Raw genomic sequence first — 72,089 nt, 5'->3', positions numbered from 1 at the left:
TTAATAGTCTAGCTATTATTACTATTATACAAGCGTTAAGCAATACTCTTATATAACTCATAATAATAGCCCAAATAATTATTTTAAGGTCCTAATAATGTTACTATATTAAAACATAAGCTATACTAAAGATAGGGTAGGCATAGCTCACTTACAACGGGTTTTTCGCAAAACCGGGCTTCGCTGGAGAAGCGTTCCCGAGCCGAAAGGCTCTTTTCTCGAAGCCGTCGGGCGCTCCGGGGCTTCTGCCTCGTGCTAGGGAGTTACCCTAGGCTTTGGGGGGGGGGGGGTTTGGGGCTTAGAGAGAGAAAGTAGAGAGAGAAAGTGAAGATGGATGGTGTGAAGAATGAAGGGAACCCGACACGCGTCACCACGTCGTGGTGCCTCTCACCACGTCGTGGTGTTGCGTAGGCTCCAAGGTTTCGCCTGGTGCTGACACGTGGCATCGCACACAGGGTGGAAATCAGCCGATTTTCAAAAATTCATAACTTTCGCATACGAGCTCCGTTTTCGACGTTCTTTATATCCACGCGTAGGTAAAAATAAGATCTATAACTTTCATTTGACTCCGTCGGCTAATTCTCGACCGATCTTAAATTTAAGAGTATGAGGAGATTATACTGTTAAATGTCCGCGTAAAATTCATAACTTCTACATACGAACTCCGTTTTCGTTTGTCTTTTTACCGTTGAGTTCCTATTAATGATATCTTCAACTCTCATTTAGGTCGCGTAGGCCAAAAACCGCTCGATCTAAAATTCGAGTTTCGGACCGTGCACTGATATGCCAAATCTTAGAAAATTCATAACTTCCTCATACGAAGTCAGATTTGGGCGTTCTTTTTTTGTATGTTCTCGGTTTAACGTATACTACAACTTTTGTTCAGATTTCTAAGGCTAAAAAGTCCTCCATTGTAAATTCACTATTTACGTCTCCCGGTGCCGTGCCGGTTTTGCCGAAAAACTTCGACGAGTCATAACTTCTTCGTTATAACTCGGATTTCGACGTTGTTTATATGTACGAAACCCTTGTAATATATACAAACACTTGGAAAAGATTAAGCCTTCTAAATAATCTTCCATCAAAAACTCATTTTTGATGCTTATTGTCTCTAAATTGACTAGCCCGGATCTGCAGGCGTTACAATTATCTCCCCTTAGGATGATTACGTCCCAGAATCATCAACGAAACATGGCAGTATAATGACTCCATACGTTATCTCTTCATCCTAGGTAATAGTCGTAACTTCTTTGTTCCTTCAAATGAGTATCTAACTCTTGGACTCCTTGTCTGCAGGCGGTGCTCGATCTTGCACTTGCTCCCTATCTCACGTTAGACTCCAAATTATGACCTTCAAGTCACAATCTCGATCCTCACTGGATACGAACTTAAGATAAGTTCTTTTATTACTACAATGGAATGATGTGTCATATTCTAATGACCTATCATCGCATGTTGCAACGCTTAGACTCAGGTCTCTTAGAGTCTTCCAGAACAGACTATACTTTCGTTCATGTTCTAATCTCATCTTCAAATGTAGCATTTCTAGCTACAAGCAACTTTTCGCGATACCTCTACTGATCGCTTTTTGGCTTAAGTCAGATGCTACATCGAACTTGATTCTCTGAACCACATAACATACTCAGCGTAGTCGGACTCAATTTGATATGACCACTAGGGTCGGAATAACAATCATCTTCTTAGTCATTACCGAAACGATGGTAACGACATACTTGAATAAAACGAAATCAATTACTAGCTCCTTGTTAACCTTGTGACTTTCCCTGATCCAAGTGTGAGTCATGTGCTTCCGGTAGTATAGGCCTCTACTACCATTCACACCTACTCATACTTGTCCAAAGTATTATCTTGCAGTTCTCCAAGTCATTATCACAAAAACAATTTTAACACATACAAATGTGTCCAAACAATCATATAATTTTCCCTAGACTCTGCTAGGACTTCTTCCATGCGTATCTTCAATCATCAATTCTGCTTCAACTCGGTTGGTGATGGAAATGTCAGACGATGGGATAACTTCATGGATAATCTTTCTTTCTGCTAATCGAAAGTGTGCTTCTCCCGTACTAGACATATTATTTATTAAACTCGTTCTAAAGGCATGATATCACTCTTACGATATCTTCCAATAAGTACCATTCAATATCGTAAGCCTTCTCATTTCCTCCATTTACTCAATTCACTATGAGTCTTCACCATGATGTTCTACACACCAAAGCAGTCGTTTGGTGTATCGAGACGAGAGTATAGATAGAGGAAGTTTTAGACGCGTATTCCTCCTTATTACTTCGAAAAATTACATGCCAGTTCTAATATCGTAATTAAACGTTTAGAAATCTGAACGCACAAAGTTTCCAGATCCGGTCGGCAACAGACCATAGATCCGATCAAACGATAGCATCATAAAGCATCACAAATCATTTAGCACATAAAAGCAATTTAGACATCTTCCCTAAATGAGCTAGTGCCCGTGTCTATTTAGGTGTACTTCCTAAAATATATTAGAAACATTCCTCACGATCATCGCTTAGCATTCTAAGTTTAAGTCTAGAAATAAATCCTTATTCCTAGTTCGCTTAAACTAATGCTCTGATACCAACTGTGACATCACCATTTCCACGGCCAGAAAAGACCGATTTTTGTTTAGGCTTTATAAAAATCAGAGTACTTCTTTTAATAAAAATGTTGCGGAATTTGTTCCCAATAAAACATGATAAATACGTTATCAAAGCATTTCCGAAGGAATGTATTTTTATTCATTTTAAAACATTTGGGATGTCGTTGTCAATACAGAAACATAAGCATAAACAGAACTTACATTCATTTACACTAGTGATCTACACCTCTTTAATCTCTCAGTGTAATGTAACTTCATATCGACACCTGTGATACAAATAAGCTTGAGTGGGTCAGGTTGGGAAACCTGGTGAGTACATAGGGTTTTCAACCCACAATAATATAATTATTAGGTTTAATCGTTGAACAATTAACCCAATTACCCATCGCCATTATCTTATTTATTCTTAAGGATCTACCCTAAGAATCAGCTATTTCTCGTTCATTCATTCCTAAGGATCATCCTAAGGAATCGGCACGAAGTCCATCATCACCGGGGTTTAGGCACTAATTCTGCATAGTCGCCAGGATTTATACAACAGGCACTAAGTCCACATAGTCGCCAGGGTTTTGGCACCAAGTCTGCATGACCGCCAAGGTTTAGGCACCAAGTCTGCATGATCGCCAGGGCTTAGAGTACACGGGGTGAACATATCGTTCACAACACCTACAGGTTGCGAGTCTGCTAGTGTTCCACTGGACTGTCTAGAATAGTCTGTGGTTGTCATCCATACTCTGCTAGATGACGGGGCCAACATTTGGGAACAAGGCTTCTCACATCGTCCACCTCTCACCCTTACCTCATGGTCTATATCACCTCTCAACTCATCATTCAACTCATATTTCATCTACCCATATTTTACCCAACATATTATGTAGATATAAATACATATACAGTTTAAATCATATAAAACTTGTATAAAATCGTTCATCCAGCATAGATAGCAAGTATACAGATAATATGCACACATAGCGCGTAGTTTATATCAAATACTTCATATCTATGTGTAAGATTAAAGTAACTATGCACTCACCTGGAAAGGTGGTGACTCGGTACTCGGACAGCACTTCGTTACTCTTAAAACAAATTCCCTTGGACAAAACATAGTATCATTACCACTAGAGTTTAGTCTAACGCTAACCGCGACTAATTAATAGTCTAGCTATTATTACTATCATATAAGCGTTAAGAAATACTCTTATATAACTCATAATAATAGCCCAAATAATTATTTTAAGGTCCTAATAATGTTACTATATTAAAACATAAGCTATACTAAAGATAGGGTAGGCATAGCTCACTTACATCGGGTTTTTCGCAAAACCGGGCTTCGCTGGAGCAGCGTTCCCGATCTGAAAGGCTCTTTTCTCTGAGCCGTCGGGCGCTTTGGGGCTTCCGCCTCGTGCTAGGGAGTTACCCTAGGCTTTGGGGGGGTTTTGGGGCTTAGAGAGAGAAAGTAGAGAGAGAAAGTGAAGATGGATGGTTTGAAGAATGAAGGGAACCTGGCATCTCTATTTATAGGCTGTCTAGGGCGTCACCACATCGTGGTGCCTCTCACCACGTCGTGGTGTTGCGTAGGCTCCAAGGTTTCGCCTGGTGCTGACACGTGGCATCGCACACAGGGTGGAAATCAGCCGATTTTCAAAATTTCATAACTTTCGCATACGAGCTCCGTTTTCGATATTCTTTATATCCACGCGTAGGTAAAAATAAGATCTACAACTTTAATTTTGACTCCGTCGGCTAATTCTCGACCGATCTTAAATTTAACAGTATGAGGAGATTATACTGTTAAATGTCTGCGTAAAATTCATAACTTCTACATACAGACTCCGTTTTCGTCTGTCTTTTTACCGTTGAGTTCCTATTAATGATATATTCAACTCTCATTTAGGCCGCGTAGGCCAAAAACCGCTCGATCTAAAATTCAAGTTTCGGGTCGTGCATTGTTATGCCAAATCTTAGAAAATTAATAACTTACTCATACGAAGTCAGATTTGGGCGTTCTTTTTTTGTATGTTCTCGGTTTATCGTATACTACAACTTTTTTTAGATTTCTAAGGGTAAAAAGTCCTCCATCGTAAATTCACTATTTACGTCTGCCGGTGCCGTGCCGGTTTTGCCGAAAAACTTCGACGGGTCATAACTTCTTCGTTATAACTCGGATTTCGGCGTTGTTTATATGTACGGAACCCTTGTAATATATACAACCACTTGGAAAAGATTAAGCCTTCTAAATAATCTTCCATCAAAAACTCATTTTTGATGCTTATTGTCTCTAAATTGACTAGCCCGGATCTGCGGGCGTTACAGATGGAGAGTCATCACGGCCCACTTGCAGAAAATGCAAAGGTTTGTGGACCGCTTGATAAAGTTGAATGTGAACTTTGACGAGGAGCTGGACATAGATAACAACCTACACTCTTTGCCTCCTTGTTACGACTGGTTTCGTATGACCTATCATATGAACAAGGAGGAGGTCAGTCTAAGCAAGCTTCAGGGCCTGCTAAGGACTGCTGAGAGTAGTCTGAAAGGCAAATCTGTTGCATCTACTCCTACTACTGTTGCCCATGTCTTGGCAATTAGACAAGGGAAAGGGAAGAAGAGGAAGGCTCCTTCTAAGAGCCACAAGGGAAAATCCCATGATGGATCCTATTCTAGCGGGACCAAAGCTGGTACTGCTACTCCTTCTTCCAATCCGAAGGATGCAGAGTTCTTCTACTGTCACGAAAAAGGGCATTAGAAACGAAACTGCCCGAAGTATCTGCAAGACATCAAGGATGGGAAGATAAAGCCCACCTTCGCAGGTATTTACACTATTCAATCTAACAACTCATCACATGCTATTTCTTGGGTCCTTGATACAAGATGTGGTTTTCACATTTGTTCTGATTTGCAGGGTCTAAGAAGAAGTAGGGATGTGGAGCATGGGAAGATGAACCTGATCATGGGGAATAGGAAAGCGTCGTCTGTCACCAAGATTAGGGTTTATTCTTTAATGCTTAGTATTGGGTTAGGTTTAGATTTGAATGATTGTTGCTACTTGTCAGAAATGGTGAGAAACATTATTTCCTTTCACGGTTTGTACAGACAAGGTTTTAGATTTTCATTTAATAATGAAATTGGGTCTATTAATGCTTTCTTGAATGGTACTTCCTATTTTGAAGCATTGCCTTGTAATGGAGTATATGAAACTGTGAATGTTGTAGATACTCAGGAAATAATGTGTTGCACATCGATTCGTCCAATGGTTTGGACAAAGCATGCTTGTGGCATTGTCGTCTTGGACATGTCAACAAGAAACGCATAGCCCAACTCCAAAAGGATGGAGTGTTGGAGTCATTCGACCTCAAGTCGGATGACACGTGCGAATCTTGTTTACTTGGAAAGATGACCAAGTCACCCTTCACTGGTACTTGTGAAAGGGGTGAGGGTTTATAGGATCTCATACATACGGATGTATGTGGACCCTTCAGATCCACCACAAGGGATGCGAACCGCTTCTGTGTGAATTTTACCAATGATTATAGCAGATATGGGTATATCTACCTAATCAAGCACAAGTCAGAAACCTTTGAAAAGTTCAAGGAGTTTAAACAAGAAGTGGGGAATCAGCTGGGCAGGAAAATTAAGATGTTGCGATCCGATCGAGGTGGTGAGTATCTTAGTATAGAGTTCCACGAGTATCTTAAGGAATGTGGTATTGTTTCACAATTGACGCCACCTAGGACACCACAACTTAATAGTATGGCTGAAAGGTGGAATCGAACCTTGTTGGACATGGTTCGTTCCATGATTAGTCATGCTTCGTTACCTATCTCATTATGGGGGTATGCCTTAGAGACTGCCGCCCATATCCTTAATCTAGTCCCAACTAAGAAGGTTGCCAAAACACCTCACGAGATGTGGACAAGGAAGGTTCCCTCGTTGGCACATATCAAGGTTTGGGGTTGCGAGGCTTTCGTAAGACGAGAAGACTCATGACAAGATCGAACCTTGTAGTGAGCGATGTATTTTCATCGGCTACCCACAAAAGTCCTTTAAATATCTCTTCTATAGACCGAGTGACAATGTTGTCTTCGTTGTGAGGAGAGGGTTCTTTCGCGAGAGAGAACTCATATGCCAAGAGGACAGTGGGAGGCAAATTGACCTTGAAGAGCTTCAAAGTCAAGCGATGAAGGAGCCTCTAACACTGGCGCTCAACCCGAGGAGGAAACTCCTGTTGAACCGATTGATGAGTCCCTACCTCTTAGACGTTCTAGTAGGGTTAGTGTTACACCTGTGTTGTATGGTTTCCACATAACAACTGAAGGTGATACATTTATTAGTGATAATACACTAATAAATTTGGATGAACGTAACAACTACAAGGAAGCCATGGCAGGCCCGAAGTCTGCGAAATGGAAAGAGGCTATGGACAGCGAGATTCAGTCCATGTATGACAATCAAGTCTGGAACTTGGTTGACAATGTACCAGGTCGTAAGACGGTCGGGTGCAAATGGATCTTCAAGAAGAAGACCGACATGGATGGGAAAGTGCACACATACAAGGCGCGATTGGTTACGAAGGGCTTTACTCAAACTCCTGGAGTTGACTATGACGAGACCTTCTCACCAGTAGCGAAGATTAAATCTATAAGGGTTATGCCAGCCATAGCTGCGTTTCATGATTATGAAATATGGCAGATGGATGTCAAAACCGCTTTCCTAAATGGGAAGTTGGCTGAAGATTTTTACATGAGTCAACCAGAGGGTTTTGTCGATACGAAGCACCCTAATAGAGTGTGTAAGCTTGAGAAATCCATTTACGGATTAAAACAACCGTCTCACAGATGGAATCTTTGTTTCGATGAGAAAGTCAAAGAGTTTGGTTTTTCAAGAAGCGAGGATGAGTCCTGTGTATATGTCAAAGCTAGTGGGAGTATAGTTAGCTTTCTCGTTTTGTATATGGATGACATACTACTCATAGGGAACAACGTCCCAACCTTGCAGGAGGTTAAGTCCTGGCTTGGGAAAGGCCTCGCTATGAAGGACCTCGGAGAAGTTGCTTATATTGTGGGGATAAGGATATTGAGAAACAGGAGTAAGAGACTAATATGACTTAGTTAAAGTACTTACTTGGATAAAGTATTAAAACGTTTTAGCATGGAGAATTCCAAGAAATGGGAGTTACCAATCCAAAGCAATACCAAATTGAGTAAGACTCAAAGTCCGAGTACCGAAGCTGAGATAGCAAAAATGAGTCGAATACCATATGCTTCTGCTGTTGGCTCGATCATGTATGCTATGACATGTACTCGCCCTGATGTGGCCTTCGCTTTGAGCATGGTCAACAGATATCAAGGGAACCCTGGTAGAGCTCACTGGGCTGCAGTGAAGAACATTCTCAAGTACATGAGGATGACTAAGGACTGATTTCTTATCCTCGGTGGGAGTGATGGCTTGAGAGTGCGAGGGTATAGTGACGCCAGTTTTCAGACCGACCGAGATAATTTCCGCTCTCAGTCGGGCCGGGTCTTTACCCTAAATGAAGGAGCAGTGACCTGGAAGAGTTCCAAGCAGGAGACCGTAGCTGATTCAACGTGCGAATCAGAGTACATAGCAGCGAGCGAAGCGTCGAAGGAGGTGATATGGATAAAGAACTTCATTGGAGACCTTGGAGTTGTACCGGCCATAAAGGAGCCTATGGAGATTTTCTGTGACAACGAAGGTGCGGTCGCCTTGACCAAGGAATCGAGGGATCATGGCAGATCCAGGCACATCGACAGAAAATATCATTTCATTAGACATCGGGTAGAAGAGGGACACCTCATACTGAAGAGGGTATCGTCAGAAGATAACCCAGCAGATCCCCTTACGAAGGGACTGAGTAGGGTTAAGCACTTGCAGCATGCTAGGAGTATTGGGCTGAAGGACGATATTAATTTTAGTGATTAGATAGCTGTTAGAAACTTGTAATAGATAAAATGTAGTTGACATTTGATGATTCAATAAATGAGTTTTTATTTATAAGTAATGTTACTGTCTTGTGTCAATTGTTTACTATTGTTTCATTTTGCATGTTTTGACTTCCTGAATAATAAGATTATTTAAATTATCCATAGTCGATCATACGTTGGAAGTAAGTATGAATCAAGACTGTCATGAATTGGCTTGTAGATTGTCTAAGCGTTTAGACATATCAAACGTTTGTTGCAACGTTCATGAGTGCTTCTGAAATAAGATTTGAGTATTGGATTAAACCCGCGCTAACATGAATCATTTCATGGAATCTAATCAAGAGTGATTGTGAGACGATAATACCATATAGTTTTGAAACCGAGATATATGAGTTGTTGTTTACGAGTTGGTTGTGCATTGATAATGCGTAAACGCATCAGTAACTTGATGTTATAAAATGTATTGTTGTATACGATTTAATAAGTAAATAGTACAAGCATATAAGTCAAAGTTTATCTGTTCCTTTTATCCTACGAGGTTAAAAGCGATATCTTGGGCCCCTCGATGATTTTGTTTTGACTTATGTGTCGGGCCCGGTCAGGACTAACTTGATGTGTTCAATTAAGTTATGTGTCAGACAAATCAGAAATCGGGAAACAAAATGTTGGACAATAAGTATGACTATGTTCCATGTATTTGTCCGCATGATATCTTGAGAACGGAGGACAACATGATCCCTTATCTATAGGACATGTCAGAGTTCGACAGCAGCTTTTAAGAGCTACGATTGCTAATCGGATTTTGAAGTTATACTTGCATTTATAGTTATTAGACTTATCCAAGTGGGAGACTGTTGGATTAGGTGTCTAAGCCCATAAATATATTTGGTATGTACTTGACCCGATTGTAGCATGGTCATTTTAGGTTGCCTTCACCAAAGCAACTTGACTGGATGAATTATGGAGAAAGCGGTTTATTATGATTTATTAATATATTATGAGAATAATATATTAAAAGAGAATTCATATTATTTAATTAATATTGGTCAATAATTAATTTAGAATTAATTTTGTGGTCAATAGTGATTAATTGAATTATGGGGACTGATATTGTAATTATGTGATAATTGCAATATGGGCTGAGGATCCCTATGGATAGGGGTGGACGAAATCTTATGGATAGCCCATAAGGATTTCGTCCATGATAAGGATTCGAGAAGGATCTTATGGGCTGCTTAGAGCCTAAGCAACCCGATTAGGTCTTTGACTGAAACCCTAATTCCTCAGCTATATAAAGACCCTTTGGCATCTAATTTTCGGCCACTTGAACCCTAAGGATCTTAGAGCCGATTTTAGTATCCCTCCTCCTCTATCTCTCATATTCTCCAATTTGCTTCTTGGTGTTTGTGATCTATTAGAGGTATTACACTTGTGATACTAAAGCTCTCAAAGGTTAAAGATCAAGCAACAATTGAAATGTAACATCCTAACCTGTTTTTAGTTATGATTTTCGAAATTATGTATGCTAGATTAGGGTTTGTAAGCTTTGGATGATTATTGCATGTACAATTAGAAAAAACTAGATCCAAATCTTTAGGGTTTGCATGTGCACCATAGGATTGTTGTTTTGCTCAAAACCCATCAAAATCTAGACTAATAATTATTCGCAATAAATATTAGACTAAAATCTAGTAATAATGATACTAGGTTTCGTCGAAGGAGAATAAAATTGTTAGAAGCGAAGCGCTGCCCGAATTTTGAGTCATCAATTTAACAAGTGAGTGCATAGTTACTTTCATCTTACACATAGATATGAAGTGTATAATATAAATTACGTGCTATATGTGCCTAATATCTGTGTTCTAGATATCTATGTTGGATGAACAATTTATACATGTTTTACTTGATTTAAACTGTATATGTATTTTATACCTATAAATATGTTGGGTAAAGATGGGTAGATGAAATAGATGATGAAAGATGAAATGAAATGATGAGAGGCCTCGATGTTTAAGCTGATCCAGTCATCTAGCGGAGTATAGATGACTACCACAGAGTATTCTAGACAGTCCAGTGGAACGCTGGCAGGCTCGTAACCTGTATGAGTTTTTGAACTACGTGTTCACCAGGTGTACTCCATCCCCCTCATGGTTGCCTTACTGATATATATTGATGAGGAATCCCTTAAGAGTTATTGTCAATCCCGAAGATAATCCTTAGGCTAGGTCCCTTATATTAGATGCTTTAGGGACAAAAAGTGAGGATAACGGGAACGGGTAATCGGGTTGAATGATTTGACGAAACTAAAGAACTTAATTATTATGGGTTGAAAACCCTATGTGCTCACCAGGCTCCCAAGTCTGACCACTCAGTTTCGTGTATTACAGGTAGTAGCATAAGAGCACATGTGTGATGATCGGATGTGAGATCTATGGGTTATAGGCCGTTAGAATAATAGATGTTGTGAGGCCTTTGTTATTTTCCGTTTATGCTTATGTACTGTATTGACAATGACATCCCAACGTTTTTAATATAATTAAAATACATTTCTTCAAAAATGCTTTGATAATATCTTTATCATATTTTTGAACAAATTTCGCAACATTATTCTTCAAAAGGATACTCTGATTTTTAAATAAAGCATAAACAAATCGGTCTTTTGTGGCCGAGAAATTGGGGATGTCACAGTTGGTATCAGAGCATTAGTTTAAGCGAACTAGGAATTTATAGGATTTCTAGACTTAAAATTAGAATGCTAAGAGATGATTGTGAGATGAGTGTCTACTATATTTAGGAAATATATAGACACGAGCACTAGCTTATTTTAGGAAGGATGCCTAAATTGATTTTATGTGCTATATGACTTATACCTTATATGCATTATATGATCGGATCTATGGTATATTGCCGACCGGATCTGGAAACTTTATGTGTTCAAATTTGTAAACGTCTAATTACGATATTAGAATTGGCATGCAACCTATGATTGAGCGTGCACCAAAAGTAGCAGCTGCACCCGAGCCAATCACGATGGCAGGAGTACAAGCAATGATACAAATGATGTTGGATCGTCATATGGAAGAGACGAGGCGTCTACTTCAACAGAATAGGGATGAGCCTAATGTGCCTATTTTACAGCCTGAAGTGAACATCAAACAGCCAGAAGAAGGGAATTATAGTAGAACCATTAGTCAAGCTGAACCGCCAGTGGTTAGAAGAAATAACCAAGATGAAGGAATTGAAAGGAATGGATGCAAGTATAAAGACTTCACGAATTGAAAACCATCAACTTTTACTGGGAAAGAAGATCCAATCGGAGTTATGGACTGGATCTCTGAAATGGAGATAGCTTTCATAACATGTGGTTGCACGGGCAAGCTACAAACCACTTATGTTGTGCGTCAGTTTAGAGGCGAGGCTTTTATTTGGTGGAACACTTTGGGAAAGACCATAATCCCCAATGAGCCATTACAACTAACATGGGCATAATTCTTGATACACTTTAAACGCAAGTTCTGTTCAGCCCAAAACATGCTGGAACTAGAGAACCAATTTCTAACGTTGAAAAAGGGCAACATGTCCATTGACGAGTATACCATGCCTTCACGAACAAGATGGAGTTTGATCTGTGCATCGTCCCTAACGAGCTAAAAAAATCGATAAGTATACGTAGGGACTACCATGGGAGTACGTTGTGCCAGTAAGCCAAACACCTACTCTTGAGGTGGCCATATGGGCTGCTAAGTCTGTTAAACAAATGATCAAAGACAAAACCGCCAAAAAGGTTGAAGTTGGTGAGAAGAGGAAGTTTGAGGGATCTTCAAGGTCCAACAAGAAAAGAAAATTCTCGAAGTTTCGTTCTAAGAAGTTTGGAGGAGGAGGAGGTGAAGCAAAATGGTGTGAGAAGTGCAAAAAGAAGCACTTTGGAAAATGTGGCGAGGAGGTGACTTGTTTCAAGTGTGAGAAGACTGGGCATTATGCCAATGACTGCACATCCAACAAGAGGGTGTGTTATGGATGCAATGAAGAAGGGCATATTTCTAAGGACTTACCAAAGAAGAAAGAGGCGGCAAGGCCTAATGTTTCGCCGAGGCCAAAGGCAAGAGCATTCCATATGACCCTGGAAGCAGCAAGGGATGAAGCAGATGTCGCTTCTGGTACCTTTCTTGTAAATGGATTGCCTGCCACGAGGAGTTGTTGCCCATTGAGTTGAATGGTTTCGACATCGTACTAGGAATGGATTGGCTTAGTGCAAACGATGCCGAGATACTATGCAAAAAGAAGATGATGAGAGTAAACCCATCTGGAAAAGAGTCATTTATGGTGTATGGGGACAAACATAGAGTAAATTCTGGAATCATTTCCCTGATGAAAGCTAGAAAGTGTTTTTCCAAAGGATGCACATCATACTTGGCATTTGTGATCGATGCAAAGAAATAGAAGAAAGAGATACAAAGAATACCAGTGGTGTGTGGTCTTTCCCGAAGATCTTCCTGGATTACCCCCTGATAGATAAATAGAGTTTCGAATAGACTTTTTGTCAGGACCGACGCTAATAGCGAAAGCACCATACCGATTAGCACTGACAGAGATGAAGGAGCTTATGGTGAAACATCAGGAGTTGTGGGACAACGGTTTCATTAGACCTAGTTCACCTTGGCGAGCTTCGGTGTTATTCATGAAGAAGAAGGATGGGAGCATGAGGACGTGCATAGACTCTAGAGAGCTGAAAAAGGCAACAGTAAAGAACAAGTATCCATTTCCAAGGATTGATGACCTGTTCAATCGGCTGCAAGGTTCGAGCTATTTCTCAAAGATCGATCTCAGGTCAGGATATCATCAGCTGAAGGCAAGAGAACAAGATATCGAGAAGACCACATTCAGAATAAGCTACGAAAACTATGAGTTCTTGGTAATGTCATTTGGACTAACCAATGCTCCAACAACATTTATGGATTTGATGAATAGGTTTTGTAAACCATTCCTCGATAAATATGTAATAGTGTTCATAGATGTCACACCCCCAAACCAAAACGGCGGAAACGTCTGGGGGCGGATGGAGTGACTTCATGTATAGTATCATAACAATTGAATATAAATGAATCATAGCAACCCAAAACATCATACATTGAGATTACAAGTTTACATTGTTTACAAATGTTGTTTGTTCATAAGTCAAATACAAGTAACTGAAAAGTAGAAAACATGATGCAGCGCTACCTGCCCTCAAAATGTTGGGATACCTGTTTACTGGTTTCCTGAGAATACAAGTGATTTTGAAAAGTGTCAACAATTAAGTTGGTGAGTTCATAAGCATTTTGTATGAGAAGGATTTGTATCGGTTTCGTGTAAAATGATGTTTGTATACTTTTAGAAAATCCGATATTTTCTTTAGAAACGAGTTGTAAACTTTATACCCGGAACATAAAATGTATGTATTTCCTTTGTATCTTTTCCTTGTAAAATTGGTATGTATGTTTCCAGAAAATCCAATATTTTCTTAAATATGAACTGTAGTCTTAAACCCTAAGACCAAAAATGTAAGTTATATTGTACTGAGAAATAATATGTAGTTTTATCTTTATATAAAACAAATGAAGTGTAAGTTACTCCGTAAACCAAGTCGTTTTGTTAATCCCTATGTGAGTTATTATAAGCATGCTTGATACGACTAATATGCCTGAACGATGTTCTTCAGGCGTCAGAATCGGTAGACTTTTGTCACTTTAGACTTGTCGGTCTAACTGTAGCGAACAACTGAGGTGTGGGGTTGTCAATCCCGTATAGATCTATACACAACGATATCGCTCTCCCTCAAGGAGACTCTGGTTATAATGCAGTACTTAAGGTGTACACTAGGTAGGTACGGTGAAGGAACGTCTCACAAAAGCATCAATAGATTTACATGAACTATGACTCCTTTATCCTTGTAAAATAATTATACCTTTGAAAATTAAATGGTTCTTTTGAAATGAAAGTGTGGTTTTGTGACTCTCAAACTATACCAATTGTAGTTTATCTTGTATGTTTGCTGAGACTATTTATATAATCTTTTATATAAATACAAAGTCGTTATCTTGCCTAATGTAAAAATATGAAAGTAAAACTTGATATCCTTGGGTTGAAACCCACCAAAATGGTAAATGACTAAAATGTAACTATTTTTGCTATAGAATCTATATTTTAGTAAAAAGTTTCCAAAACCTTGTAGTTTTACAATCATATTTTCATCATGATATTTGTAACATAATATAAGTTATGTTTTTGGTTAACTTTGCATATGTAAACTAATTTATCACAAATAATGTATAAAAGTAGTGATAATCCTAACTTAAGCAAATAATGGTCTATACTTCAACATCAAGAAGTAACAACAAGTATTTATGTTGTAAATAAGTTTTTAGCTTGTATCCCCCCCTCCCTTAAAAACATGAAAAAGCTTGAAAATGTGAGGGTATGAACTCACCTTGAGTGGTTTTGTTGGTTGATTTGAAGAGGTGTTGAGAAGTTGTCAAGCCTAAATACTTGAATGGTGTTGATGAACTTCCTTGAGAATAATGTTATCCTAAGGGTTTTAACACATTTAAAGTGTGTAAATGGAATGAACTAAACATAATAATGTAAAGAATGCTAAGAAGTCTCGAATTTACTTACCAAAACCTAGGCAAATGCTTGAAGAAATAAGCCCCTTTAAAGCTTGGAACTTGACTTCTTGAGAGTAAATGGAGTTTTACAGTAAGTAAAATGGGATTTGTGGTATGTGAGGGAGTTATTTCGCCCTTAATAAAAGAAAGGAGATGATAAGATGTGTGCTTGGTTAACTGGAGGTTAAAGCATGGTAATTGGTGGGTAATACGTGGGATACTGCTATTTTATTGGAAATGGGTGAGAAATCAAATCCTAAAGTCAACTTTCCTTGTCTTATCCTTATCCTTGACCGCAAACCCTTTAAAACACCCTAGTATGACCGAAATCACATGTGATTTCGGTCCTAGGCTTGACTTTACTAATTGATTTTGGTCCTAGGCCTTTTCCCATGGTGATTTTGCCCTTAGTGGGTCCTTAAGGTGTGTTTTCGGACCTAGTAGGGTTGCATGGAGTTGATTTCGGTCATAGTGCTTTCTAGACATGGTGTTTTCGGTTTTGAGTAATAGAAATCACAAAAATGGTGGCCTTAAAAATCGGGAACTCAAGGTCATGGTATAAGTACATGTTTTTATGTTAAAACTATTTGATTCTTGTTTGATTTGCATGGACTTTTAGAGGCTTAATTCAACATGAATTTCCAAGTGTATGTTATCTTTAATCATACAAATGGTACCCTCTTGTCTTTCAATAACATTATTGCATCAAAGTTACATAGATAAACATTATGGATACACTTATACACAAGACCCCTTAGACTTGGTTTGACCCAAAATTTTCTAGTTGTCACATCATCCCCCAGTTAGAGGGAATTTCGTCCCGAAATTAGTTTAGAGTAGGCACTCATGAACTGGGGAAGAGATGTGGGTACTTTTGTTTCATTTGATCTTCGCGTTCCCAGGTGAACTCGGGCCCTCGTTTGGCGTTCCATCGGACCTTCACAATGGGGATGCGACTTTGTTTCGTCCGTTTCACCTCCCTGTCCATTATTTCTACGGGTTCCTCGACGAAATGTGTCACACCCCCGGACCAGACGGCGGAAACGTCCGGAGGCGGGTGACTTCATTGTGCAGTATCATAACAATTGAATATAAATGAAACAGAGCAATCCAAACATCATACATTGAGATAACAAACTTGAATTGTTTACATATTGTATTTGTCCTTCGAATTACACAAAAGAGACATAAGTAGCAAAATCCAAACTACAGCTGAATAGTCTTGCATCCGCGTCCCTTGTTACCTGCTTACTAGATCCCTGAGAATACAAGTCGTTTTGAAAAGCGTCAACTAAAAAGTTGGTAAGTTCATAAGCATTTTTGTATAAAATCGGTTACACTTGTTTAGAATTGTTCTCGTTGTACTTTCAGAAAATCCGATATTTTCTATGAAATAGTTTGAAGCCTTGCTTTGAAAATCATGGATATATGTGTGCATGTCATTACTTTTGTTCATCCTTATAAGGAATGATTTTGAAAAGTAGTGAAATTTATAAAGGCGAGCTGTGTTCGAGAATAGTTCTTTTGAATAGAAATAGTCAACCGTTTCCAGAAAATCCCTTATTTTCAAAAAGAGAATATGGTTGAAAATCTTGTTCCCCTTATCGAGTAAAATTGAGTGTGCGTTCTAGTTTATCGTTATCGAAATCGTGGAAAATCGTTTTCCCCAGATAATCCTATATTTTCTGCTATAAAATATTCGTAAGTTCTATTTCCAACTGTGTACATGTGTGGGTTAGTTTATCGTTCTCAAAATCGTTTACAAACGTTTTCCATAGAGTCCTACGCTTTTTAATTTGTAAAAATAGCAGTATTACGACTCTATACTTGTTAGGAGAAAGAATCGACATGACAATTGTGGACATCCTACGCGATGAAAAATGACAGTCAACGCAACAAATGCGGACCATCACTTATCATGTATAGGACTGTCAACACAATGTGCCAAAATTTATTTATGAGGTTTTTCCATGCATAAATTTCTAGATGACATAACATATTCTAATGAGTCGTTATAACCATACTAATCTGACGGAGTGCCTGTTTTGGCGTTTCTCAGGCGCCCTAGTTTTGGAAAAGACATTTGTCACCCTAGACTGGCCTGTCTAGCTGTAGCGAACAGCGAAGGTGCGGGGTGTCAACCCCGTATAGATCTATACACAAATTCCCGCTCTCCCTCCAGGAGACTCTGGCTATAACTCCTTACAGGACTTTAGACGTACACTAATATATTTATATTTAGGTACTTTTGAGATTTGTCTGACTAGAATATTAACAACCTTTTGATTAATCGTTAGAGATCCATTACTTGTTAAATAAATAATGAAATTTGTACTCATTGAATAGAAATATCGTTCTCGTTCCATATCGTTGATTGTGCTCGTTAACTGGGTGCTCGTGTTCGTTCCTTTTCGATTATTGAAAGATAAGTCATTTTTGTCAAGAGAAAAAGTGTCAAGTTATAATCTGTATAAATTTATAACTGCCGATTATGACACACATTTTTTGTTTTATGACATATAGAACATTACTTATGTTCTTGGAGGTTTTTACGACAGCAGTTTATGACATGCAAATATTTCTGTCATAAAGGCTCTAATCGTACGTTTTCTTGACACAAATATTTATATTAAATATTCATAAAATACTCCCTAAGAGTTTGCAAGAAGTCATTATAGGGCATAAAGTTCCAAACTTTGAAGATTCTAGGAATAGTGACAACTTATAAGGTCTATTTTAGCAACTTTTTATTTCTAGATATGGAGATATGGAATAAGGGGGTATATTGGACACACCCAAAAACCTTGAGGGACTCTTTTTGTATACAAAGTATTCTTTTTGTGGTGATGTTTAAACATTTTTCTGATTTTCCTGAAATCTGTGAAGTTTCACGTTCATGAAGATTAAAATAAAATAATAATATTTCAACCCACACACTAAACATACAAATACATGCAATTATCCAAGGATTTAGACAAGGTTTGACTTGTATTCTCCCCCAAAAACAATAAAAACTTAGAAAAAGGTGGGGTATGAAGCTCACCTTGGTTAAATTGCTGGGTGATTTGAAGAGATGATGAGGAGTTTCCAAGTTTCAGTACTTGAAAGATTCTTTGAACTTTAGAATATTCTAAGAAAATATTTATGTGTAAATATAATGAAATCTTAGGAATAATGTGAAGAATCACTAGTAAAAGAGGATGAACACTTACAAAAATTCTGGGAATTTTCCTTGAAAGAAGGAGACTTGGAGCTTGAAGGAGTTGAGAGGATTCTTAGGAGTCTTCTGAATGTGAAAGTGAGGGTCGGATAAGGGGAAAGAAGGAGTTCACGTATTCTAAGTGGGGAGGATAAAAGACGACTTGACACTTGTATGGAGGACTGGTGTACAAGGCTTCTATCCATAGGTATTTTTGTGTTTAACTGGGATTGGCATGGGAAATGAGAGATTTACATCACATCATAAAGTCAAACTCCTTATCTTCTTAAAATCCCTTCAAAGGTCTTGGGTTTTTATTTTATATGAATATGTTTAAAATAATTAATTTTGGCATAAAATAGGGGTTTAAGGGGTTTAAGACATGAAAATTACGAGTTTGGAGGAAATCCCGACGTCAAAATGTCTTAAAATGATGAAAAAGTCTGAAAATTACAAAAATTCGGAGTGTATCCTTGCTCCTGCGAGGGTCCGAGGTGCTTAGGAAGGATTCTGGAGCCATTAAGCAAATTCCGGAGTTATCTACTAATTTCCGGAGCATTTTCTCGGATTTCCGAAGTCGCATGCGCAGTCCGGAGTGCTTCCTTCTGATCCGGAGTCAGGTGCGGATCAGCGGTCCGGTCCGACCAGGGGTTTCCGAAGCGAGGCGAGGCAAGAGACTTCCGGAGCTGCGAGATTCCGAAGCAAAAAGGGGGGGGGGGGTTCCGAAATGGGTGGTCCGGATGAGAGGCTTCCGAGGTGCGATTCCTTTTGGTTTCCTTAGAAGACATTCCGGACCAAGAGGGTTCCGACCAAGAGGTTCAGGACCAAGAGGGTTCCGGACCAAGAAGGTTCCGGCCAAGAGGTTCAGGACCAAGAGGGTTCCGGACCAAGAGGGTTCCGGCCAAGAGGTTCAGGACCAAGAGGGTCCTTTTGGGTTTTCTCCTCCGGTTTTGGGCTGTTTTCGACTGAGCAAAGTACGTAGAGAGACTTGGGAGAGATTCCACATACTTGGAGAGATTTCATGTTCTTGGAGACATTTGGGAGAGATTTCACATACTTGGAGAGATTTCACATATGGGAGAGATTTCACATACTTGGAGAGATTTGGGAGAGATTTCACATACTTGGAGAGATTTGGGAGAGATTCCACATACTTGGAGAGATTTGGGAGAGATTTCACATACTTGGAGAGATTTCACATATAGGAGAGATTTCACATACTTGGAGAGAATTGGGAGAGATTTCACATACTTGGAGAGAATTGGGAGAGATTTCACATACTTGGAGAGATTTGGGAAAGATTCCACATACTTGGAGAGATTTGGGAGAGATTTCACATACTTGGTGAGAATTGCAGTCTATCTTTCCATGGTCCATTAGGAACCATAAAGTACACTTTTAATGTGTTAGCACAAGTCTCACAATAGTTATTGCTTACATTTGGACGAAATTTCCTAGCCAAAATGCTAGTTGTGACATCATCCCTCGTTAGAGGGAACTTCGTCCCGAAATTCTTTCGATGGATAGGGTCCTGAATATGGGAATAGGTGAGGGTACTTTTGATTTACCTGGTCTTCGCGTTCCTAAGTGAATTCCGGCTCGCGTCTAGCGTTCTCTCGAACCTTCACAATCAGGATGCGGCTTTGTTTTGTGTACTTAACCTTTCCGTTCATTAACTTGATAGGCTGATCAATGATTAGTAGGTTCTAGTTCACTTTAGTCTGGTTTAATGGAACCGGGAGGGTTGTCCGATAGACACTTTCTAGGTTTAACACATGGAATACAGGGTGTACGTCACTAATCTCGGAGGGTAGTTGGAGTTTGTAGGCTACCAGACCGATCCGTGCGAGGATCTCGAAGGGTCTGGTGCATCGGGAATTTAGTTTACTTTTCCTTTCGACTCGAGTCACTCTTCCCCGAGGGGAGTTCTTAAATAATACCCCGATTCCCTACTTGGGATTTCAAGGTTTTAAGATGCTATCTGCATAGTTCTTTTGCCGGGGTTACGATGTTTGGTGTCGTGTTTGGGTTTGGACTATCCTTTTTGTGGTTTCTCGAATAATCTCGGGTCTAGTGAGTGTGCTGTTGGGCGTTTTTCATCTTGTCGGCTGGGTATCTCCCATCTCAGCCTAACAGAGGATGACCTGCACCTCTAGCCACACAGGGCCTCGAGGGGTGCAACTGCTATGCTCGAGTGGTAGTTGTTGTTATATGAATACTCGATTTGAAGCAAGTGGGTATCCCAAACTTTGTCAATGTCCATTAAACATGCTTCTCTTCGGGATGTGGGTTCTTGTTTACCTTGACCTCGACAGGTGGAATTTCTAGAGTTTCGGTGATTTGACACTTGTGAGTGCTGAACACATTGAAATGTCCGTAACTAGGTCCCTTGGTTTATCGGAGACTATGAGTTATCGGGATTATCTTGGCGAGGACTTTTGAATTTGTCTCCTAAGGTTCGGGGTCCTGGTGTCCAAGAAATAGGATTTTCTGCGTCCTAAGAGTTGGTACTATAGTCACCAAGGTTGAGTTTATGTGATGTAGTTGACCTTATGAGTCTTAGATTATCTTGGGAATTTTCTTCCTATAGTTTTTCCGAGATAATGGTAGGCCGGCCTCTGCCAGTCCTCGTTATTGGCTGAACATGTCTCCGATTCGGGGGTAGGGAGTATCGATCATTGAGGATGGGTTTGTTTGGCTTATTCGTAGTCGGTGGTGCCTATGGTAGTTTCGTCTTTCTTTCTTATGAGCTAGATAGGTGCTTCCTGCGGTTAGGGACTGTGTCTGATGTTTCCTTTATCTATTATGCCGATCTCGTAATCAGACACTATCTGTTCTTGTGACCGTGCTAAGTGGTATCGGATGTTCGGTTGTCGGGGTGTTTCTAGGAGTGGAGGTGATTCTATCCCTGTTACCACTTGGTTGAGGTTTCTAAGGGAATCCTTGGGAATCTTTGGAGAAAGGTTGGAAGCCTTTCGGATTCCCTTGATGCCTTTTGCTTCTTGATTTTCCCTCTTTATTGGGGCTAGGGAAAGGGTGTGGTATTTCTTACACCGAGACTTAGGTGTCTGGTTGCTAGGGATTTGTCCTTACCGGCTGAAAGAGTTTCGTCACCCGGTGGTGAGGATCAAGCCTGTCCATGCCAATTGATGGCATTGGACTTCTTGTTGTTACGTCGATTTGAGGAGTATTGGTTGCCAGGAACGATAGGGTGTTCTATGTTCATGTTATTATTGTTGCTAGTTTTGTTTTCGTTGTTACCATCGGGTCTATCTTGTTTCTGCTTGTTAGGTGTTCCTATGTTCGTGTTCTTATCGTTTCTAGTTCCGTTTTCGTTGCTACCATTGGGTCTATCTCTTTTCTGCTTGTTAGGTGTTCTAGTGTTCGTGTTCTCATCGTTGCTAGTTTCGTTTTCGTTGTTACCATTCGGTCTATCTTGTTTCTGCTTGTTAGGTGTTTCCAATGTTCGTGTTCTTATCGTTGCTAGTTTCGTTTTCGTTGTTACCATTGGGTCTATCTCGTTTCTGCTTGTTAGGTGTTCTAGTATTCGTGTTCTTATCGTTGCTAGTTTCGTTTTTGTTGTTACAATTGGGTTTATCTTATTTTTTCCGGTTAGGTGTTCTAGCGACCCGAGGGTACTGTTATAAGGCAAGGGAATCCGTAATCCGAATTCTGTCAGGTCTTTCCACTATAGATGGATGTGACCTAACCGTACATACTTAGGGTTTTTAGAGATGGTTGACTGCGGGGTTCTGTCCTAATCGGTATTCAGCCCAGGGACAGAAAATAAGGCGGAATCGCACGCTCTTAGTTTGCGGAATCCTAATCATATATGATACTAACGTTCATATGGGACCATCATGGTCCATTCGTAAGGATCCCTAACTTCCCGTGATTTACAGGATTTTCTCTAACGAGAAAGTAGTTTTTGGATTATGTTTTTAATTGACAAAAACTTTTGTGATAGTTCAATGCTTAAGTTTATCGTGGAACGTACCAAAAGCTGCGGTAGGGTTCCTTGTCGTCTCCTCCTGTCTAGTCGTAGACTCCTTCGTTAGTCATCTCTGTTGGACAATCTCTCTTGAAATGTCCTGTTGTACCGCACTTGTGACAAACGAGACTTACTTCTGGGTTGCGGGTTGGGGCAACGCATGGGGCCGGAGCCCTACAGTAGCAGGAGGTGTGTCCCATCTTGTTGCATATTTTGCAACGAAATGTCTAGCAGGCTCCCCAATGATGGTATTTGCACTTGTGGCAGGGTGGATTGTTCCCAAGGTACGATTGTCTCGATGGGGGAGGAGTAGGGTTAGTGGGGGTAGGGACTGATCCCGCTTGTTGTCTTTTAGTAGGCCTCTGAGTCGAACTGCCTCCTTTCTCGTTCCCGAATTTTCGTTTCTTGAGCTTAGGTTTAGGTTTTAGGGTGCATTGGCGAGTTGTTCTTCGTTGGGTTCCCTGGTTGTTGTTACGGTTGAATTTATCGATATTGCTTCCATATTCGTTCGTGTTGTTGGCATTGAAATATGCCATGACAGATGCCCCGACAGCTGTTACTGTGGCTTGGAATGTGGTGGAGTCTATTCGTAGGACCGGTGCATCGTCAGGGTACTGGTTATCTCCATGGGAAGACATGACCCGGTTGCACACGAAAAGTGAGCTCGTAAGTACTTGTAGCTAGTTTCAAGTGAGTTTACTCGTATAATCGTGTCAACCTACATCCCCATGATGCAGTTATGGTATAGAGTGGAAACATATATTGCATGATGTTAAGTCCGTCAAACCAGCACATAGTTAGTGGTATAGTTGGTGGATTTGGTTGTATGGGTACTAGGAGGGCGTACTCTGCGTGGTTTACTACTACTGGTTGCGATTAAAGGCATTATGAACCTAAAGCGAGTGGCACGATGATTCTCTTTTATCGACATGGTGCACAAGGTGCTTGGCCTTTTTACTCCTATCCTGTGTGCTATTTTTGTGTTCTTTGCACTGCTAAGGCTGCCCTAGCCTTGATTACTATGAGTTATGGTCTCTAAATGACCACCTCCTCTTTCAAGGAGTGTAGATGGTCTGCATAGATTTCTGGTTCTACTTGTCGGTTTCGCAGGTCATTTGGAATGGTGTTCTTGTTACTTGTGGGGGATTGGATTTACATCGTTGCGTACTGGGTTTTGCTTACGGTCTCCATCACTCAATGACAGAGAGTTGGAAGCCGAGAGTCAATTCGGGTTACTCGTGGCCCATACGGGGGTGATGCTTGATTCGTGAGGGTGTTGGCTATCGGAGTTTGGTGCACGTCGATTGTAGATCGGGGTGTCCTTCGTAAAGGTGCGCCCTAAATTGGATAGGAGCCAATTTATTAACTTGTTTTTGCGTGGGTATCGTTTGGTTTCTAGGTATGTCTATTCCAGGAGTACCTATATGGGGTGCTTATGTATCTGGGAAGAGAAAGGTGAAAGGGTCTTCTGCCAATAGGAATAAGCTTGCTATGAGTTCCCTCGGTGCTTTCATCCTTGTTTGGCCCTTAGTCGAAATTCTCCCTTTCACAATTCATCTTTTGGTATTCCTTAGGATCCACTACCGAGTTTTTCCTCATGGACTTCCTCTGGTCTCTCCTTTCCCTATCCGTAATTTACCGTGTCAGGGTAGTAGAAGTCTTGGCGAGGAATTTCAACAACTGGTTTGTGCGAGAATCGAGGTATGAGATATACGGGGAAAGTTTAGGTGTGGGAGGGGTTTATAGTATCCTAAAATACTCCTATAGTATTTTAAACTTGATGTTCGATTCTAGTATTCTCTTGTACTCATAGTTGGTAGGTTTTAGGTTGGTTGCAACACCACCCTCACTCCCAAGCATATGTTGGTCATATCTCAAATAAATATAGTTGATCTGGCTATATTTATCCCAGATATGATTACATACTGCCTAGGTTTGACTATAGCGTTCAACCTTTAGTTACTTTTGTTTTCTTCTCGTTATGATACTGTGTTAGTAGATATGTATACTTTTATAAAATACTTATCTTTTTAAAGTATACTTTCAGGCAGAGTGTGTTTTAGTCCCATTGTATTTATAGTTGTATATCTTGTATGGCTATATATACCAATTCACTATAAACAATGCTCTGATACCAATCTGTCACACCCCCGGACCAGACGGCGGAAACGTCCGGAGGCGGGTGACTTCATTGTGCAGTATCATAACAATTGAATATAAATGAAACAGAGCAATCTAAACATCATACATTGATATAACAAACTTGCATTGTTTACATATTGTATTTGTCCTTCGAATTACACAAAAGAGACATAAGCAGCAAAATCCAAACTACAGTTGAATAGTCTTACATCCGCGTCCCTTGTTAACTGCTTACTAGATCCCTGAGAATACAAGTCGTTTTGAAAAGCGTCAACTAAAAAGTTGGTGAATTCATAAGCATTTTTGTATAAAATCGGTTACACTTGTTTAGAATCGTTGTCGTTGTACTTTCAAAAAATCCGATATTTTCTATGAAATCGTTTGAAGCCTTGCTTTGAAAATCATGGATATATGTGTGCATGTCATTACTTTTGTTCATCCTTATAAGGAATTATTTTGAAAAGTAGTGAAATTTATAAAGGCGAGCTGTGTTCGAGAATAGTTCTTTTGAATAGAAATAGTAAACCGTTTCCAGAAAATCCCTTATTTTCAAAAAGAGAATATGGTTGAAAATCTTGTTCCCCTTATCGAGTAAAATTGAGTGTGCGTTCTAGTTTATCGTTATCAAAATCGTGGAAAATCGTTTTCCCCAGAAAATCCTATATTTTCTGCTATAAAATATTCGTAAGTTCTATTTCCAACTATGTACATGTGTGGGTTAGTTTATCGTTCTCAAAATCGTTTACAAACGTTTTCCATAGAGTCCTACGCTTTTTAATTTGTAAAAATAGCAGTATTACGACTCTATACTTGTTAGGAGAAAGAATCGACATGGCAATTGTGGACATCCTACGCGATGAAAAATGACAGTCAACGCAACAAATGCGGACCATCACTTATCATGTATAGGACTGTCAACACAATGTGCCAAAATTTATTTATAAGGTTTTTCCATGCATAAATTTCTAGATGACATAACATATTCTAGTGAGTCGTTATAACCATACTAATCTGACGGAGTGCCTGTTTTGGCGTTTCTCAGGCGCCCTAGTTTTGGAAAAGACATTTGTCACCCTAGACTGGCCTGTCTAGCTGTAGCGAACAGCGAAGGTGCGGGGTGTCAACCCCGTATAGATCTATACACAAATTCCCGCTCTCCCTCCAGGAGACTCTGGCTATAACTCCTTACAAGACTTTAGACGTACACTAATATATTTATATTTAGGTACTTTTGACATTTGTCTGACTAGAATATTAACAACCTTTTGAGCAATCGTTAGAGATCCATTATTTGTTAAATAAATAATGAAATTTGTACTCATTGAATAGAAATATCGTTCTCGTTCCATATCGTTGATTGTGCTCGCTAACTGGGTGCTCGTGTTCGTTTCTTTTCATTTATTGAAAGATAAGTCATTTGGTCAAGAGAAAAAATGTCAAGTTATAATTTGTATAAATTTATAACTGCTGGTTATGACACGCATTTTGTGTTTTATGACATATAGAACATTACTTATGTTCTTGGAGGTTTTTACGACAACAGTTTATGACATGCAAATATTTCTGTCATAAAGGCTCTAATCGTACGTTTTCTCGACACAAATATTTATATTAAATATTCATAAAATACTCCCTAAGAGTTTGCAAGAAGTCATTATAGGGCATAAAGTTCCAAACTTTGAAGATTCTAGGAATAGTGACAACTTATAAGGTCTATTTTAACAACTTTTTATTTCTAGATATGGAGATATGGAATAAGGGGGTATATTGGACACACCCAAAAACCTTGAGGGGCTCTTTTTTTATACAAAGTATTCTTTTTGTGGTGATGTTTAAACATTTTTCTGATTTTCCTGAAATCTGTGAAGTTTCACGTTCATGAAGATTAAAATAAAATAATAATATTTCAACCCACACACTAAACATACAAATACATGCAATTATCCAAGGATTTAGACAAGGTTTGACTTGTATTCTCCCCCAAAAACAATAAAAACTTAGAAAAAGGTGGGGTATGAAGCTCACCTTGGTTAACTTGCTGGGTGATTTGAAGAGATGATGAGGAGTTTCCAAGTTTCAATACTTGAAAGATTCTTTGAACTTGAGAATATTCTAAGAAAATATTTATGTGTAAATATAATGAAATCTTAGGAATAATGTGAAGAATCACTAGTAAAAGAGGATGAACACTTACAAAAATTCTGGGAATTTTCCTTGAAAGAAGGAGACTTGGAGCTAGAAGGAGTTGAGAGGATTCTTAGGAGTCTTCTGAATGTGAAAGTGAGGGGTGGGATAAGGGGAAAAAAGGAGTTCACGTATTCTAAGTGGGGAGGATAAAAGGCGACTTGACACTTGCATGGAGGACTGGTGTACAAGGCTTCTATCCATATGTATTTTTGTGTTTAACTGGGATTTGCATGGGAAATGAGAGATTTACATCACATCATAAAGTCAAACTTCTTATCTTCTTAAAATCCCTTTAAAGGTCTTGGGTTTTTATTTTATATGAATGTTTAACATAATTAATTTTGGCATAAAATAGGGGTTTAAGGGGTTTTAGACATGAAAATTACGAGTTTGGAGGAAATCCCGACGTCAAAATGCCTTAAAATGATGAAAAAGTCTGAAAATGACAAAAATCAGGAGTGTATCCTTGCTCCTGCGAGGGTCCGAGGTGCTTAGGAAGGATTCCGGAGCCATTATGCAAATTCCGGAGTCATCTACTAATTTCCGGAGCATTTTCTTGGATTTTCGAAGTCGCATGCACAGTCCGGAGTGCTTCCTTCTGATCCGGAGTCAGGTGCGAATCAGCGGTCCGGTCCGGCCATAGGTTTCCGAAGCGAGGCGAGGCGAGGCAAGAGACTTCCGGAGCTGCGAGATTCCGAAGCGCAAAGGGGGGTTCCGAAATGGGTGGTCCGGATGAAAGGCTTCCGAGGTGCTATTCCTCTTGGTTTCCTTAGAAGACATCCCAGACCAAGAGGGTTTCGGCCAAGAGGTTCAGGACCAAGAGGGTTCCGGACCAAGAGGGTTCCGACCAAGAGGTTCAGGACCAAGAGGGTTCCGGACCAAGAGGGTCCTTTTGGGTTTCTCGTACGGTTTTGGGCTGTTTTCGACTGAGGAAGGTACGTAGAGAGACTTGGGAGAGATTCCACATACTTGGAAGATTTGGGAGAGATTTCATGTTCTTGGAGAGATTTGGGAGAGATTTCACATACTTGGAGAGATTACACATATGGGAGAGATTTCACATACTTGGAGAGATTTCACATACTTGGAGAGAATTGGGAGAGATTTCACATACTTGGAGAGATTTGGGAGAGATTCCACATACTTAGAGAGATTTGGGAGACATTTCACATACTTGGAGAGATTTCACATATGGGAGAGATTTCACATACTTGGAGAGATTTGGGAGAGATTTCACATACTTGGAGAGAATTGGGAGAGATTTCACATACTTGGATAGATTTGGGAGAGATTCCACATACTTGGAGAGATTTGGGAGAGATTTCACATACTTGGTGAGAATTGCACTCTATCTTTCCATGGTCCATTAGGAACCATAAAGTACACTTTTAATGTGTTAGCACAAGTCTCACAATAGTTATTGCTTACATGAGGACGAAATTTCCTAGCCAAAATGCTAGTTATGACAAAATGGAGATTTTCGTTTACTTCAATCTCTTCCAGAAGGATGACAAGGGTTTTGTCAGACAGACATTTCTTCAAATTGGACACGTGGAAAGTAGGATGTATGTTGTTGAGTTCTTGGGGTAACCGAAGTCTATATGCCACTGGACCGATCCTGGCAAGGATCTCAAATGGTCCAATGTACCTCGGATTTCAATTTTCCACTCTTCCCAAAGCGTATCATCCCTTTCTAGGGCGAGATCTTTAACTTCACGCGGTCGCCGACTTGGAATTCCAAGGGTTTTCGTCGTTTATCCGCGTAGCTATTTTGTCGGTCCCTGGATTCCTTTAGTCGTTCCCGAATTTGGAAGATCTTCTCGGTGGTCTCTCTGATGATCTCGGGGCTGGTGAGGGTGCTGTTGGACAATCGTCTTTTTTCCAGTTGCTTGTCTCCAACCTCGGCCCAACACAGAGGGGATCTGCACTTGCGTTCGTAGAGGGCTTCAAATGGTGCAACTTTGATGCTAGTGTGATAGCTGTTATTGTAGGAGAACTCAACGAGTGGCAAGTGGGTATCCCATGCCTTGACAAAGTCTATCACACAAGCTCTTATCATGTCTTCTAGTGTCTGAATGGTCCTCTCACTCTGCCCGTCAGTTTGAGGATGGTAATCCGTACTCATGTCGAGTTTGGTTCCCAAGGACTTTTGCAGCGACTGCCAAAACCGCGAAATAAATCTACTATCTCTGTCGGAGATAATAGATATTGGCACGCCATGTAATCGTACGATTTCCTTTATGTATGTCTTGGTCAGCTTCTCCATCTTGTCAGTCTCCTTGATTGGCAGGAAGTGGGCGGATTTGGTTAACCTGTCAACGATCACCTAGATGGTGTCATGTCCACCCGCTGTCTTGGGCAACTTGGTTATGAAATCCATGGTTATCCTCTCCCACTTCCACTCGGGTATGTCTGGTTTTTGTAGTAGACCCGAGGGCTTCTGGTATTCTACCTTGACTTTGACGCAAGTCAGGCACTTGCCAACGTAGGTAGCGATTTCGGCTTTCATGTTCGGCCACCAATATAGTTTCTTGAGATCCAGGTACATCTTGTCTGAACCTGGATGGATGGAGTACCTTGTCTTATGGGCTTCATTCATGACAACGTCTCTGTAATCACCAAACTTCGGTGTCCAGATTCGATCCATGAGGTAGTAGGCTATATCGTCTTTGACTCTAAGGTTCTTATCCATCCCTCGCAAGGCTTCGTTTATGACGTTCTCGGGTTTTAAGGCTTCTAACTGAGCCTCTCTGATCTGCGAATACAGGTGGGAATGGATAGTCATGGTTAGTATCTTTACTCGGCGACCCGAGTATTCTTTACGACTCAGGGAATCTGACACCATGTTGGCCTTGCCTAGATGATATCGGATCTCGCACTCGTAGTCGCTCAGTAGCTATACCCATCGCCGCTTCCTCATGTTGAGCTCCTTCTGGTTTAGAATGTGCTGGAGGCTCTTGTGATCCGTGAAAATGTTACACTTTGTACCGTAAAGGTAGTGCCTCCAGATCTTTAGAGTGAACACTACTACTCCCAGCTCGAGGTCATGTGTGGTGTAGTTCACCTCGTGGGTTTTTAACTGTCTTGACGCGTAGGCTATATCATTTCCTCGCTGCATGAGTATACAACCTAATCCTTGATTGGATGCGTCAGAATAGACCTCGAAGTCTTCCATTCCCTCTGGGAGAGACAAGACCGGGGCGCTGCATAGAGCTTGTTCCAAGGTTTGGAAAGCTTCCTCTTGTTTCCTCTCCCATATGAAGGTTACACCTTTCTGAGTTAGAGCGGTGAACGGCTTAGCGATCTTGGAGAAATTCTATATGAACCTCCTTTAGTAACCAACGAGGCCTAAGAATTGTCCGATCTCCATCGGGGTTCTTGGCGTTTCCCAACCTTCGATTGCCTTGATTTTGGAAGGGTCCACATGTATCCCTTCCTCGCTGACAACGTGACCTAGGAATTCTACCTTTCGGATCTAGAATTCGCATTTGGAGAACTTTACATATAACTTCTCCGCCTTAAATATCTCTAGGACCTAATGCAGGTGTCGACTGTGCTCTTCCTTACTTCGAGAATAGACGAGTATGTCGTCGATGAATACAATCACGAACTTGTCTAAGTAAGGTCGACACACACGGTTCATTAGGTCCATGAATGCTGCAGGCGCATTTGTTAGACCGAAGGGCATTACCACGAATTCATAGTGACCGTAGCGAGTTCGGAAGGCGGTCTTGGGGACATCTTCCTCTCGGACCCGCAACTGGTGGTACCTGGATCTTAGATCTATCTTCGAGAAGTAACTCGATCCCTGTAGTTGGTTGAATAGATCGTCGATTCTCGGAAGAGGGTATCTGTTTTTGACGGTGAGTTTGTTTAGCTCTCGGTAATCGATGCACATGCGGAACGATCCGTCCTTCTTCTTTACGAATAAGACCGGAGCTCCCCAGGGCGAGAAGCTCGGCCTTATGAACCCCTTGTCCAGTAATTCGCTCAGTTGACTGGAAAGTTCTTGCATCTCCGCAGGAGCTAGTCTATATGGCGACTTGGCGATTGGTGTGGCTCCGGGTATCAAGTTGATTCTGAATTCGACTTGTCGTTCGGGGGGCACTCCCGGGAGGTCTTCGGGAAATACGTCGGGGCAGTTACATACCTCCGGGATATCCTTAATGTTCTTTTCTCCTTTCTTCTTGTCGACGACGTGGGCTAAGAAGGCTTGGTTCTTCTTGTGTAAACACTTCTGCGCCTTGATACATGAGATGATGCGGAGGTTCGTGCTGGGTTTGTCACCGTATATGACCGAGGTTTCGTTTTTTGGTAGGTAAAGGCGAACGGCCTTCTCGTAACACATAATGTCGGCACGGTGAGGACTTCGCCAGTCCATGCTGATGATAACATTAAAACTCCTTATGGTAATCGACATTAAGTCGATTTGGAAGGAGTGGTTGTTCAAGGTTAGCGTGCATCCTATGTATACATCATTTGTTGTTTCAGTTTTTCCGTTGGCCATTTCCACGGTGAATGTTTCGTTTAGTGTTTGAGGGTTTTGTTTCAGGAGATGTTTAAGCTTATAACTCACAAAGCTTCTCTCCGCGCCACTATCAAATAGTATGCATGCATAAATGTTATTGAGGAGGAACATACCGATGACCACTGCAGGATCTTTCATCGCCTCCTCGTGTCCTATTGCTAGGACTTTTCCCGTTCCCCCAGTATTTCAGTTGTTGGCCTTTGGGCAGTTCCTCTTGTAGTGGCCCGTTTCCCCACAACCATAGCACGCTTCCTGTTGTGTCGATGCTTTGCAGTATCGGGCAGTGTGACCCTTCTTGTTGCAGATTGTGCAGTGCAACTCTCGGCAGGGTCCGTGGTGGAGAAAGGGGCATTTGTCGCACTTTGGAAGATTACCAGCATATTGCTTGGTGGGTGCTGGTGCGGCCGGGGCGGTAGCGACATGAACCGCCATGATCTATTGCTTCTTGGAGGGTTACTGAGTTGGTTGGCCCTTCTTTTTGCCCCCAAACTTCCTCTTTTTACAATCTTCTTTCGCCTGCTCGGGAATGGGAGTCATTATGCCTTGTTGAACTCCATGATCAATAAGTTTTTGAGCGAGGCGCTTGGCGTTGTCGAAAGTTGTTGGGTTGGCAGCAATTACGTTCCCCTGAATCTGGGGAGATAGCCCCCAGATGAAACGTTCTAGTTTCTTGCTCTCCGAAGTGATCATTCCGGGGCATAGGATTGTCAGGTCACTGAATCTGGCGGTGTAGGCTTCGATGTCAGAGCCGTTCATTGTGAGATCCCAAAGCTCCTGTTCTAGCTTCTGTACCTCGCCCCTTGAGCAGTACTCTTCGAGCATCATGATTTTGAGATCATCCCAGCTTATTGAGTTCGCCACCGGGAGTGTTAGCGCTTTGATGTGGCCATTCCACCATGAAAGGGCTCTATCAGAAAAAGTGCGGGCTGCGAACTTGACTTTGCTCTCCTCTGGGCAGGCGCAAATTTCAAATACTGATTTTGTCTTTTCGAACCACCGCGTCAGAGTAATGACACCACCGCTTCCATTAAAGGGTTTGGGATTGCAGTTTGCAAAGTCTTTATAAGTGCATTCCCTTGGGTTCCCTTGGTTTTCACTTTGATTGGAGCTATTTGTTTCATTTCCGCCTCCATTGCTGCTACTGCTGATTTGGGCTACAGTAGTAGCCACAGCAGCGGTCACTGCAGTGTCCATTTGTGGGCGAGGTGGCGGTGGTGGTGGCGCCGATGTATTGTTCTTGCGCCTGCTATATATTCGGGGCGGCATTTTCTGCCACAAGGTGGAATGATGATAAGTTTTTTTATATGAGTTATGGTTCAGACACTACTGTAATGGAACACCTTGTTTGTATCGAATCTAATTGTTATTGAGAGTCGCTTGTACTTTATAATTGAAATTTGACTGTACCAAATACAAATGAAAAGAAAAGACATAACAGATAACAACATCCAATAAAATGAAATACATATCCGTTTCATTGAAGACAAGGTGCTAGTACATAAGTTTTGGGGAAAATTGACCTTTAAGGATGTCTATAGTACATCAAAAGAAATAAAAAAATATGGCAGCATAACAACCCTTCGAATAGTGTAATCACTTAGACGTAGGGTTGGTCCTACATACAGGAAAAAGGGTAGCACCAACGCATACCCATAAACCTAGTCCATAACAAATTGTGAGTAGGATGAACCCTACTCACGACGGGTAGTCCCTTGCGACCCCTGAGATGAAGTCGAGGCGCCCTGTAGCTCTGCTAACCGACATTCGGCTGCGACCACTCTCTCCTCGAGAGTCGAATGCCTTTCCTAATATTCCCTTACCTACGCTCGAGCGGTGGTAAGGTCCTCAATGATTCTGTCCACGGGATAATAGTCTCTCTCCAAATCTCAAGTCCGCGCATCTGTGACCTCTGCAGCGGCTCCCAACTCCAGAACGCGGTTTGCCGTTGCCCTAGTCTGGTCACCAAGGTCCGTGATTCGCTGAATCATGACTGGGAGGGCTCTGTCGGCCGGTCCCCCGTGGCTGAGGTTATAGAAACCTCGCTAAATGCCGAAAGGAGGGCGCTGGTGCTGGTGTCGGCTCCATCTCTCCAGATCTTCCGCCCAGCGGGGCGTAGGTCCGTTGTAGCCTAAACGATGTGTAGGGACTCGAGCGACGTAAGGAGGGTTTATGACTTCAGACTCCACATCCGATTCCTCCTCTTCCTCTTCCTCTTCCTCTTCGGGCTCCTCCTCCATGATCTCCTCAGGATCCTCTTCTATCCAACCACCATTTCCCTGGTTAGGGAAATAGGGGTCTGCTGGTGCATGGTATCCTGCCATGATGTCTGTGCAAAAAATGTGAGAAATGTATGAAGAATGTAAGTGTATGCACCCTAAAATACTCCTATAGTATTTTAATTGTTTATTTTTGATTCTATAGCTTCTTGGTAAAAATATAGGGTTGGTAAGTTTTAGATTTGTTGTCCACCACGACCCCTCCTAAACACATGTTGGTCATATCTCAAATAAATATAGTTGATCAGGTTATATCAGGTTATATTTACCCTAGATATGATTACATAAGTGTATAAGTTTAATTGCGGTGTCCAACTCTTCTAAATACTCCTTATTATAACATTATTTCTAATATGCATGTATGTATGTACACTTTTATAAAAATACTTATATTTTTAAAGTATACTTTTAGTCAGAGTGTTTTAGCCTCTTTGTATTTATAGTTGTATATATTGTATGGTTTGATATACTAGTTCACTATAAACAATGCTCTGATACATTGCATTGATAGTCAAAAGGTGGCGGAGGCTAAAAATTGATAAATGTTAGACCTTGAATGCTCTGATACATTGCATTATGTCCCATCTTTGAACACAATTAATTCTTAGTGTAGTGTTTTTGACCTTGAATGTGTAGTTCTCTCAATTGCTTTCTGCCCCGGTTCTTTTTGGCCAAATGCTTCAGATGATCATTAGTATTTCCCTTAGCTCCTAATGGTAACTACTTGATGGATGTTATCGAGCTCAAAATAGAATATAAGCCAAATTTTCAGGTGACTGATGCTATTACGTGGACAGAAGTGGTTCCCTTAAAAATGTTTTGATTTGCTTAGAAAATGAATGTTACGAGGATCCCCTTTTTGGTGGCCCTTCAATAACATGTGATTAACATTGATTCACTTGTTTGCACAGTGCCTGGGGTTGAAGTAGAAGACGTTGTCCATATTCTATGTGGTTGTCTGTTCGCTTTTTAGGTAAGGCAACGGGTATTCGTTAGGGTGACACTACTTGTCCCCAACTATCCTCGTTTGACAATATTATTACATATGCAGCAAATTGGGTTCATTGCCCTAAAAAGGAATACTCTTATTACAATCTACTACCTGATGTTGTAGTATATTTTGTCGGAAGGAAACGACATGATTTTCAATAGTTGGTACATTCTCCCTTCCAAAGTTGCATATAACATCATCTCCTTAGGTCATACTTGGGTGGAATGATGTTTTTGTCCTCAAAGTTACATGCTTTTCAATAGTTGATGCATTCTTCGTTCAAAAGTTGCATATAACATCATCTCCTTATGGCATACTTGGATCATCTCCTTATGGCATACTTGGGTGGAATGGTGTTTTTGTCCTCAAAGTTGCATATAACTGTTAGCAGACTCATACTTATGTATTTATATTTGTATATTGTCTTGTATAGTGTTAGCCCAATAACTATGTATGTATTGGCCCAAGGCCCTTCGTGTATTCATGTATTTATATTGATTAATAATACATTTCTATTCATGGGAAAAATACCAAGACTATCATGGTATCAGAGCCTTAATCCTAAGCGTCAATTCCACTCCCATTCATCGACTTTCTCATCAGTCGATCTTCTTCCCCCTTTTTTCTTCTCCTGTTTTCTTATCTTGTTCTTTATACTCCTAATCATTCTTCTTTTCACGATGCCATGAGAATCAAGCACAACAACCATTCCTCACAAAGCCTATGGGATTACAAACACAAAACATATGGCACTCTCATTTTCGATCTCACAACTCAGAACTATGAACCATGGAGCGACTTTTTCAGGGCTCATTGCATTGCTTATTATGTATTAGACCACATTGACGAAACCTATGATGCACCCAACAAACCTCCGACAAATCTAAAGTGGGAGAAACTTGATCAAATGGTGAAGCTTTGGATTTTCGGGTCAATCTCCCAAAAACTCATCACTTCTGCCCACTCCACAAACACTTCATCTCACAAGGTTTGGACTATTCTTCACTTCCTTTTCTATGAGATCCTTGACCGAGCCCATATGCTTCGGTGTAATCTAGCTCATACACCTGTCAAGACTACTCACAAGTTCGAGGTCACTAGACCTCCTGTTTCCGACCCCTATCTCTATCGCAGACTTGCCGGAGCGCTTCAGTACCTTACCTTCACCCACCCAAACATTGCCTTTGCGGTTTAGCATATTTGTTTATTCATGCATGATCCATGGGAACCTCACCTACACACTCTTAAGTGCATTCTGCGCTACATCATAGGGACCATGGACAACATATTACAACTTCATGTTTCCTTATCATCCGATCTTCGTGCATACTCGAATGCAGATTGGGCCGGATTTATAGTCTCTCGTCATTCGAATTCGGGTTACTGTGTTTTTTCTCGATGATAATATCATATCCTAGTCCTCTAAACGGCAAGGGGTCATCCCGCGGTCGAGTGTAGAGGCAGAATATTGAGGCATGACATTGCTAACGCCGTTACCGAGACATGTTGGGTTCGTAACTTACTTCGCGAGCTTCGGTGTCCGCCCACCAAAGCCACTATTGTTTATTATGACAATATCAACTCCCTGTTTATATGACATCGAACCCAATTCAGTACCAGTGCACGAAGGACATAGATGTTGATATTCATTTTGTTTGTGACAGGGTCACTCGAGGGTATGTTCGTGTTTTTCACGAGCCCTCTTCCGTTCAGTATGCTGACATCTTCACCAAATGCTTTCCGACACAACTCTTCAACGATTTCAAGACCAGTTTGAACGTTTGGAATTCTTCTCCCCATCAAAACGTAGGGGATGTTAGCGGACTCATACTTATATATTTATATTTGTATACTATCTTGTATAGTGTTAGCCCATTAGTTGTGTATGTATTGAATCAAGGCCCTTCTTGTATTCATGTATTTATACCGATTAATAATACGTTTCTACAATAACATCGGTCTCGGATGAATTGATGTTTTTGTCCTCGGAGTTGTATATAACATCATCTCCTTGGTACTTGGGTGGGTTGTATATAACATCATCTCCTTGGTACTTGGGTTGATTGGTGTTTTTGTCCTCACTTGTACTTTAAATTTCATTTCTATTTTCTATTGTATCATGTCTTCCCCACGGTCTTGCTAGGTGCAGGTGTTTTCTAATAAATTGTTTTGCTCGTTCCAGAAGAAAAGATGGTATGTGAAAGAGACGATCATAATATGTTTTTTAAAAAAAATGAACAAGCATTTTTATCTTTGGAATAAAAGATAAGAAATAAATCTAAAACTTTTATCTTTAGCCAAAATATGACCAAAATCGTTTGATTTTATCACAAACGTAATTGTCAAATTACATTCAACTAAATTCCTTTACAATCCCAACACCTTAATTTTGTTCAAATATAATTAACGAATAAACCATGGCAGGCAGGACCTATTCATGATCCGGCCCACAACAAAGCGCAATCCTGTTTGGTCATTGGTCCGAGTAGATTCTCGGATAGATTCAACCATTAATATACTAGAACAAGATAAACGTTTGATAACATAAAATTAGTCAAAATATACAAAATGGTCACTATAGTTCATAAAATGACAGCTTTACTCCACAATTATTAACTTTTTTCCTTCATGAAAATAGTCTCTTGGTTTCTATTTTTCAAGTTTTTACGTGATTGCTCCATAGCCCACCATGTAAAATATGTAAAATGACTTTTATTTTGTCCTCCATAATATTACATACAAAAATGACAACACTTATATTTTATAAACGAGATATGAGTTCATATATAATATCTTTGTTATATATTATATTCATGAATATAAACTAGAACAGAGCACTTTTGAACTGATATTCCAAAAGGTTTAAGACCCCCCATTGCAACTAAAACAGATACTAAAACCATCATAAAACAAATGTATACCGCTAACAACCAGCCCTATATAATATATCAAGCAACTTCTTGTGTTCACAAACTACCACCTTCAGAGACCTACAAGTTTCTACGACTTGAGGGTAACAACACCAGACACCATCGTATTCATACCACACATACCTTTCCCTCTACAAAGCCGATAGTATCCATTTTCTCCCCAACTTTTTCCCCATGAGTTCTTGATGATCCAATAAGGCGTGTTACCCAACCTCAGTATTGAAAAACCCTTCGCACCATACCCCACAACCAACACACCATGGTTCAACATCTTCTTCGGACATATCAATGGACACGATACTCCCCCAATGTACGTTTGCATGAACACCGCATCCAATCCAACTGCAACATCATCTTAATTATCGTTTCATTCATATAACAACAATGAGATATTGTTGATGTTTAATTAATCACCTGCAAGTGGGCCATGTTTAACCAAATGGGCAGCCATTTGATCTTCGTCGTTGGGTATGTTGGTGAAGTTTGCGACCTTCACGGCTACTTTCTCAGGGTCAAACTTGCATTCCCCAGACTTTCCGGTGTACGGATACGACTCTTCTGCTTCAATACCTCCGGCTTCGATAAGATAGTTGTAAGCGTTTGTCATAAGTCCACCGGAGCATCCACTATCACAAGCATCCTTCTCCGAAGAATCACACTGTATACATAAAGAAAGATCGGAAGCATGGCGTTAATTAATGTTATCCTATGATTTTTGGAGGCCAAGAGAGAAATCAAACCGTATGATCGCAATCAACGAGCTGTTGCTCGCTTAAGTTACGAAGATTTCCGGTTGCTATAAAATTTGCTCCTTCGATCACCCCTGTGGTACTGAATGCCCAACACGATCCACAAGTACCCTAAATCGATATTCAATCAATTTCTGGTAGTTCAGAAATCAGGAATAGAGAAGAAATTAAGGAACCCTAATTACCTGCATCTTAACCTCTGTGACGGCGCCTTTCTCTCTCCAATCGAAATCCTCCGGCAATCCTTCAACTTCCAATGGCGGTGCTGTTGCTAGGCCGTTGTTCTTCCGGTCAAGTCCACCGCCTTTCATGCCTAAGTACATGCTCTCAAACTCCTCCGCTGACAGATCAGAGAACAGCGTAACGCCATGAACCGCCGTCGGATCCAGCAATTGATGTTCGGCAGCTCTAAGAAGATTATTGGAAAATACACCGAGGCGGTGAAGGTATTCCTCTCTCGTAGAGTACTTCTTCCCGTGTTCTTGTATAAACGCCGTGAACTTGTGTTCCGTCGGAGTTCCGAGAAGGTGGTTGTTCGGATTCTCTGTGACTTGAACTATTACAGGATCTACGGGTCTTGCATGAACGGCTTGAATGGCGCAAGTTAGCACACAGACAGCAGCGGCGTAAGCTAAACCACCACCTCCCATTGTTGTTCCCGGCGAAGCTCTCTTCCGTTCTACTGGCTGGAAAAGCTGATAAAACAAGAATGACAGAAGACTAATTTACTGATTTGCCCTTTTAGGCGGTGAAAGACGCGAATGGAAAAGAATGAGAGGAGGCTAGGGAAGTCATTTACTTGAAAGCTGCCAGGTTGCAACACGTGGAGTGTGTATAATATCATATCGGCTTTAGCTTCATACACGTAGTCCCTACTCACCGCTTTAACCGTCTCAACCAAGAAGTTAGATGCGCAGAAACGGGCTTGGGCTTTCGGGCCAGCCCAGATGTGGGCGGCTGCCCCATGTTTGACTGGTTAATGGGTCATGTAGGTATTGTCAAATTTCAAATTTCATCTTAATGTTCGTTCCTTTAGTTAGGGAAAATCTCATATTAACTTAAATTTCATTCGATTCTCTTATAATTTTTTATAAGAATAAAATCACATTTGACCGTTTTAAAATATACATATATGATATAATACCGGGTTAATAGGTAATATGGGTGCCACGAAAAAAAAAGGACGGTGTCATGCCATTAAATGAATTGGCCATGTGTATTAAGTTTAATTTCAATTGTTTTAAATAAGCAGATTTTGTTCTTCACTCCCCTCGTCCTCATTCAAGAAAAACCTTTGCTCCCACCAAATTTCCCGTCGATGACAATATTCGTCGCAATCAAAGTTCACTTCCAAGGTGTGTTCATCAACATGCATTTTTGCTACTCTGATGATATTTCTCATATGTTCAAGAATATCGATTTTGCTGGTATGTCTCATAAGGGTTTTTTTTTGTTTTCTTGAACGATTCACACAAAAGAAGTATGAAACTTGACTATTGTCATCCGGAATTAGAAATCCCGAAAGCTTTAACATTGATTTCTAATGAACTTGAATATTAAGAGTTTATAGACATTGCTTATCGGTGTGAAGTATAACTGCCTGTGTACATGAACCATTTTGGTACTAATCTGCAGGTATTCTCTGATGGAGTAAGGAAAATGAAATTGAATATAATTTTTTTGTTATTTCAAACATGTCAATGGAAATGGAAGATGGTATTGACCTAACTGGGTTCATGAGTCCACAAAAGAGCAACATCGGAGGAGTAACCTACGAAGGAGTAATTCAGACAAATGGAAATGAGGATGTCACGGAAGTTGAAAGCCCACAAGATGATGGAGATGACAATTTCCCAGATGTAAAAGGTAAACCAAGGTTCAATGAAGACATACCTTGGAAGAAGTACTTGCCAATTCTAGGTATGAGGTTTACCAATCCTAAACACTTGAAATTCATGCTTTGTAATTATGTTGTAGCCAATGGGTATCAATTATACTATGAAAAAATGATAGTATAAGATTATTGGTTAAGTGTTTGATGGTTAGACCACATTTAGGCTTTGGGCTTCATGGAAGACCGAGGAGCATTCATTACAAATCAAGTCCTTTATTAATGACCATGATTGTGCCAAGAACTTTAAATTAGGTTCAATTTTTAATTATAGATGGATTAATAGTCATTTCACCAGGGAAGTTCTTGAGAATGAGAAAGTCAATGTTAGGATGCTAAAAGAGGAAGTAAAAACTAAATTTGGCATAGAGGTTAGTATGGGACAGTGTAGGAGATCTAGGAAACATGTAGTGTCTCTTGTTGAAGGTACCATAGTGGAAAACTATGCAAAGTTGTGGTCCTATGGTGAGTAGATAAGAATGTCTAATTCAGGGTTAACATTTAAGTTATCTGTTAACTCTATGTGGGATAGGAAAACCTACTTTAGCAGGATATATATATATATATATATATATATATATATATATATATATATATATATGTTTTGATGCACTAAAGCAAGGTTAGAGAAGTGGATGTAGAGGGATTATAAACTTGGATGAGTGTTTTTTAAAAAGGAATGTGTAGTGGTGATTTATTATGTGTTATTGGGAGGGATGGAAGCAATCATATCTACCCAATAGTTTGGGCTGTGGTATGTGTGGAAAATAAAGACAATTGGAAATGGTTTCTAGAATATCTTTAAAAAGATCTGCATCTTCAATCTGGGTATGGTAAGACATTGATGTCAGATCAACATAAGGTATGGTTGTGTTCATTATGCTTTAGGTTTTTCAATTATGATCATGTTCTAATTGTACTTATGATGTAAATGTAGGGGTTAATTGAAGTAGTGAAGGATTTATTCCCAAACATAGAACATAGGCATCGTGTTAGGCATATTCTATCCAACTTCAAGAAGAAATTTCTTGGTGCTCAATATGAGGCAATGTTTTGGAAGGCAGGTAAGGCATCAATTGAACCTCTTTTTAATACTGCAATGAAATAGATTCAAATGTTTAGCCGTGTTGCATATAGGGATGAGACTTTTACCCGAAAACCCGAACCAAACCGAACCGAACCGAATTAGGCCCGAATAAGCAATTCGATTCGAGTTTTGGGTATCTATATTATGCTTATTTGGTTCTCAGGTTATTCGGTTCGGGTTACCCAAATAAGAGTTTATTCGGTTCTAAATACCCGACCCGAATAAGGATTGCTCGTCCCCTTTGTCTTATCGACATAAATTAAAATCACGATTCACACTTCTGCCCTCATCGTTCATAACAGAAAAAAACCCTATGCTCGTTCTCATCATTTCAAAATCGACCAATCTTCTCAACTATTTCCAAACTCGAAATCACTTGTCGGTCCTTCCTCTTGTTTCAGACTTTCAAAAACTGACCATTCCAATGAAAGATCTAGTATGCTCAAGAATCATATTAAAGTGATATTGCTAATTAACATATGATACTAATGGGCCACACTAACGACAACTTGATATACTTGATTATTTATTATAAATTGATTTTAATAAATATTCAATAAACTCTTATAATTAATTGGAAATTATTTATTTCTTGGAAATACTAATTTTCATTAGCAAGTAACATAATATATATATATATATATATATATATATATATATATATATATATATATATATATCATATGGTATGATTTATTAAGTCATGTACATTATTTTGGACTAGAAAGACTCTTTTGTATTTTAGTTAAAAGTTAAAGTTTATATCTTATAAATAGTTATAAGAATTTTATAAACTTCTCTTCTCTTTTATTTATAAAAAAAGGATGAGCCAGTTTCTAAGAAACAAGACATGCTCTTTTGAATATAATAAGAGAAAGTAAGTATGGCTTAAAATGTATGGGAGACATGTAGGCTTTAGGATATGGAGTGCTTAAAGTGTTAAGAACCCTTGAGTAATGATTTAGCTTTATGAAGGCTTTCATCCCTTCATTTTTACTCACCAAAACCGTAGTTCCCTCATACTCTTTCATATTCTCTCTTGCAAAGAAGTGTTAGAAGATTACTTGCTTGCATTTTGCTCTTTTTAAGTCATATTTGGATATGGACTTAAAGCTTAAGAGTTTTGACTAGCATCTACATCAAGTTGGCTTCATGTTGGTGTCTCAAAAGTTCCACATTCTTCATCAACTTCCAAGCCTCCCAAGAGGACCCAAAGAACAAAAAAGGTTGTTATTTCTTCATCCTTTCTTTGGTTGGTGTTTAAATCTTCTATAGCTTGCAAGATGATCTTTGGTGGGTATAAAATGTTTATGTTATGTTCGAAATTTAAAGTGTTCCGTTTGCCATGATAAGAGTTTTTAGAAACTATTTTTGAACTAAAACCCAACAATTGGTATCCGAGCCACCTTGCAAGTTTGGTTAGATTTTTTGATTTTTTGAAATTTTAGTTTTTGGAGAATATGGATAACTTGTTTTTTGTATAAAAATAAGTTCATACATATTTTCTATGACAACTTTATAAATTTTTTTTATGTGACAAAAGTTTCATGCATCTTTTGTCATTTAAAGTTGTCTTCGAAAAACAAAAGTTGTTTTATATGTATGTTGATGGGTATGATGTGCATAAAATAACCAAGGACCATTATGATTGTTATGTTGTTGTGTTTGTTGTTTTTGTTATAAAAATGGTTGTAATAATTTATTTATTCATATGGTATGTAATAATTAAATATATTAGGTTTCTTGGTTCATTTTTGTAAAGTAATAGATTAGTTTTTAGAAATAATTTATTTGTACAAAGATGTAACAAGAAATGAAGTTGGAGCCATTTTTGGAAGAAAAAAGAGAAATTTTCGTGTCTACACATGTGCTGGGAAGAATATGACATTTTCTGAAAAGTGTCATGAATGCTACATATGTGGTGGGCAGATAATGACATTTTTTGAAAAGTGTCGTGGATGTTGCAGATTTTTCTTTAAAGAAATTTCTTCAAATCTTTTGCAAGCAATGAGTGTTTATTTAAATGAGAGCTTCTACAACAACATTACAAGATGATTTTTGGTCCCTTTAAATGTCCCTTTAGGAATGAACTTGACATCTTTTGTGTTGGCTCACAAAAATGTCATTAGTTGGTTATATTTATGCACATATCTCTTTATGCATGTTTGTGTTGTTTATTTTATGCATTATTTTGTGTGGCTGATAAATTAGTTTTTCACATGCTGATATAATTTTGGACAAAATAAACATCACATGGAGTTAGTTTTTCAAAATTAAACATAAGATGTAACAAGTTATTTGTTTAAAATAAAACTTGGTTTTATAAAATGTTAATAACGGCAAATTTTGAAATACTTAATTATAAGTTTTAAAATGGTGATTTTTGTAACTTATACAAACTCCAAATATATAAGTAATAAAAGGAAGTTTTATTAAAGATATAAGAGGTTCAAATGCACTCAAATTTAATACCAGTTATTAAAATAAAATTGCGTCAAATTATATAAAAACTAGCTTTTTATATAGAATCTTTAAAAGTGATTTTCTTTTGAAAATAGATACCATGGTTTATTATATGCATGTAATAACTATGATATCATATGTTTTTTAAACTAGAATTATAAAACATATAAAAGACCCCTTACCAAACCTCAAATCTATGCAATCCTTTTTTAAAAACAATCGCACATCTCTTGATGCATTAGTGGGATAAAGGATACCTAACCACTTAGTGTTATCTTTTGATGACCGAGGTGTATTCGCGATTTCTATAACCAATTTATAGGCCGATTACACGAGTTTTTCAAATTGGATGATTTGATCGGAAATCTTTTGTGATAAAGGATACCTAAGCAAGAGAAATCTGAGGCATAGATGAGATCAAACATGTCTAATTAAATTTGTTATTAGAGATCCCATAACTCTAGGAATTATATAGCAAGATATAATTGATAATCGATATCTACCGGGTTGAATTCAAATGGATGGGATAAAGGATACCTAACCATTTATTTGTTTTGCAACTTGGATCCTAGACTTTGATAATTAATGTTTTTAGAAACTAAAAGGGTATTAATTATTGAAGATTAAATATTGAAAATACTAAATGATTTTTGTTAAAATTTTGTAGTTAAATAATCCATTCTCATTATCATAAATTGTCATTTTCTTTAATGACTTAGTGAAACAATAACATCCACTAGATACAACTTCAATGAATGGGTTCATGTCTTAAGAGACAATCTCGTGAAAGATATGAAATTGTATACACTTAAAGGTCCTAATCCTAAACTGTTTGCTTGGAGCAATAAGCCTGAACATGATACCTAGTAAAGGTATCACTGTGATGCTAAAGATGTCTCTAACATCAAACTAGGAAAGGTACATGGCCAAAAAGAATCACCTTGTGTGATCCAAGAGGCCTATGTTTTATGGACTGAACACATTTAAGCCCAAGAAATCTATTAAAGCCCACATAGATGAATCTTGCTTCTTTTGTGGAGAAACTGGACACTGGAAGAGGATTTGTTCCTCTTATTTGGAAAGAAAGTCTGGAAGAGACTAGTACTTCTGGTATCTACTGGATATAACTCATATTTTTCATATAACACTTAGGTACATGGTACTTAAATTTTAATCTAATATTTGTAAATGGATTGCAGATATTTATTGAAGAGTAACAAGCTGAGCACAACCAAGTTGGAGCTACACTCTCGAAGCTTAGTTCATTATTTATGCTTAGAACATAAAGTAATTGTAATGTAAAACAATACTTGTTTTGGAACAATGTATGTTTTAATTTAGCATATCTAAATTTATGTCTCAATTATTTTATTCAAATGTTTGATAATTTACTTAATCGTTTTTTCATAACAATAATATTCATATTCTGAAATGATTAACTTCTATTTATGAGACCAAATCTCTTAATAGAATTATAAAGTAAATATCAACATTTTATAAATGAAATTAAGTTATATACAAGAACTTTTGACTTAAACTTGTTTTAAATCAAACTCATCTTTGACATTGTTATCTTTATTATATAAATGTCATTCACATATTCTAACTTCAAGAAAAGGATATTTGAAGGCAAATAATGTAGTTTATTTGACATATGTAAATCTTATTTATATATAAAAGGTTCCTAATGATATTTTGACTAAAGTGTAGAGAAAATACTTATTAAGGAACTATAAACTTTGGTGTATGACTTCCTTTCTAATGGCTGTCTGAGATTAAGCACAAGATACAAGCCAGTAAGAACTATCTAAGGCCTTCATGATAATAAAAGATGAATTAAATCTTACTTGGTATGATTTACTTTCTAATCGGTAGAAATATCCCACTTTTATTTCCATGGGATAACACATATAACACTATTAATTGTACCTTGAGTACAAATACCAACTAATAAGTAGATTAAACACTTTATAAGACTTAGTATGGAAAGGCTCCATCCTCATCTTACTTAATGTTTTGTGGATTTGAAGCCAATGTTGGACTAAAGCTTCTAAACCCAAAATCTACTAAATACATAGTTGTATAATACTCTAAATGTGGCTTAGATTATTATATGCAAACCCACCAAGAATAAGTTGTCTTACTATTGTGAAAGCTAAGTTAGTAGAAAGCAAGCTTCTAATGACAAAGCGAGTGGAAGGTACATGGAACTTGAAGCAGCTCAAGAATCATAACCTTATGTAGTAATAGTTGGCACTAGTTTTAACAAGGGTTATTAAACTTGAATAATAGCTATTCACAAACACAAATTGTTCACATTAGTGGTAGAAATCATCCATGACTTGAGAAATGTGGAATCTCTCATTGATGATCTTTAATTGATGGTTTTTGGAAAATCCATCAAATACCAAGATGCTATGTCAGATCTTGAATCTAATAAATGACTTAGAGTCATGAACATGAGATGTAATCCATGTATGAGAATCAAGTATGGGCTTGATTAAAATTTTTCCCTATAGCAAGGCTAGAAGGAGTAAATGTTTCTTCTAGAAAGAATAAGTTACATGGATAACCATACACATTTAAAGCAAGACTTGTAGTAAAGGATTTTCTCATACTCATGTCATTGACTATGATCCTCATCATACTCATGACATTGATTGTGATAAAACCTTTTTCACAAGTAGCTATGATTAGATCAACAGAGATATTATTTACTATAAATTCATATTCTTAATATAAGATATAGTAAATAGATTTCAAGAAAGACCGCTTTTTCTAATAGACATCTACTAGAAGTTATCTATATAGATTGGCTTGGAGGTTTTCTTAATCCATGTTATCCTAAAAAAATGTGTAGAGCTGGAGATCCACTTGTGGATATAAAGCAAACATCTCAATGTTGCAATCATCATTTTAATGTAAAACCACAAGGTATGTTTTTATATCAAAATGAATAGAACATGTGTGTTTACTAGGAACTAGTGGGAGTATAGTGACATTCCTAATCTTTTATGAATGAGCCATACTTAATTTTTTGAAATCACATTCTGACTAAGCAGGGTCGTTTTCATCTTGACTCGGAAAATGTTTCTAAAATAAAAGACTTAGAAAGGAGAAGATACATTCTTGGAATGTGAAATCTATAAGGGATAGATAAAATAAATGTTAAAGGTTTTATGTATTAATGCATATGTTGGCAATATCTTAAATGGGTCAAGACACAAGATTCTTTTGGAGAATTCTTGGCATTGTCATATGGCACCATTTTGAGCTATCCTCAAAAGTACCTAGCTCATAGGTTTGAACTAGATGAAATGATTTATATTTCATTTTCTTGGAAAATAAATTCATCATTTACACCATATTATGCATAGAACATGGTATATGATCATGCTGTAAGCATGTCATATGATACTAATTGAATACATGGTTAAGTCACCAGATGACTAAGAGAGCATTCTAAGAGTACTTTAGAAAAACTAAGAGAATGTATATGAGATAATCAGTTTAGAAAGGATCTTTACGGAAAGAGCTACACAAGATGTGAATTTCTAAACATATATAAATAATTATGAATTATAATTGGATTTTGACTTCATTACATTATGGAATGAAGAATACGTTTTGTTGGAATGAGGCCCAAGCAAAACATAACAACACAATCTACTACAAAATAAGAATACACTACTTTAGAAGTTGAATTCAAATATGATTGGATGAATGAGATCATTGAAAAACTATGTTGATCTTTGCTATTCAAGGATCACATAGAAATCTTTGTGACTTCGAGAGTATACTTAATCATGCTAAGAGACTCTATGTCACGAAAGAACACCAATCGTATTCTCCAAGATATTTAACTATACTTAGAGTAAAGTTAAGTATGGAGATGATAGTATTCACAGAAATTAAATTTTGTCAGACCAATTGATAAAGTCATTCTTTTGAGCTAAGTATGAATGGTCACACTTCAGCTGTAAGACTTTATTATTCTAGAAATGAGATTTTGATTTGGATTTGGTGTTTGGATATTGGAACATTATAACAACTCTTAGATAATGTTATGATATTTTGGGATATAGTCATCACATTAATACTTGTTGTGTTCTATATTAACATGTTTAATCCATGAATAATGTTATTATTCTAAAGGTTCATAGTCGGTTATAATTGTGGGAGAAATTATAAAGTAAGACTAATATGAATTGGATTGGTTGACTCTCACTAGATTAAAGTAGGCAAGTGGTTGTAACCAAGTTTTATAGGTACTTGTCAGAGAACTAGTATTGAACTGACCCGCATCAAGATCATCTCATGGATCGCTATCATAAATGATACTTGATTAAAAGGTACTATCTTTGTATCCTTAACACCTGAGATACATAGTGGGACTTAAGTGTACGGAGTACTATGCTTTGATATGGTCAAAAGATGTTCCTTAACCGGGCAGTTATAAAATCCATTTTCAAGTATGGTGTAAACTATGCAAGAGGCTTATGTAGTCAAGATGGGATTTGTTCCTTTTATGTGTTGAGAGTTAGACATATAAGGCGCCTTAACAAAAGTTGAACAACTAATAAGATTGATCGCGATTCGTATCTCATGTTCAACATGATGTCTGCAACAAAGGGATAGCTGATAAACTTACCTTATACACCAATTATACCTTTGAGATTTTGGGAATTGGGTGTTGATAGAATGGAACAAAGTCATATGTTGTTGGGGGCAGTGAAATGTTGCTAGACGTTCACCACTGTCTATATCAGTCTAATATGAATCTTGCGCAAGTGGGAGATTGAAAGATCTAGTATGCTGAAGAATCATATTAAAGTGATATTGCTAATTAACATATGATACTAATGGGTCACACTAACAATAACTTGATATAATTGATTATTTATTAGAAATTGATTTTAATAAATATTCAATAAACTTATAATTAATTGGAAATTATTTATTTCTTGGAAATACTAATTTTCATTAGCAAGTAACATAATATATATCATATGGTATGATTTATTAAGTTATGTAAAGTTAAAGTTTATATCTTATAAAGAGTTATAAAAATTTTATAAACTTCTCTTCTCTTTTATTTATAAAAAAAGGATGAGCTAGTTTCTAGGAAACAAGACATGCTCTTTTGAATATAATAAGAGAAAGTAAGCATGGCTTAAAAGGCATGAGAAACATGTAGTCTTTAGGGTATGGGGTGCTTAAGGTGTTAAGAACCCTTGGGTAATGATTTAGCTTTATGAAGGCTTTCATCCCTTCATTTTTACTCACCAAAACCGTAGCTCCCTACTCTTTCATATTCTCTCTTGCAAAGAAGTGTTAGAAGATTACTTGCTTGCATTTTGCTTTATTTAAATCATATTTGGATATGGAATTAAAGCCTAAGAGTTTTGACTAGCATCTACATCAAGTTGGCTTCATTTTGGTGTCTCAAAGGTTCCATATTCTTCATCAACCTCCAAGCCTCCCAAGAGGACCCAAAGAACAACAAAGGTTGTTATTTCTTCATCCTTTCTTTGGTTGGTGTTTAAATCTTTCTAAAACTTTCAAGATGATCTTTGGTGGGTATAAAATGTTTATGTTATGTTCGAAATTTAAAGTCTTCCGTTTTCCATGATAAGAGTTTTTAGAAACTAATGTTGAACTAAAACCCAACATCCTATTGTCTCTAAGGATTCATGAATTCCTATTTTGTCTAGTCATGGAAAATTAGGCTCCAACTTAAGAAACTCAAGTAAGAAATTAATTCTCAGTATGTTAATCTACTATGTAAATGTTATTCTTTCAATGTGTTATTGTGTTATGTTAGTCTTTGAATGTCTTACGTAGATGTATAAAATTATATTTTTATTCTATTATTCAGGTTATTCGGGTTATAGAATCCTAATACAGTTTATTCGGTTTTTTTTTCCAGTTATATTAGGTCCTTAATCATCTTGTACATGTTATTCGGGCAATAACCGGACCGAACCGATTAATACCCGAACCGAACCCGTATTGGTTAATCGGTTCGGTTGGTCGGTTCGGTCCGGTTCCGACCCGAATAACATCCCTAGCTGTATATGTGCATCTTACGGGAAGGAATCCAAAGTCATGGTATATAGCATTCTTTCAAACAGAAAAATGGGGGGGGGGGTGTGATGCTATTGAGAACGGATTTTCTGAAAGCTTTAAGAATGTTATCTTGGATGCAAGGAAGAAGCCCATTATTATTATTATTTTGGAGGATATAAGGCTATATGTGATGCAGATGATTTGTAGTTTGAGAATGAAAGGTAGTGGATGGGGATGTTTATATGTATATCCAAACATAAAGTTTTCAATAAATGAATTGAAGATCCGCTAAAGGTTTGATTTTTTTTGCCACTCATTTTCTACCATAGTAGCTTATACTCATACTAACTGTGTTTAATTGTAGGTATTGGCAAGTGCTGCCTAGTGGACTAAATACCTTTGAAACAAGAAACTTAGGAGAGTCATATGGTGTTGATTTGGATAAGAAAATACGTACTTGTAGGGCATGACAGCTGAATGGGTATGGTTGAGTTCATTCAGTGGCAGCCATTTCTTATGTAAACATGAATGTGGAGGCATTTGTTAATCCTTTATTTCGTGCAACCATATATCGAAACACATATAAGTACTCAATAAGAAGTATGAATGGGAGTGCAATGTGGCCCACAATAGCCTACATAGCACCATTGCCTTTATTGAAAATGAAGATGCCAGGGAGACTGTTGAGGTCAAATGTTGTGAGATGTCGAAGGTAGTCTAGGTCATTCTTAGTATCGAATGTTTTGTTTGTTATTTATTATAAGGGCATTTTGTATCGAAGCTTAAGTGTATTAGTCCCTTATATTTTTTGTACTCTTTCGTTATCCCTATATATATGGGATGAATACTAGAGTTAGAGAAGCTTTTTGCATTCACATTGTATTCTCTGAGTTTTCTCTGGATTCATTGAAAGCGTAATCGAGCCAAACAGATTCTGTTTAGTTGTTGTGTTCTTAATTCTTACTTTACTATGATCTCGTAATTCATACTCGATAAAATCGTAACTTCATAGACCCACTATTAAGAGGAAGAGGGACAATATAGAGGTTAATGGATCACACAAAGTATCAAAGGCAAGAAAAAGGATTGAATGTGGCGTTTGTAACAAGACAGTGCACAACAAGTCACCTTGTGATGCAGTGACAAGTCCCCCAAAATGCCAGATAAAAAAAGGAAGAGTCAAGATGCAGGTGGTAGTGGTGTTAAAAAAAGGAAGGGTGAAGATGCAGATGGTAGTGGTGTGAAAAAAAGGAAGGGTCAAGATAAAGAAGGATGTGGTGTAAAATAAGGAAAGGGTCAAGAAGCAAGTGGAAGTGGTGTGAAAAATGGAAAGGGTCAACAAGAAGTTACAATAAAATTAAGGAAAAAGTCAGAGAAGATACTAAAGAAAAGGTTGGCAAAAAAGGTCCAAGGAAAAAATGGTGAAGGAGATAGCTCATCCAAACTACTGGATTTGGATTAGATTTATTATTGTTATGGAGTGGTTATGGAGTATGAGAGTTGTTTGCTAATTTACTACTACTGGATATGTTTACATGTGTGTGTTTTATGTTGTCATGGTTACAATAGTTATGGTCTAGTTATGCTCTTATTTTGTTTGTAAGTGTGTGGTTAAATAAAAACAATGTACTTTGTATGTTGACAATTACCTACTATACACCCAAATAAACATTCTACTTTGACTCTTGTCCAAAACCTAATACACACTTAACATTACACTGAAAATAACATTTTACTTTGGTATATAATTTGATTGTTACGAAATAGAAACCATCCCCGTGTACTCCCATCTACCATAATACAAAATCTAACATCCGGATAGAATAATTAGAATAAACCTAAAATAGCATTGCACTTTGGTTTGTAATTTGACTTTTACAAAATAGAAACCATCATCCCCATGTACTTTCATATACCCTAATACAAATTCTATCATCCAAACACAAAAATTAGAATAAACCTAAAATAGCATTGTTCTTTTGTTTGTACTTTGTCATCATCCATCTAAACACAATCTGTTGGTTATCAACATACAAGCTTAACCACGAATCTACCTTTGCACAAATAAACATACAAGCCACGATACAGTTTATAACATCAATAGATAATCGTAAACACAAAATTTAACATGAAAATATAGTAGAATACAGTTTTCATTCTGTACCAAACCAAAATACATACAATAGTGGTGATACATACATGATTCATTAGGGTTTTCTACTATCCAAACCCCAAAAAAAACAATTAAATTCATCAAACTACAGTAGTTAATAACAAACTTAAACTTATCATATTACTAGCCGATGAATACACTAGAACAAAAACCACAAAAAACACCCAAAATCCCCAAAATCTAAAACCCAACAACCCTAAAATTGCCATCATCGACCCACAAACTACATCCACCCATAACACCCACAACCCCCACAACCAAAAAGCCCATAAACAACACCAGGTTCGAGAGTCATCCCAATCGCTACCATTACCTTCAACATATTCCTTATGACACGAAGCTCAGTCCTCATCGCCATCATTTCCTACCACATCTGTTGTCTCATCTGCTTGATTTCCACTTGGGTTTCCATGGCTAGAAGTTCGTATTTAGTAAGTGGGATGTCCAAATCTAGCTCATGAAGGCCACTATATGCGAAAGTTTGTTGATACATTGTGTGGAAATGATCCGGGTTAAATGGTTTTTGGGAATAGAGGAAGACCAAACGAAGAGACCGATAAGGGTAACCAAGTGGGCTGGATGAACTCATTAGGGAATCACTTTGTATTTATAATGGGTCCATGGACAACGTGTCAAATCTTGGGGAACAATGGTTGCATTGTGGACCACGATCAATTGCCACATAAGCTGTGACTAGGCAACCACCTACAGGTTTATTACTGATTTGGCATGGAAACTTAAGGATTTACTCAGATCAAAGGACTTGACTACGATGAGACCTTTGCTCCTGTGGTTTGTCTTGAAGCTATCCGAATCTTTCTCGATTATGCTGCTCACAAAGGATTTAAAGTTTACCAAATGGACGTCAAAAGCGCTTTTCTCAACGGTGAACTTGATACTGAAGTATATCTTCAAAAGCCTCTTGGGTTTGTGAATCTTTCATATCCGAACTACTGTTACAAACTTCAAAAAGTTGTTTATGGCCTCAATCAAGCTCCAGGCACCTGGTATGAGACACTCACTGATTTTCTGAAATATTTCGTTTTTCAAAGAGGAATTCTTGATCCTACATTATTCCGAAGATCGAATGAAAATCATCTCAAGTTAGTTCAAATATATGTCGACGACATCATCTTTGGATCAACTGATCCAATGATGGTTGCTGATTTTGCAAAGTTAACGGTTAGTCGATTACAGATGAGTATGAATTGTGAATTGAGCTTCTTCCTCGGACTGCAAGTTAAATAGACCAACATAGGAATCTTCATTCATCAAGAGAAATATATTTACGAACTTCTGAAGAAATATTCAATGGACACTTGTGCCTCTGCAAAGGTTCCAATGGGTTTCAGACACAAGATCTTCTCAGACCCATCATGTGTTGTTGTTGATTAGAAGAAGTTTTTGGATTAATGTCTAAGTCCATAACTATAATTTGTAAGACTTGACCCGACCCGGCATGGTCCATTTGGGTTGCATGGCATCGGGACAATTGGATAGACAAGATGAGGAAAAAGGATACTAGTGATTTATATTAATATATTATAAGTTCTAATATATTAATATATAATCATATTATTTAATTAGTATTGATCAAGAATTAATTTATAATTAATTAAGTGATCAAAAGGAACTAATTAAATATGGACTCTAAGATATATGTGTGTGATGGGCCAAGTTCATTTAGGTTGGGCTAAGCTTTCATGGATAGTCCATGGAGTGTTTAACCCATGGATCATATGAAATGAAAGGTCATGGGTATTAGGATTTAACCCTAATCTCCACACTATATAAAGATGTCCTTGGTTGGTGAAATGGGCACTAGTGTGTGTACACAAAAGGGCAAGGCCGATTTCACTAGAGAGAACCAAAGTATCCTTATTCTCAAGGTTATTCCAAGTGTTCATGGTGTTGTGTGAACCATTTGAGGTGTCACACTTGGGGCACTAGGCACTCAAGCTTCATGAAGACAAGTTACATCAAAAAAAGGTATGTATTCTATCTATTTTATTACCCAAGTATATGATATTTGTATGTTAGTATAGGGTAATATCTTGGAAAGTTCATATTTGCATGTATAATAGAGAAAACATAGATCCAAGGTATTTAGGGTTGTATGTGCACCATAGGATGTTGTAGTATACTAAAACCCAACAGTGGTATCAGAGCCATGGGTTGTTTTCTGTTATATTCATGCAAATGTTTGATTTTCAAAGTTGAAAGAAAAAGAAAAAAAAACATGAAGTTTGTCAAATTTTAAGATAATTACTTGTTTTGTGAAAAACTAATTATTTGTAAAATTTGAATCATTTGCTATATGAGTTGAATTAGGTCAAATTTAGTAAAAGATAAAATGATATGATTATTTTATTAGTTTTAAAAGTTTGATCCAAATGTTTTAAGGAGTTACAAATTTTGTCATAAAATTTTGGAGCTCAAAAAGTTTTTTTTTTAAAGTTGTGATCTTATGTGTTTTGAAACCTCCATAAGTTATGGATATGAAAATGTTTTAAAAAAAAATTGTTTTTATGGAGTTACAAAATTTGGTGTTAATGTTTTAAAGAATTCCATAACTTATTCTTAAGTTATGGAACATGAAAAGTTTCATCATAAAACAAGCATTTAACTCCATAAGTTATGGATTACCAAAAGTTCTATGTTTCCTTGATTTATGAGTTAGTTTAGATTAATGGAAAAAAAATTTGTGTTTTAGTTGTTTTCAATCCTAATTAATCTAAAAGTTGTTCATAAAATGTGTTTTTTTGTAACTTGTCCTAAAGTTATTTGAAAAGTCACATTTATGAATCTTAAAAAACTCATAAATATGCCTTAGGTTACAAAAAAAATGAAGAGTCTTTTCTTATAAATAGTTTTTATGGCTCTGTAACTTGTCCTCAAGTTATGGATGTCCAAGAGTCTCTTCGTTAAAAGTTTTAAAGCTTTACTTAAAACTCATAAGTTATGAAAATCCAAGAGTTTTGAATAGTTTCAAAACTTGCCCTCAAGTTTTGGAATTTGAAAAGTTTTCTCTAATGAATACTTAAATTTCAAGTTAAGCCCTTAGAATTTTAAAAGTTAAAATTCAACCCTTATACTTTATAATATTATAAGTTAATAATATATATATATATATATATATATATATATATATATATGTGTATAAGAGCAAGTCAGTCTTACCATTAGTAGGCCTCATTCACGAAGCCGGTCTATAAGGGGGGTATAAGGTTGTTGCCTATAAAATGGCAGCTTAATGGGTGTCCACTCTCACCCACCGCTTCCTTGACTGGTGGAGGGTCGTTAGCCGAACAGGTAGGACAAGGACTATAATTCTCCCTTCATTAAAAGTATTAATGATAAATACTAAGTAACTAAACCTTTTATTAATTCCCAATCTTAGTTACTTCGGAAAATGTGAATAAGGTGCTAATCCATGAAATTACACTTTGCACTTTGTTTAAACCGTTAGTGGAGCGTGTGTGGTTAACCGGCACACTAACCTGGATTTAACAAAGTAGGCAAAGGGTAACTTAATATTTATCATAGTATCGGTGGAGCTCGTGTGGTTAACCGACACATCGATTGAGGGGTAAATATTAAGGGTACCAAGTATATTTGCATGGTTACTTCACACCTTGTTTTGTAATCCTCGGCATCCCAGTCACAAAACCTGAAGGGCACACTCGAGATTGAAACATGCCATTGAAAAGTTCAATGAATCTCAAAAGATCTAGGAGTTTCAAATCCACGTAAAAACCTAATTAAATTATTTCGTTTTTCATGGTGGAAATTGGTAAATCGTCATTTACCTACCTTCAACTATTTTATAACTCGGATTACGGCATCCCTCTTCCAGTTATAAATAGGTTGTTGGATCCTAGCCTTAATATTTCATATTGGGTGTTACATTAAGGACTTTAGATCAACTATCTTGAATATCTCCCAAAAGATGTCTAGTTCAGACATCTATGATCTTCCCAAATCTCTTGGAACTTTACTTCCTCCACCTCCTCCAATTATTCTCCCTAACCCACAAGTTCAAGGTCACTCAAGCCCTAATGGGAAGCAAGGTCTATGTGTGATCACATCTTAGAGATGAAGTCACATATTGACAAGCCGGGAGAGTTGGGTGTCAAAGTCTTGAGAAAGTTGGATGTTCAATCACTTTCTAAGTCACATAGTGAGTTCCTTTGGGACTACTATGAAACAGACTATGACATGAACCTTAATGATCATATCTATTTACTTGGTGCTGCTGAATCAGCAATGATTTGGAACGATAGTAAAGCAAATTTGATTAGAAGATCAACTTCCCAAAAACTTTATGGACAATGACAATGGTGACACTGGAAATCCAGAAAAAACATTCTCTTCCCAATGGAAAGGGATTGGCCATAGTCAACCCGGTTGACCAAATGGTAAAGAGAAAGGCTAAGTATGAGATAGTCCCATTACCAAAGGGTCCATATGTTTATTTTTCCAAAGAAAGGGGCGTTTATTGCAAAGCTGCCAAATTTAACTAAGGATGTTAAAGTCAATAAGTTTGACTCTACATCAGGTAGAGCCCATTATCTAACTCTGTTAAGTTGTATTCTGAGATCCTCATTACATGATGTGACTGGGTCACATGTTGATGTTTTAAGAATCAAAGAATAGAGAGAAATCTTAAAGGAAGTATATGCTGATTCTGATCGCGAAGGTGGATTTCGATCGCATCAGAATTTTGAGCAGTTGCTTAAGAAGTTATGATATATTGCTAAGGAATAGATAACAACAATTTTCCATGTTGATTGTAAGGATAAGTTTTTCCGCAAAGTTTTAAAATAAAAGAAAATTGTTTAATTTTATTTATTTGAAGTATCCTTACAATGGCATTTGTGGAAAATTGTTGCTTAAATGATTCCACTGACAGCAATATTGGAAAATGGATTTGATTCTTTCATTTGTGGTAGTGTCTAAATTTACCAAATCAGGAAAGTTCCTCATCGCCCAAGTTTCAATTGGACCGAAACTTGGAATCATGCAAGTTGAATAGTATGATGAATGAGAACTTTCAAGCATTGGAAAATCAAGACTAATTACTTGTTCACATGGATGTGTGAGTCAAGTGAAGGACTAAAGGGATCGAGTACACATTCTTGTGCACTGGTCATGTCCACCACAAATATCGTTAAGACTATTTGGTTTACTAAAGTTTAGTAAATATGGTTATACTTACAAGTTTAAGTATAATTCTGAAACATTGGAAAAGTCTCAATGTATGGCAAAACGAATGGGAAGAATCAAATTAGGCAGAAAGATAAAAGTTTCTCAAATCTGAAAAGATGGGAGAGTACCTTAGTATCATGTTTGTGATCATCTTAATGATTTAGAAATCTTATCACAATTAGTCCTCTAAAGGTCATCTTAGTGCATTCTTATGACTAAGAAGAGGAGTCAAGAATTGTTGAAATGGTTAGATCAGGAAGATGAGTCATACTTCGTTCCAAAACAATTCTTAGAGTCATACTCCAAGATTGTAACTTGAGTGACATATCTTAAAGAAAGGTTTAAAACACTTGTCAAATGTAAGAGTAAAAGTGTCCTACTCTTGTTCATTTGAAATTGGTAAGTTGTGATGTTTTGGATAAAACAAAGACCAACTAAGGCCAATTGTGTGAAGTGTTTGTCTTGATAAAGAATCCGCACTATCTCTTGAATATTTGGCAAGATAGTCTTATATGTCAAGAGGACAGTGGGAGTCTTACAGATCCTAAAAAGAATTTCAAGAACTAATCAAGAATAAAACCTGAGGTTCTTCACTAGCACACGACTTGAGGTTTATAACCTATCGTGTTGACATATTCTGTGCCCATTCCAGTTAAAGTTGGCTTTGCATAGGAGTCCCGAAAGTTCTCAATTGGTTGCATAACAACTTGGAAGCAATGGCAGACCCTGTACTGCCAGGTGGCAAGAAGTTAAGATTGCATAAGTTCAGTCCATATGAGTTTGGATTTGTCATTATCCTTGTCTTGTGACTATGGTTTTGACGATTCACATGGATAAGAACACATACACCATAAAAATAAGGGTCATAAGGTTTCTCTCCGATTCATGAAAATGATGGTGAGGAAACACTTCCACCAAGTAGATTTGAAGCAGATGGCAAAAAGTCTAAACAATTGAGACTATGATTACGGCATCCCTTTTCATATTTCTGAAATTGTTTAGACACACATGCATGCTATCTAAGGAAAAGTGTATGATTTTGATAAAGTTTTATCAAAGCATCTCGTATCAGAAATCTGAACTTTGGTAAGAAAGTCAATAAAGTATTGATTTCTAGAAGTCCAGCTGATTTCTGAGTACATGTCAAAGCTAGTGGGAGCATAAGTGTTATGCTAATAATCATCATGTTAGTGGGAGCATGATAATTATTGTTAGTGTTGCAAGTTAGCAATGTTAATTATAGAAAACAAAAGTTTCAATTCGTGAGGCTGCAGGGATTGAAAAAGTTGTTTTGCTATAATTAAGGGAGAGGATATACTTCATTTCAGTTCTAAAGGCTTAGATTGAGACCTTAATCATCTTTAGTCAAGAATATATATATGAATTTCATGTTGGATTGGTTCAACTTAAGGAAATTCTATATATTGCGTTCTCAAAATTCGATTATGATTACGGCATCCCTCTTCATAGTCAAATTTTGAAAACATGGCAAATAAAAATATTGTAGCAAAAGACTGGTCTAGAATCATGTCCTTATGTGAGACATCATGAATCGTGTACCATTTGCTTTGGGTACAGGATCGATTGCATGTGCTATAATATTTTTCATTTCTAAATTTTTCCAAATGCCCAGAGGCATTAAGAAGGGAAAAGGTCTAGAATTGGATATGACTAAAATGATTAAGCAATTGTCGAGGACAATCTGAGGTTTACCAAAGATTGGTTGCTCAGGGACAGTTGGAAGTATAGTGCTAATTTTGGAAGGACCATATTTACATATTCTGAAAAGAGGCATCTCTTGTTCAGAAGTGATAGTCAAAATGAGAATATGGAGTTGTCTCCATAGGTGGAAGTTATCTGTGTAAGATTAGAAAACTTAATGCAAGAAGCATGTCCAAAGCAATGTACTTTGAATATGAGACTTAGTTTCCATGGAGTTGATCTCCATTGGAATACCTTATAATGACTGTTGACAAGTCTTTGTAACTTTGTACATATTCATTACAGGATGGTCAGTGCATATAAGTTTAAAATCTAAACAGATTTTGATAAATGATAGAAATTTGAAATTCTCACATTTTTCGATAAGGATTTGGGAGTGTGAAATTAGAATCATTGAAATTATGTTCAATTGGTTTATTTCACAAAGTAAGGATCATAGACAAACATAGAGTGCATACTTGGTGTATGGCAAAGCTATTGTTTAGAAAAACATAGTGTACATGCTTGGAGCACGGGACAACTAGTATTTTTAATTCAGGTATAAAGTTGATAAAACCGAAACAATGAAATAATGAATAATCAGTATGGTGATAAATAAAAGTGGTCTATTTATATTCATAGGGTTTGATACCATATTTGATTCATTTATTCTTGTGTTTCATTTTGCATGTTTTGACTTCCAGAATAAACTAGGTCATTCTTCCTGAATGACTAAGTTATTCAAACTATCCACAGTCGGTCATATGTTGGAAGTAGATATGAATCAAGACTGTCATGGGTTGGCTTGTAGAGGTCTAAGATGTTGGACAAAGCGGTGCTACAACACTCATGAGTGCTCATAAGTTCTGAGTATTGGATTCAACCCACGCTCATTTGAATCACTTCATGGATTTTATCACGAGTGATCATGAGACGATAATATCTTATATTCTTAAAACCTAGAGATATGAGTTGGTTATACATTGATTGCACGAAAATGCATTGGTAACTCGATGTTATAAAACGTGCCTTTGTGTATGATTCAACAAGTAGTAGAACAAGCCATACGAGTCGAAGTTTATCCATTCCTTTTACCTTCGGGATAAAAGCGATATCTGTGGGCCCCTCGATGATTTAGCGATGACACATGTGAGTGCTTGGCCAAGCCAGGACTGATTTGATTTGTTCAATCAGTCAGTCATCATAAATCGGAAATCGGGAAACAACAAATGGACAGAGAGAATGATTGATAATCCATGTCTCAGTCCATATGATATCTAGAATGGAGGAATATATGATCCCTTATCTAATGGACAAGTCATTGACAAAGGTCAGAGTTCATCGGCAAGGTCAGAGTTCGACATAAGCTTTTGAGAGCTACGATTGCCAGTTGGTTTTTGAAGTCATACTCAATAATAGTTTTAGACTTATCCAACTGGGAGACTGTTGGATTAATGTCTAAGTCCATAACTATAATTGGTAAGACTTGACCCGACCCGGCATGGTCCATTTGGGTTGCATGGCATCGGGACAATTGGATAGACAAGATGAGGAAAAAGGATACTAGTGATTTATATTAATATATTATTTCTAATATATTAATATATAATCATATTATTTAATTAGTATTGATCAAGAATTAATTTATAATTAATTAAGTGATCAAAAGGAACTAATTAAATATGGACTCTAAGATATATGTGTGTGATGGGCCAAGTTCATTTAGGTTGGGCTAAGCTTTCATGGATAGTCCATGGAGTGTTTAACCCATGGATCATATGAAATGAAAGGTCATGGGTATTAGGGTTTAACCCTAATCTCCACACTATATAAAGATGTCCTTGGTTGGTGAAATGGGCACTAGTGTGTGTACACAAAAGGGCAAGGCCGATTTCACTAGAGAGAACCAAAGTATCCTTATTCTCAAGGTTATTCCAAGTGTTCATGGTGTTGTGTGAACCATTTGAGGTGTCACACTTGGGGCACTAGGCACTCAAGCTTCATGAAGACAAGTTACATAAAAAAAAGGTATGTATTCTATCTATTTTATTACCCAAGTATATGATATTTGTATGCTAGTATAGGGTAATATCTTGGAAACTTCATATTTGCATGTATAATAGAGAAAACATAGATCCAAGGTATTTAGGGTTGTATGTGCACCATAGGATGTTGTAGTATACTAAAACCCAACATAAGTATTGGGGAATGATTGGATCGCTACTCTACCTCACTGCAATTCATTCGAACATCATGTTCTCTACATGTCTGTGTGCTAGATTCTAGGTTAATCCGAAGATGTCTCATTTTTTGGCTGTCAAGAAAATCTTCCGATATCTGAAAGGAACCAAGCACCTCAGAATTTGGTACCATGCAAATGAAAGTTTCCTTCTTCAAGCCCATTCCGATTCAAACTATGGAGGACTTCAACTTGATAGAAAAAGAACATCTTATGGCTGTGAATTTCTAGGTGGAAGATTGGTTAGCTGGTCATCCAAGAAACAAATATGTATCACTCTTTCAACAACTAAAGTCGAATATATTGCTGCTGCAAGCCATACCTTACAAGTTCTATGGATGAAATCTTAGCATTTGGACTATGGTTACCGATTTCAAAAAATTCCTATCTACTCTGATTCTCAAAGTTCAATTGCGATCTCTCACAATCCAATTCAGTAATCTATGACCGCGTTAGGCTCAACTGCCAGGATTATGATGTTCTCTATTAGGCGCAATTGTCGATATTATCTTTTAGGCGCAATTGTCGGAGTTATGATGTTCTCTATTAGGCGCAGCTTCTGATATTATCCTTTAGGCGCAGCTGTCGGGGTTATGATGTTCTTTATTAGGCACAGCTGCCGATATTATCCTTTAGGTGCAGCTGCTAGGATCTTTAGAGTACATTGTAGCTCAAAAACATCTACAGGTTGTGGCGCAGCTGCCAATGTTAATCTATAGGGAACTAAGTCCATGGCTTCCAATGTTCATCTATATCATCTTTCATCTCTCATCATTCATCTACCCATCTTCACCCAATAATTTTATAGGTATGAAAGACATATACAGATTAAATCAAATAAAACATGTATATTTTGTTCATACAACATAGATATCAAGGACACAAATAATATGCACACATATCACGTAATTTATATTAAATACTTCATATCTATGTGTAAGATGAAACTAACTATGCACACACTTGTTAAAGTGACGATTCCAAACTCGGGCAGCGCTTCGCTTCTAACAATTCTATTTTCCTTCGACGAAACCTAGTATCATTACCGTCAGATTTTAGTCTAATATTTATTGCGACTATTTACGAGCGATATTGTTTTATAAGTGTTAAACAATACTTTTCAACCACTATGTACAGACAGGGGCCATACATGAAACACCGGAGGGCAGGACCATTCTGGCATTACAACACTTCTGAAATCCAACAACCATATGCGGCCCTTCAAACCAGATTCCCCGTACCGCAAGTAGTTAAAAGATATTATAATAACACTTTGTATATTATATTTTATAATATATATATATATATATATATATATATATATATATATATATATATATTGTTTATAAGTTCATAATAACGATACTGAACTTAAACATAAGCTATACTTAAAGTAGGGTAAGCATAACTCACTTACTAGGAGGTTTGGCTAGGAACCGGGCTCTGCGGGGGCAGATCTTCCGATCCGAAAGCTCTTCTTCTCGAAGCCTTCTGGTGCTCTAAGACTCGCCTCTAACACTTAGGAAGTGCTAGGGAAGGGGAGGGATAGGTTTGGAGTATTTAGAGAGAAAGAAGGGTGAAGGTGTGAAGAAAATGGATGATTTACGCCTCTATTTATAGGTTGTTTGGGGGTGATTCACGTCGTGACCTTGCGTAGGCTCCAAGGCTTCGTCTGGTGCTGACATGTGGCGCTGGACGCAGGTAAAACAGTCAATCTTAAAAATTCATAACTTTCGCATACAAGCTCCGTTTTTAACGTTCTTTATATCCACGCGTAGGTATTGACAAGATCTACAACTTTCTTTTTGATCCCATCAGCTAACTCTCGACCGATCATAAATTTAACAGTCTGAGAAGATTACACTGTTAACAACCGTGTAAAATTCATAACTTCTACATACAGACTCCGTTTTCGACTTCTTTTTATCGTTGAACTCCTATTAATGAGACCTTCAATCCTCATTTGGATCATTTTGGCTAAAATTTGACTGATCTAAAATTCGATTTCCGGGTTGTGCACTGATATGCTAAATCTTAGAAAAATCATAACCTCCTCATACGAAGTCAGTTTTGGACGTTCTTTTTATGGACGCTCTCGGTTTAACGTATACTACGACTTCCGTATAGATCGTTAAGGCTAAAAAGTATTTTATCGCAAACTCACTTTTTACGTCACACAACGTCGTGCCGATTTTGTCGCAAAACTTCGTCGTGTCATAACTTCTTCGTTATAAGTCGGATTTCAGCGTTCTTTATATGTACGGAACCCTTGTGACATATACTATAACTTGGTTAAGATTATTTATTCTAAATAATCTTCTATCAAAAAGTCATTTTTGATGCTTATTGTCTCTAAATTGACTAGCCCGAATCTGCAGGCGTTACAATTATCTCCCCCTTAGGATGATTACGTCCCAGAATCATAAAAAACAGGGCTTGTATAATGACTCCATACGTTATCTTTTCATCCTAGGTAATAATCGTAACTCTTGTGTCCTTTCAAATGAGTATCTAACTGTTGGACTTCTTGGCTGTTGGTGATGCTTGATCTTGCACCTGCTCTTAATGCTATGTTAGACTTTCAATCGTACCCTTCGTGTTACAAAATAAATCCTTATTGGAGACTCATGCTCCTTCTTAAGATTAGTTGTTTACTTCTTAAGATTAGTTGCTTGATCTTGCACCTACGTCAAACTTGGTTCTCTAAACCACGTAACATACTTATCTTAGTCGGACTCGATTTGATATGAACATTAGGGTCAGAATAACGATCATATTCTTAGTCATTACCAAAACGATGGTAACGACATGCATGAACAAAACAGAATAAATTACTAGCGCCTTGGTAACCTTGTGACTTTCCCTGATCTAAGTGCAAGTCCTGTGCTTCCGGTAGTATAGGCCTCTAATACCATTCAAACCTACTCATACTCGTCCCAAGTATTGTCTCACAGTTTTCCAAGTCACCATACAAGAATTTCACATAGTCATTTAACACATCGAATAACATAACAAAGCTTTATATTATTTCTTGAAACGATTACATAGATGTTCAAGTTCAACCTATACTATGCCTCTAATAGGCTACACCACATGATACTATCCACATGGCTACTTCATATCTTGATCTTTGGATATAAAGTCCTCACTCTTGATTCCTTGCATTGTCACCTGCTTCGTCGAGGATCATCTGGAATGCTATTTCCTTTGGATTTGGCGATGCATTTGGCTTTGTAGCTCCTTTACTATTTGGGCAGTCTTGCTTGAAGTGACCTTATTCATTACATCCGTAACAAACCCTTTTGTTGAATGTACACTCATTCACGTAATGCCCAGACTTTCCACACGTGAAATATGTCACCTCCTCGCCACATTTTCCAAAGTGTTTCTTCTTGCAATTATCACACCATCTTGCTTCACCTCCGAACTTCTTCGAACCAGACTTCGAGAAATTGCTCTTGTTTTTGGACCTTGAAGATCCTTCAAACTCTCTCTTCTTTCCAACTTCAACCTTGTTGGCGGCTCTACTCTTGATCATCTCCTCGACAGACTTAGCAACCCAAATAGTCGCCTCAAGAGTAGGTGCCTGGCGTACTGGCACAACATACTCTCATGGTAGTCTCTTCGTATACTTATCGACTTTTGTTAGTTCGTCTGGGACGATGCGCAAAGCAAACTCCATCTTGTCTATGAAAGCATTGGTATACTCGTCAATGGACATGTTGCCCTTCTTTAATGTTAGAAATTGGTTTTCTAGTTCATCATGTTTTGGGCTGAGCAGAACTTGCGTTTAAAGTGGACCAAGAACTCTTCCCATGTCAGTTGTAGTGCTTCATTGGGGCTTATGGTCTTCCCCAAAGTGTTCCACCAGTGAACAATACCACCTCTAAACTGACGCATGACATAAGTGGTTTGTAGCTTGCCCTTGCAACCACACGTTATGAAAGCTAGCTGCATTTCAGAGATCCAGTCCATAACTCCGATAGGATCTTCTTTCCTAGTAAAAGTTGATGGTTTGCAAGTCGTGAAGTCTTTGTATTTGCATCCGCTTCTTTCAATTCCTTCGTCTTTGTTATTTCTCCTAACCACTGGCGGTTCATTTCGGCCAAGAGTTCTACTATAGTTTTCTTCTTCTGGCTGACCTTCATTCAGTTCAGGTTGTTCAACAGGAACAGTAGGTTCATACCTATTCTATTGAAGTAGACACATTGTCTCTTCCATATGAAGATTCAACATCATTTGAATGATTTCTTGTACTCCTGCCATAGTGATTGGCTCAGGTGCAGCTGCTACTTCTGGTGCACACTCAATCATAGGCCGTTAATTAACATTTCCATTAGTGTTTCCGAATCCGCTTCGGGTTCTTGCCATGTCGATCTATACACCAGTTCAGACGTTCGGTGTGCAGTGACGAGAATTTAGATAGGAAAGCTTTATTTACGATAGACGTATAAATCTCCTTATCTTTTCGAAAAGTTACATGCCGGTTCTAATACCGTAATTAAATGTTTAGAAATTTGAATACATAAAGTTTCCAGATCTGGTCAGCAACAGACCATAGATCCGATCAAACGATAGCATCATAAAGCATCACAAATCATTTAGCGCATAAAAGTAATTTAGGCATCTCCCCTAAATAAGCTAGTGCATGTGTCTATTCAGGCATACTCCCAAAATATAGCATACACTCATCTCACAATCATTGCTTAGCATTCTAAGTTTAAGTTTAGAAATCCTACAAATTCCTAGTTCGCTTAAACTAATGCTCTGATACCAACTGTGACATCCCCAAATTCACGGTCATTTTAAAAATTTTATTTATGCTTATATGAAAATCAGAGTATTCATTTTAAATAATAATATTGCGGAATTTGCTCCTAGAAAACATGATAAATATTTTATTAAAGCATTTCCGAAGAAATGTATTTTTGTTTATATTAAAACTTTCGGATGTCATCGTTAATACATAAACATAAGCATAAACAGACCTTACATTCATTTACACTAGTGATTTACATCTCCTTTAATCTCTCAGTTTAATGTAGCTTCGTATCAACACCTGTGATACAAATAAACTGAGTGGGTCAGGTTGGGAAACCTGGTGAATACATAAGATTTTCAAACCACAATAATAAAGTTATTAGGTTTCATCCTCAAACAATTAACCCGATTACCCATCCCCATTATCTTCTTTATTCTTAAGGATCTACCCTAAGAATCATCTATTTTTCATTTTTTCATTCCTAAAAATTGTCCTAAGGAATAGGCACGAAGTCCATCGCTTCCAATGGCATAGCTGCCAATGTTATCTTTTAGGCACAACTACCAATATTATTATTTAGGCGCAGCTGCCAGGATTATGATGTTCTCTATTAGGCGCATCTGCCAATATTAACCTTTAGGCGTAGCTTCCAGGGTTATGATTGTAACATCCCAAGATTTGTCATTTATAGTCCCTGGGGATGGAAGGGTGAAGCCATGAGGAGCCTAAGGGCTAAATTGCAATTTTAGGATTAAGATGAGTATGTTGCGCGTACATAAGGGTACGCTGAGCATACTAGGTGTGCCCTAGTACGCTGGGAGTACACTTATGTATGCTGGGCGTACTCATGACAGAAGGAAACCCTAATATTTAGGGTTTGAGGGCTATATAAGCAACATTATGAGCACATAACCCTCCCTTACCCCAGCCTCCACTGCTTAGAGTCGTTTTCCCCAAACCCTAGCCATTTCCTTGAGAGTGTGAGCTTATTGAGTGATTCTTGAGTGTTTTAAGAAGAAGGTGTTGCATCAAGGAGTTGGAGAAGAAGATCAAGCTTGTAGATCTGAAGTTGGTTTGTGCCCTAGAAGCTCCAGAAGGTAAAAAGCTTCAAACTTTATGCATATATGTTTAGATCTTGCCATTTTGCTATAAAGAACCATTTCTTGTCCCAAAAAGTCCCAAGATGGTGCATGATGTGATTTGGACGAAATGAACTGTCCTTATAGTCTCATGAAGGGGTTTTGAGTGATAAAAATGAGGTCCCAATGGCTTAAGATGTCCCATGCATGGAGTAGGAAGGTCTTAATGGATTAAGACCAAGTATTAAGATCTTTCTGGACGTCCAAAGTGATAAAGTTCGTGACTTTATGGGTACTAGACACATTTGGTCACTTGCTTTGAAGTTTTGGTTTAAGTGCTTAAGCCATTAAGCACTTATTAAGATTTTGGCAAACCATTACGTACACCCAGCTTAAATCCAGTACGCCCAGCGTACTGGGTCAACCACCCCGATGGTGGTCAACATCAGAACGAGTACGCCTAGTATACCAGAGGAGTATGCCCCGCGTACGTCCTCTGTTGGGCTTTTGACATTTGGGCTTCGAGTTTTGGGCTGTTTATGTGCTAGTTGGATTTGGGCCTTTGCTGGACTTATGAATATGATATTTTGGGCCAAGTTTTGATAATGGATCTTGGAATTAGACCCAATTAGGGAGTTGGGCCCAATTTTGTAAATTGGGCCAATAATGGTCTTTGCATATGGACTTTCGAGGTTATGGACTTGGCATTGGGCCTTGGCCCAATAAAGAGAATGGACATGATGGATTATGTGGACCCTTAGTCAAGACTGTTATGTTGTGTATTGACTTGGTATTTATTATGTGATAGTTCGGGATTTCCTGTGAGACAGCGATCAGAGGTTTTCGGTACTTCAGCACTACTTGCGAGGTGAGTTACCTCACTATACTAAGGGGTCTAAGGCACCAAGGCCGACCCATTAGATATGATATCCTAGCAGTTGGTAGTATGTTGAGTATGAGTTAGTGTTGCATGCTAGTTGCTATGCCAGTTAGGTAGATCTGTAGGACTACCTGGATTATTATGTGATTACTTGTATGTGCATTAGTTGTGTTATATGTCGACATATTATGTGGGGTGGGTTGAGGTGATGCTCCTCCGTGCGGTAACCAACAAACCCGGGAGCATTCCAGATACGAGCTGAGGGCCAGGTGGGGCATGCCAGGCTCGTACTGTGGGCTCAGGAGCATTCCATATACGAGTTGAGGGCCAGGTGGGGCATACCAGACTCGTACTGTGGGCTTGGTGGCAATCCAGATGTGAGCTGCGGGCCCGGAAGGCAATCCAGACTCACACTGTGGGCCCAGGGGTAATCCAGTCTGTAAAGCTGTGGACCCAGTACATGTTGTTATTTGTATATGTGTTATGTCCAGTGTATCTATATTTTGGGGGAACTCACTAATCCTCGGGCTTACAGTTTCAGTTTATTGTTTCAGGTACATCTGGTGATCGCAGGAAGGCAAAGACGTGATCGTACAGCTCCTCATATTTATGTTTATGTTTTTGGGATACTATGATTTTATACATTTTGCAAACAAGTTTTGTAATGATTAATGGTTTTGAAACGTTTTTAAAAGTTTAAATTTGGCTTGATTTTTATGGGTGTTACAAGTTGGTATCAGAGCCTTGGTTTGAGTAAATTGGAGTAACATTCGTGTGAATCCAGTCTCAAACTAAGGAAAATGTTTTCAAATGATTTTTAAAAAGTTTTCAAAAAAAAAAGAGGATGCAGAGTGTACGATCAGCCGGAGCCAGTAAGTAGACCCCAAAATACCATGCAGTTGTTTGATTATGTGATATGTTAGAACAATATGCTAGTACTAAGATAGGGATCCTCAGGAATCGTATGATAGAATTGCTTGATCTTTGATGCCTTATCTTATGTAGAGTACCTTATTGATTGTTTAGGACTCTTTCACGTGTGAACTAACTATTGGGTGAATACTCTAAGTCACATGTTGCATGGGTTAAATGGTCTTAGGGTAAGGGATTTGGTATTGTTGCGCAGCTCTTGTCTGAGTCCAACTGTTGTAGGATTAAATCTTTTAGTCTAAGATTGTTTAAGCCATGCGGCATGTGATTGTATTCATGCAATAGTTAACTGACACCAATGGAGGGTCGTGTGGTAGTTCATAGATGGGTGGGTTGTGCGAGGCCGGGAGGCCAGTTATGAGATATTTAGCATTCCTCTAGGAGTGAGGATTGAGCGCTTGCCATGTTATATATACAGTTAGGGCGTTGTGATGATACTTGAGACAAATATGGGTAGGTGTGGAAGGTAGTATGGGCCCATACTACTGAAAGCACAGGACCGATACGCGTAGCAAGGAAGTCACAACCCCTAGGGTTTTGGGTTGGGAGTTGGTTCCCGGATTGTTATGAGGAGTATTTGATATCTTTTCGGTATGTTTTCAGCATGGTGGTTACACGGCGATTCGTGACTGGATCCGGATCAGGATCAGGAGAGGGCGGACAGGAGGCGCCGACAGCGTCCGAGACTATCGGCCATATAAGGCCAGACGAGATGGATGATAGGATCCGGGAGATCCTGCATGATGAGGTTGCTGCTATGTTCCGGGCTCAGTTGTTGGAGATGTTTGGGTCTATCAAGACCGCTATGGTGGAGTATTTCGATGGTCGTTATGCAACCATTGCTGAGACGGCTGCCGCAGCAGCTGTAACGGCGGCAGGGGGAGGAGCTAACTGCCAGGATAGGCCGATATTGTCCGTCGATCAGATGCGGGGGATGATTCCCGTGGAGGTATCTCAGATTGTGTAAGAAGAATTCTTCGGTGTCGTGAACCAGGTCACCGCCAGGGTGATCGCCAAGCTCGAGGAGCAAATTGCGGCCCTGCGAACTGTGAGAGATGTTGCTACTGGGATGACTACTAGGGGAGTGTCGGTGGTGGGGTCACAACTAGGGAAGAGGATGAGGGAATTTCCAGCAGAGGACAAAGAGTTAGAGGCTGCTAACCTAGGTACTAGAAGTCAAGAGGGTCAGGAGGTGTGTGGCAAGTGTGGGGGGACCCACAGATTTGCTTGTCACAAATTCAGGTACTACAATTTCGGGGAGAGAGGGCATGTGCAACGGGATTGCAAGAAGGATCAGATATGCTTTCACTGTCACCAGCCAGGTCTTTTCAGGTCTAGCTTTCCTACGTTGAGGGCAGAAGGAATTCGGACTCCAGCGGTGATCGTTCCTCAGGAGGTCAAAGTTGAGCCGCAAGAAGCCTCTGGTATGTAATTGGAAACCCTCATTCTGTAATATATTATGGTCAAATCGTCCTTGATCGGTAATTATTTTGTCTTGGAATATTGTTAAGTGTGGGTAAGCAGTAATTTCAGGTTAGTTGCCTGTTTTGTTTGATCTATATGTTGCGGAGCTTCACGAGTCGTTAGGTCATTGGAGGTGTCAGGAGAACTTTATTATCAAAGGATTGTAGCTAGTTAGAGTTCAGGGTTTCATTAGTGGATAGGAAATAAATGGTTGATTGATGGATTGGAATTTTATCACCTATGGAGAGGGTGGTACCCTTTTCAGTTCTTCCATGACCACCAGAGTGAACAGGCTTGTGACCCAGGGACAGGTGGTATTTCCAGCCCGGGGACTGTTGGTCGCAAGGGTTGGCAACAGTATTTCAGCGCTGGTAAACGCCGGTGAGTTGATGTGGCATGATTATCTTGCGAGGCATACGCGATTACCGTCCCTACCCATAGGAGCTAAGATCCGTTTTGCCTTGGATCTCTTGTATCGGGCAGTAAGGATTGATTGTATGATTTATTGCACTTTTGGGATTGGAGACTATGTCTCGGGAGTAGTTTGTAGCTCGGTTTGGGGCAAAGATTGCTTCAGCTACTACAGTTCAGCTGTGGACGACTGAGCGGGTGAGTGAGTCAGGGTGCGAGACCCTGAATGGTATGATTTCTAGAGCCGAAAGCGGGGGATTTATTTGGGAGCACCTTGGCAAGAGGGGTATGATGTGGAAAGTCTACGGACAGGGTCCCACAGGATGGTTATTCAGCATTGTCAGGATTCAGTGGTTTCAGTAACCGTTATTGATTGGCGTATGAGAGCGCCAAGGGAAGTAGCTCATTGCTGAGATATTAGTTGGAGCACCTATCTTTAGGTCTTCAAGATTTGAGTGTGGGATCATTCAAGTACTTGGGACTGTCGGTTTCCCTGGATTCAGGAAGTGTTCAACTAGCACTTAGAAGTGTGTGATCACTTGGGATGGGCTGGTAATGGAGCACTAGTTGGAAAGAGTTGGTTGTCATCGGATCGATCGTTGGAAAGTGAGAAGAATTGGGAATTCTCCAATTTTCACGTATTGTGAAGACCTAGTCGAATCTAAGTGGGGGAGAATTGTCCCGGAATACAGAAGCAGGAGTGATTTTGAGACTGGGATAAGTTTCGCATTCCCGTCTGGGAGGAAGGCAGACCAAGTGGCTCTTTGGTTTGGTGTTGTGTTGGTTGGGGGTTCGGTAGAACTCCCCAACACTACAAAAGCGTCTTCTTGGGGCTTGATAGCAGAAATTTGGGAACCAGGTTGGGGTTCTAGTCGTGAATATAGTTCAGTTCGGGCATTTGGTCGAGTGTGTGCTCAACTCTGAGGGTCTTTGGATTGATAGATCCAGGATTTTATTTAGCTGCCAGGGCTCGACAGTACATTCAGAACGGGTGTGTGGGTTATTTAGCGTATGTGGTAGGTATACGTGTCAGAGATCAGACCACAGTTTCCCGAGAGGGTGTGCGATCAACATGAGGTCTAGAGTTAGGCCGAGATTATAGTCCACGGATTGGATCAGGAGTTCGGAACCCCAAGTGGGGGAGAACTGGCTATATGGGAAAGGGCACCAAGATGGGTCCAGATTTATGCATAACAGACTTAGAGCGGTCCGGATAGACTGAAGGACTACAAAGCGTACCAGTCAGGCCAAAGGCTCAGAGAACGGTCCAGTCATGCTGAAGACTCTGTATGTATTTTGTTAGATCTATGTTTTGGTATTGAGCACGTTGCCTTGTGATAATAACCTATAGAACCGGATGTTATTTGTGATTCCTGTTTAGCACCTATAAAATGCTCTTAGGAACTGTCGGTGGTTATGAAGAAGAGAGCTTGGAAATCGGGAGCATTCCAGTCATGAGCTGATGGCCGGAGAGGGCATACCAGACTCATGCTGTGGGCTCAGAAGCAATCCAGAGCT

The 72,089-nt window shown here is 38.5% G+C and overlaps 1 protein-coding gene and 1 long non-coding RNA gene across 3 annotated transcripts; one reads left to right on the top strand and one right to left on the bottom strand.

Moving 5' to 3' along the window:
* Positions 1-37,291: 37,291 nt before the first annotated feature.
* On the bottom strand, positions 37,292-39,064 carry LOC145132048 (Papain family cysteine protease). The gene is made up of 5 exons (XM_079066692.1): positions 39,014-39,064; positions 38,400-38,909; positions 38,206-38,325; positions 37,880-38,123; positions 37,292-37,807 (listed from the first exon to the last, which is right to left on the bottom strand). Exons 1-5 carry the CDS (start codon positions 39,056-39,058, stop codon positions 37,536-37,538), a joined length of 1,191 nt encoding a protein of 396 aa, XP_078922818.1. The 5' UTR covers positions 39,059-39,064; the 3' UTR covers positions 37,292-37,535.
* On the top strand, positions 38,870-40,641 carry LOC145132049 (uncharacterized). Of its 2 annotated transcripts, none has more exons than XR_013717866.1 (3): positions 38,870-39,202; positions 39,467-39,569; positions 39,850-40,641. It is a non-coding gene; the product is annotated as an uncharacterized LOC145132049 (long non-coding RNA). The 2 variants fall into 2 exon arrangements; XR_013717865.1 differs by having other exon boundaries at positions 38,870-39,206; positions 39,467-39,641.
* The last annotated feature ends 31,448 nt before the right edge of the window (positions 40,642-72,089 follow it).

Source organism: Lactuca virosa, chromosome 8 (genome assembly GCF_052849685.1).
Source record: "Lactuca virosa cultivar CGN04683 chromosome 8, Lactuca_virosa_CGN04683_v6, whole genome shotgun sequence".
Taxonomy (NCBI): domain Eukaryota; kingdom Viridiplantae; phylum Streptophyta; class Magnoliopsida; order Asterales; family Asteraceae; genus Lactuca; species Lactuca virosa.
The sequence above is the reverse complement of the archived record's forward strand: the minus strand, read 5'-3'. Positions and strand labels throughout refer to the sequence as shown.

Coding starts and splice junctions, on each gene's coding strand:
- LOC145132048 (XM_079066692.1), bottom strand. CDS start 39,058: ATGATATTATACACACTCCACGTGTTGCAACCTGGCAGCTTTCAA. Junction 38,326..38,399: donor TCACAGAGGTTAAGATGCAG/GTAATTAGGGTT, acceptor ATATCGATTTAG/GGTACTTGTGGATCGTGTTG. Junction 38,124..38,205: donor TCGTTGATTGCGATCATACG/GTTTGATTTCTC, acceptor TTATGTATACAG/TGTGATTCTTCGGAGAAGGA.